Here is a 70,692-nt window from a genome sequence, read left to right as displayed (position 1 = left end):
TAAATCACAAAACCTTTTTAAAAAGTGTTTTGAAGCATTTTGCTAATAAAAAATTGTAGAAAACACGATATCGATCTAGCACCCCAACCAATAGCAAGTCTTTAAAAACGTAGTGAAAATATGTAGAATGTTTACTTAATTAATTCCTGCCGTTTATCTTGAAAACGAGTCGAGAAAATTACAAAAACTTGAAAAACTAGGAATAGATCTAGCACCCCAACCAATAAGCATGTCCTAATAAAACTTGAAAATATCCTGCTCTATTACATTAAATTAAACAAACATTTAGTAAATAAATAATAATTATATCCTTGAATGGTATCATCCAGTCTTTTTGATTCAGTACACAGTGGACTGAGCGATGTAGTAAAGATATTAATAGAAAATGGAGCTGATGTCAACTCCTATTCCAAGCAGACTGGTAAGTTATATTAATATAATCTTGTAAATCTTAAACGTTACATTATGTTTCTATTCCCTATAATAAAGTAACAGGATCTCTATCTGTTTGCCTGTCTGTCTGTACTGAAGGATCTTGATAACAACTGAACCAATATGATTCTCCTGTACAAGGTAGCTTCTCATAGGTCCTGGGAAGGTTTGTTGCTATATTGGGGGAGGGTACCACAACCCTCCAAAGAGAAACACCCAATAAAATATTAACCCCACCTCAAATAAATTCTTTCACTTTTTTCAACTAAAAATTAGAAATAGGGGAGGTCGACTAAATTTATCTAAATTCAATCCTTTAGGGCGTAGTGGCTAGTAAATAGTAAAACATACACATATAGGAGAGACTATTCTTATGAGATCAGCAAAGCATCCTGATGTAATGGAAAAATTATTAGAATATGGAGCTGATGTCAATATGAAGGACTAGAGTTGGCTCGATATAATTATCTCCCTATTGGCTAGTTTTCTATATGCATATCTATTTCTCAATAAATCTATTTTCTCACCCGGCATTACTATCTAAAAGAAAGTAAATATTTAATAATTTAAATGATTTTTAAAAGATTTTTTTAAAATTATATTTTTTTCTTTACATTACCATCACCAAAGGGTTAATGATGATGATTACAATTTTAGTTTAATATTTGAACACACAAAATGTCGCCACAATCGCATTCTTTTAAAACATAGTTTTCTTAAATTTATCATATTATAAATTTAAATTTTCTTTTTTATGATTAGAAATTAAATACATCAATATAAGGTAAATAGCAACATGAAATGAAAAAAATGAATTTATTTTTAATAAAGTAAAATAATGGGTCTTATCGTTCTGGGCAATGAGAGTTTATTATGGATTATTGGAGCACTATGAGTTTTAATCATATATTCCTTGGAAAACTTGAGCTCGTTTATAGACATTTATTTCCTATATAGATCTGACATGGATCTTGAAGCAATTAAGCAGGCTGTTTTGTACATGTTAAAAATTGGAAGATTTCATTAAATAAAAGTAATCGCAAATATACTTAGTAAATGACAAGGGTTAGTTAAAATTTTTCTTTTATCATTGATTTTCTATTTATCTATATTAACATTGTATTACTATGGAATAATAATATCTGTTTAAAATCTTTTTACTGTTTACTATATTAAAGTCAATATTATTTTCCTATTTATTTATACTGTAATATTTGGCTTCTTCTGCCACTTCTAGTTGATGGAGAGTCACCTCCAAATTTGTTTTTAGTATTTAGTAGAGGAAGCATTTTATCCAGGCAGCTACACCAAAAGGAATGACTTTTCCCCCCAACATTTCATTTTTGTTGAGGGTTGGGGGTATTTTTAATTCAATTCTTTGATTTCATGGTATGTTCAGAAGCTACATTCCCTGAAAAGTAGAGCCCAGTGATTTTTTAGGATACTAAGACACAAGAGAGACTAACAAATCTTATTCTTTTTTAATCTGATATGTTTATGTTAAGGACAAACCAGTCTTATGTATGCAGCACAATATGGAGAAACTGAAACAGTAAAGATATTACTAGAACAAGGAGCTGATATTAATACTAAGGATGATACAGGTTAGATACATATCTCATTGGACTACATACCTATTTATGTATCTATTATTAAACTTAAGAAATGTTTTTCAAATAAGTTATTTAATTCATATCTAACTTTATTAAACAGAAGCCCTTATCAAGTAAAGCCTTCTCAAATTCTATGAGCATAAAAAATTTTATATTTTAATATCTTTTAACAGCCACTCCTTGATTTTCTCTGTTTGTCTTTCTGTCTGACTCAAATGTTTTCAGGGAAACTTGATTTACAACATTCCTGTTTAAAATAGATGATTGAATTTTTGAAGATTCCCTACACAAATAAGCATCTAGCTTTTATTTACCTGACCTTACAATCTTTTATTTTTAAAAAAAGTAATATTTCTCAATTTTTCTTTCCAAAGTAAAGAGCCCCCCTCCCCCCCAGTGGTCCAGTGGTTATCAATGTCATTAGTTACAGAATCACAAAGAGACAAAAAGAGCATTTTTGTCACTCTTTTATAAGGGTGTTTGTGCATCTGTATTTGAAAAGTCTACTATAGAGTACACATTATACAATAAATAAATTTGATATCTACAAAACAAAGTAGAATGATGTCTGTCTGTCCCTTAAGATCTTGGTAACCACTGAACCGATTAGATTCTACTCTTCAAAGAATATACCTAGTGGTCCTGTGGTGGTTTTAGGCTATTTTCTTGGGGGGTGGGACACGCCCAATCCCCCCCCAAAAAAAAAATCCCCCCCCCTTTTTTTAATAATTTTTTTCACATATGTTTTGTGAATTTATTTGCGATAATTGGCGACCCTTTCACAATTTTTTCAGATGGGTAGGTAATAGAAGAAGTAATGATTCCCATACTCGCATCATATTTTTTAGGCACGTATATATCTTTTTTTATTACCTCTTGGGGCAAAGTCCCTAGAGATTAGTTGCGAAGCCGCTTGTATTTATATATAGGTGATACCAGTCTTATGAAGGCAGCAAGAGAAGGTTACACTAGTATTGTGAAGATTCTATTAGATCATGGGGCTGATGTCAATACTAAAGATAATAAAGGTTAGTTTCATCTTTAATACAAAGTAGCTTGATGTCTGTCAGTCCATCCATCCGTCCCTTAAGATCTCGATAACCACTGAACAGTTTGATTCTACTCTTCAGGAAATATATCTATTGGTCCTGCGGTGGTTTTAGGCTATTTTCTTGGGGGTGGATCACCCAAAACCCCCCCAAAAACAAACAACATCCCCCTCAATTAAAAAAAAATAATTTGAAATTAGTGGTGGCAGCACCAGAGGTACTTAATTTTTTTTTTTAAATTACCTCTTGGGGCAAAGCTCCTAGAGGCTAAGGGCACAGCCGCTAGTTATTTTATAATGTATTTTAAACTATCTATAATACAAAGTAGAACAATGTCTGTCTGTTTGTTTGTCTGTGTGTCTGTTTGTCTGTTTGTTTGTAGCAAAGGATCTCGCTAACCGCTGAACCAATCAGGTTCTCCTTTACAGGGTAGCTTCTCATAGGTCCCTGGAAGGTTTATACACCCCCAAACCCACAAAAAAATTAAAAATACCCCCCCTCAAAAAAAAAAAAATTTTAAACTAAAATTAAAATAGTGCGGTCGACATCCCCCCCCCCATAAAAAAATTCCCCCCTTTCCCAAAGAAAAATTTTTTTTTTAATATTTATTTTTTAAAATATAAATTACAAAAAATTGGTTTGATCAAACCTCTTGGGGCAAAGCCCCTAGAGGCTAGGGGCGAAGCCGCTAGTAATATAATAAATTGATACTAAATTAAATTAAATAAGAATTTAAATTCTATTTTAAAATTACATAGTTATTTATAGATTTAAATCTAGAATGTGTTATTTTTAAATTTATATTAACTTATCTTCCTATGTTCCTTATTTATCTAACATGAAATGTATTATTTCTATTTATCTATATTTCGAATATCATTCGTAATTGATTGATATCCGCTGAATTATAACTGTTTTCATCTTTACTGAAAAATTATATAAAACATCATATTGCAAACAATTTTACACAAACATTAAAATAAAAAAAAAAACATAAAATTATTTTTTTTGCTTGAGCCATTGGCTCCTTAGGGCAAACAAAACTGGTTTGAATCTTATAATTTTTTATTTTAATATCCATGGAAAATTGTCTGCAATACAATGCAATCAATAACTATTCTATATTTCTATATCCTGATTGAAATATATTTCTTTTTATTGTATATTGTAACCCACTTACTTTTTAACTGTAAATGTTATAATCTAGGATGGAGCAGTCTTATGTTTGCAGTTTATTTTGATTACCCAGAACTTGTGAAGTTATTAATAGAGCATAGAGCTGATATCAATACCAAGAATAAAGATGGTAAGTTACATGATTCTGATGCTCAAATTAGATCTAATAATATAAAATATATAGAAATAGAATATACTTACAATCTATTGGCTATAATATATATTGTAATTTTTCCTATTCAACAAAAGTTTAATATTTTGTGTAAGTTTAAGAATATATTTATCATTCAGTCCATCTTTCTATATATAGGGTAGTAAAAATTAAGTGACATTTTCAAAATGCTTTAGGAAGGAATGAAATTTTATATTGAGATTTGTGAGCTTCCTTTCTGAGTGGCAGTAATAATACTATGTCTTTCACTTACTTTAAGGATTACAATAGTAAACAAATAAAATGGTTGTGAATTTGAATCCTAGAAACCATGGTTTTGACTATTGATCCAGATCTACTGACAAATGACTTAAATATAATATAGTTGTCTAATCTCCAACTCCAAAAGTCAATTGAAGAAGGGCAAACTCAAAATCTTAGATCTCAAGCAAGTTTTTGTGATATTATAGTCAGTCAATTCATGTCATCTGGATTATCTAAATGAAACATTATGAACTGTTTTGTATTAAGTTTTCAAATGAGTCATAAGCTGTTTAAATTGTTTAACATTGAAAGATTTTTAAAGCATTTAGATAACGTCACTCAATTTGATTAACCTTTATTTCTGTATAATTCCATTTCAATCATATTACTTTATGTAATCTTTATGAATATCTTTATGAATATCGATATTCTATTTATCTTTCCATGATTCTACGAAATAGCTTGAAAAAAACTGTATATCTCAATCCCAAGGCTCTACATTCATGTCTAGTATAAACTATATGTGTTTGTGTTAATCTCTGTTTTTAATTAAGTATTTCTCACAAATTCTATAAACCCTGACTTTGTTTCTCTATTTGTGAATGTGATTGTAGTGATTTGTGGGTGTGTATGTAAAATTTGTATTTATGTTGTCATTCTGAATGGTATATTATTTTACATAAAATTGCTATCTATCACCATATTTTTTCATATTATACTTTTAGTTTTGAACTATGAGACCTAGAATTTCTAAAATTTCTAAAAAAAATAAGTATGTTTTTTTTACTAATAATTGATAATCCTAGGAGAAACAGCTCTGGATTTGGCACTAAGATCAACTTCTTATGATAGAAGTCCAGAAAAAGCTAAAATAATAGATATTCTTAGAGAACATGGTAAGCTCATTTAATGTGTTTGATTATTATTATATTTACAAAAGTATCTTTAAATATAAGTTTAGCAATCGTTTAGAAAATATTATAACATAAAAGAGAAAGACAAAAACTTTCAAACCAATAATTCATATCACAGACAACTAGTTACTGTATCATTGGGATGAAAAAAATAGTAAAATAGATGAGTAAGAAAAGTTTTTCAAATTATTTTATCCCTTAATTTTGTGGCTGTTAGTATATGCTTATATTGAAAATGTTTATAATGATCACACTTAATAAGTCACCAGCCTCCAATCTATTAATTATAGAAAATGGAACAGAAAAAGCTGGAGGGGGAAGAAAGGTTTTGTTTTTGATCTACAAGGGTTAATTATACCTTCATTTTTCAACTACAAAATATGCAAATATTTTCAGGGGGTGAGGTAAACAATAATAGAAAAAATAGTAAAAAGCCAAAGTACAGACCTTACAGATCCAGCTTACATCAACTCCGGAATTCACCTAAGCCAGAAAGTATTGAGAGTTATGGCTTACATCAACTCCTGATTTACATTAGTAATTTATTCTTAGGATAAACAAATTTGAATACATCTGATTCCTACCTGCGTTGTTATCATTTACAATCAAAGATGACAACATCCATAAGTAGCAAATCACAAACATAATATAAGATGTTAAAAAAAGAGAAAAATAAAGTAAGATTTAAAGTTTTCTTATCTTTAATCTAAATCATTGTATACCTATAAAATGGGTTTGAATATGCAGAACAAGGATGACAACATCCATAAAAGCGAAAGTCTGAAATGGCAGACGGACATTAACTACTGTATATGCAATATATATATACAAGTGTTCAAAATTGTAAATAAATTTGTTTTAAAACTTCCAAAACTTAAAAATACAGAATACTGTTTAAGGACATACTGACATTTTTAGAACATAATCATAGAGATACTTCACTTATAATATTGTACCTTATTGTAACATAAAAATTTGGTGTTAAAAAAATAAAATCAACATATGTTTAAAATGTACGTCGGACATTCTGGTGACGATTATAGAGTTGCTACGCTTTCTAAATTGTACCTAAATTGTAACTATTATAGGAATCATCATGTAAGGTTTTAAATCAAAGGACACTTCTAACATGCCTAAATTAACGAAAAAAGCTAACCGTTACAGACGGACGTAGGACGGACCGATCCTTATTATAGAAAAGCTTCGCTTTAAATAAAATAAAATATGTGAAGGGTGGGGGAGTGGGGTCCTATACCCTAACCTAACCTGGCCTAAAGTGATAAACAAACAAACAAAAACAAAACTACTCCCTCCCCCCGTACTTATTTTAAATATTTTTAAAAAAAATTTTGTTGGGGTTGTTAAGGCACTCTAAGGTAAATTTGCCAATTTACTATCTAGGATCTTTCTAATTGTACTAAACAAGGATGACAACATCTATAGAAGCGAAGCGCTGAAACTGTAGGACAAACGGACATTAACACTTGTAAAGTGTCAGAACTGAATAATCAGAATATAAATGTATAAGAGTCGATACAAAATTGTAAGTAAATTTGTTGAAAATCTGCTTGATACAGAATAATGTTTATGGACATACTCACATTTTTAGGACTTGATTATAGAGTTGCTTCTTATACTATTGTACTTTGTTGTCCCAGGAAACAGTATACAAAAAATCAGATCAATCGGATAATTAGATCACATAAAATTTGTTGTTAAAAAAGTAAAAAAAATCAAAATGTTTAAAATGGATGTTGCTACGCTTTCTAAATCGTACCTAACTACTAAAGGAATCACCATGCAAAATTTGAAATCAATAGGACAATTCTAGCATGCCTAAATTAACGAAAAAAGCTATCTGTTACGGGCGGACGGATCGACCCTATTGATAGAAAAGCTTCGCTTTCAAAAATTGGGGAAGAAGGATTTTTGTTTGGCTTATCAGAGCTGGATCTTTAAATCGTTTTTAAGGTGCGCTGAATCAGGGCGATTCAGAGGTGAACCGTAGGTGCGCTGGTGGTTTGCCATAGCGCGCCTATAAAACATGGATTTTTAAAAGATTTTCGGCGCGATGTTGTTAAATCGCCTGCGCACTCACTAAAATATTGATCCGCGCCAGTACAACCTTATTACTTAAGCAGTGTCAGTAAGGTATTTTATATGAAATGCCGTGTCCGTATGGTATTTTATATAAAACATTAATATGTAATTTATTTTAAAAATAACTATAAAAATGTTTTCACGATAGTTTTGCAATAAAATATTAAAGTAATTAAAAAAAAATATTTATTTATTAAATAAATTACCCCGATTTGGTTTGGCAATGGCACTCGGTGAGTTGCATTGCCGCGCCGGTACTGCGCAACTGGGCACGCCAAATCGCCCATGCAAATTCGATTTAAAGATTGGTATTTAATAATTTGATGGCGCGCTGAATGAATCGCCCCGGTTTAAATCACCTATAAACGATTTAAAGATCCAGCTCTGTTTTTATATTGAGCCATATCACATATACAGTGTTATTTTTTTTATGAGAACTTTTTTGAAAGCAATTTTACCCCACTTATAGTTATCAGAATTTAATGATTAATGGCTTATTTTCTTCATTTTTTAAGGCAATTAATAGAACAACAAAAAATATATTTCAGTTTTTATTTAAAAAGTACAGTAAAATCTAAAATTCAAAACTTAGGTGTCAACATCTAAAAATGGTTTTAGCGCATTTTTCTTATGCTCAAATAATCAACCTTTTGCAAGAATGGCTGCTAAACACTTCAAAGTTGAGATATAGAGCTAAAAATGTATACAGATACTATTAGGGACATATACTAGAACATATCAAAGTTTGAAGCTCATATCTCATCCAGGGAGGGAGTACTGGCCCCCTAAAGTCGACTACAGAAAATCCATTTTTTTAAGAAATATGCGTTAAAACCATTTTTATAATCTCATAAAAAAACACACTGTATATATATTATATTAAAAGCAACAATTCTACAATAAACTGCCAGAGTATTCCAAGTAAAGCGGACAGAATTTCTGAAAACTATATCAACCTTTTTGATATAGTTTTCAAGGACATCCGTTTAAAACTTTTTTTTTGGGGGGGGGGGGAGAGGGGTAATTTTAATGTATTTTCAAAAAAATTTGGGGAATTTATTTAGGAGGATTAGAATATATTGACATTTCTGCTGATATTATAATTTAAAACTATAGGATTAAAACCAGTTTTAGTATTCCATTGGGTTCGAAGGCCCGGGCTAACAAAACATGTATTAGTTTTATGATTTATTTTTTTTATTCATGAAAAATTGTCTGTAATTAGATTCTATACTTGATTTTATAGTATGGCTGAGAACTGGTTCTAATCCAGTGGATATTAATTGGTTTTAAAGCCATACTGGAAAAATATCCATCTATATTTTACGTTATATTTTTCATTTTATAATAATTTTCTTTATTTACGAGATGAACACATTTCCTATATTTATGGGATTGCTAAACTATTTACTAGTTATGACGTCACAGAATCTATGACCTCATTCTAAATAAATATAATTGTTTCAGCAAATAATTTATTTCTTCCATTGGATATTTGTAAGGTTTTCGGGATGACAGCTATTCTACAAATAGTGTCGGCTCGGAGGTCAGTCTGTTAGTGCGTCCGTTTGACCCAGTTTTAGGCGGCATACTTTAAGGCCTTTATATAATCTTGAATAGCCAAGATCTAATGATACACTTGAAAAGATTCATTAAGTGTGCATTATTGACTAATGACTATTTTAGAATATTTGTAGACCTTTGTTATTAGGAACATTTCACAGTAAAACTGCTCTTGATCCCTATTTCCTACTGCTGCTATGTGAAACGCCTATTATCAATAGATCTTAAAAATAAATCATAATAAAAAAGCTTCCAAGACTTCAAGACAAAGATCTTGCAATTTCAATTAATAGACTAATAAAGAAATTAACATTTGCTGAATTAACAAAATTAAATGATTTAATGATTAACCTTTTATCTATCTAATTATCACAATATTAAATTTTTTCGTCACTTCGCTACTAATTATAATTGTCCTTGTTTTAATAGTTTTGCAGCATATTAAACCACTGCCTTTCAAGGATGTTAAAAAAAGCAAAAAGGCTGATAATGTCAAATTGGTTGGGAAAGGTTATCTAAATGTCATTTCAATAAACCAGGAGTGTATTCTTAGCAAAAAACATTGTTTTTATGAAAAACCCTTCAAAATCATATAAGAAATCTACAAAAATTAAATAAAATCTTATTTTAATAACCCTTATATGATTCTATTTTGGCGAGGCAGCGATGCAGCGACCTTATTTTTTAAAAGAGTCCACAGAAAGAAGATAGACCTTGATAATGTAAAAATGACACCAGTCCAGTAGGACGGACTATCCTATTTAGAGTAGCTGCGCTACTAAAAGTAACAAAAATTTTATTCGCATTTATTGAATAATAAAATTTATAGCAAAGATGAGTTAAAATTATAAAATAAAGTTACAGTAGAAATAATAAAATATATAATAATAATACATAGTAAACTACAACTAATACACATAAACAGTTGACAACAAGGACAATATTATGTCAAAAACTAACGCAGCAACATCAAGCTAATAATAGTATCTATAATACAAAGTAGAATGATGTCTGTCCGTCTGTATGTCTGTCCACCCGTCCCTTATGATCTCGTTAACCACTGAATCAATCAGATTATACTCTTCAGTCTAATATATCTACTGGTCCAGTGGTGATTTTAGGCTATTTTCTTGGGGGCGGGGGGGGGGGGGTTCCACACCCAAAACCCCCCAAAAAATATCCACCAAACCATTTTTTTAGGTAGGCTTTAGCACTAGGCAGTAGCCTGTAGCAGTGCCTATTTTTTAAAACAAGTTCTATATAGGAGGGTTGACTCCCCCTCATAGGGCGAAGCCTCTAGAGGCTACGGCTAGGGTAATTAATATTTCTCTGACTTACACAGGGATCTAAAGGTATAAGACATTTGGCAATGTACAAAATTATCCCTTATTTAGATACAATAAGTAGTTGCAACGTTTGAATACTAAACTTAATTTTCCAGTCAATCAAATTCAAATGAAAGTCCTAAAAGTTGTTAAGCTAACAATTAAGAAATTAGATTTATAGGAAAATATTGGGGACCAGTGAAATAAAAAGCCCAATATCACCTCACTCTCTGGATATACTGCTTTTTTTTGTTAAAACTATATGTAAAAGCTTATTTTAATTAAAAATAATGGTACACCGACAAACGTCCTAATACGACAAACGTCCTAATACGACAAACGTCCTAATGCGACAAACCTCCTAAACGACAAACCTCCTAAACGACAAACGTCCTACTGCGACAAACGTCCTAATGCGGCATCTCTTTAGTAAAACGTCCTAAAAATTTTCAAAAATTATGGAATAAAAAAAATCTTCCAAATTTAAGGACAAAATCCTCTAATGGTAAAAAGATTTAACTATATCAAATTCAAAATGGCGATAGAACACAGGAAAATAATCTTTAACTGAAATTTATTTTTTGAATAACTTTAACCATAGGCTAAATTTTAAAAATCTGTCCGACAGTTTTCCCAAAGTCTGTGTTGGCTATCAAACGAAATGGTTTCGAACCCGATACAACCGTGCAATACAAAAATAGACCTTTAATTTTTTAAATAATATATATTGCCTCTTATCTTAGAACATTTTTAAATCAAATTTAGAAGTTTTAATTAAAAAAAAAATTAGGACGTTTTACTTAATAGATGTCGCATTAGAACGTTTGTCGTTTAGGAGGTTTGTCGTTTAGGACGTTTGTCGCATTAGGATGTTTGTCGCGGTAGGACGTTTGTCGGTGTATCAAAATAATAGATATATTAGCACCACAAGCGTTAGTTGTACGGTCGGACATACCTGTATCAAAAAGTAGTTGTGCTGTTAAAAATCAGTAAAAACACATTAAGTAGTAAAATTTCGTTGTTTTTTTGTTGTTTAAAAATCACATTTTTTCGTTGGGCCATTTTTGTTAAGTTCTCAGATTATTGTGTTAAGTGGAAGATAATTAAAGTCCCTCCACAGATTATGACGTCTTACGATAGAATAACCAATGAGAGGCTAGCATAAATTTTACTATTGGTCAATTACACTGTATAATGGCCTCTCATTGGCTATTCTATCATATGACGTCATAATCTGAGGAGGGACTTTAATCATCTTCTGTTTAGTGTTTATTAATAAAAATAATTTTCGTTTCAAATAAAGAAAAAAATATACAGTATCATGCAGATTTGGAATAGTTTTAAAAGTTTTATTTCTTAAGTTTTTTTCTCACTTTTATAAATTGAAAATTTCAATAAAATTTTAAGATAATTATAACAAGTTATACAATATATTTGATTTTAAAGGTAATTTTCAAAGATTTTGAAAATTTCAAAAAAAATATTTGGTCAAAATTTATAAGCAATGAATAATTTTTAATATTTTTTTGTATTAATTTAAGCTAAAGAATTATTAAAAGGAATTAGTGATTGTCAAGTCCCGATTTTACAAATTCTAATAAAAAGATTCAGGGCAAACTTTGAGCTTACTAAAACATTGCAATAAAACTTTATTTGCAACATTGCAATAAGTTTTTTTTTCAAGTATGGCTTCGAAACCGATTAATTACCGCTGGATTAGAACCGGTACTCAACCAAGCTGAAAAATAATGTATAGCATCGTATTAAAGACAATTTTCTACATATATTAAATTAAAAATCATAAAATTAATACCAGTTTTGTTAACCCAGGACTTCTGCCCTTCAGAGCAGACAAAAATGGTTTTGGTCTAATAAAATTTTATTTCAATATCCACGGAAAGCTGTCTACAACACGATGCGATAAATAACTTTTATATTTATGGATGTAAAACTTTGCAATAAATGTTAGATTATCTGGTATTTAATTTGAAATATTACTTACCCTACCAAAAGTGTTCCGTTTAGTGAGCAAAAAGTTTTTGAATTACTTATGAGACGTGGTATTTAAAAATCCCTCTTAAATAAAGCTCATTATAATGGCGTCATATGACGTCATTAGGAATACTTCGGCCAAAAGTTTTTTAATTTTTCCAATTTTTGATAGGCACAATAACGAGCTTCCTCCATAATATACTTTAATTAATTAGTTTAGAAAAGGGACGACCCGTAGAATTCAGACAATTATACAGCGTAAAAATTAACTGCTGCATCATTTCAATTAAAATCATATTTTTTGGTAATATTCCTTGAAAATACAATAATAATAGTTTTACATTGTATCTTATTCTACAAAATTTACTTTTTTCATCAAGATTAGTGAATTTTTGTTGTTGCAAATATAATCTCAAATATTTCAAGCATTAAATGTGATGCTTTTAATGAATTGTATACAAATGCTAGGTGGGCAAAAGTTTTACAAGGAAAAATGAAGATACTAATTATATAGTAGCTGTGCTACTAATAGAGATACTTTATCTAGAGAAATTGGGCGCGAAAAAGAGATGTACCCAAAAATAAAAGTTGTGTAACGTGTGAATGTAAAGAAAAAAGTGCAAATATTATCTAAACATATGTTCTGTGTGTGTGTGTCCGCTACACGTCTCATATTTGAAAGGACAGTCTGATACATATTTATTTATTCAACATAAAAGGACTGTGTGTTCAGTTGCTTTCTTGTTGGTGCTGACGATTTATCATCTGACAGAATTCCCTGAAAAAAAAATAATGAAGTTATTATAAACATTATATTATAAACAGCATTCCGCGGTTATAAAAATGCACAATTATTACAAGATTGCCGAATGCCGAGATGCCGAATGCATGGGCTAACAAAACTGGTTTTAATATTATGATTGTATATTTTTGTATTCGTAGAAAACTGGATATAATACGATAATATACATTATTTTTCGGTGTGGCTGAGAACCGGTTCTTATCCACCGGATATTAATCGGTCATACTGGAATAGTTATTTCGTTCATCTTATTATAAACAGCTTTCCGCGGATATAGAATGCAAAATTATAAGATTGAAACCGGTTTTTTTAGACACGAGATGCCGAATGCACGGGCTAACAAAACTTGTTTTAATATTATGATTGTATATTTTTGTATTCGTAGAAAACTGAATATAATACGATACTATGCATTATTTTTCAGTGTGGCTGAGAACCGGTTCTTATCCTCCGGATATTAATTGGTCATACTGGAATAGTTATTTCTTTCATCGTATTATAAACAGCATTCCGCGGATATAAAAGTGTACAATTATTACAAGATTAAAACCGTTTTTTTTTAGCCCCGAGATGCCGAAGGCACGGGCTAACAAAACTTGTTTTAATATTATGATTGTATATTTTTGTATTCGTAGAAAACTGGATATAATACGATACGATGCATTATTTTTCAGTGTGGCTGAGAACCGGTTCTTATCCACCGGATATTAATCAGTCATACTGGAATAGTTATTTCTTCCAAAACTTGTTTTAATATTATGAGTGTATACTTTTGTATTCGTAGAAAACTGGATATAATACGATAATATACATGATTTTTCAGTGTGACTGTTTTTCAAACCAATTAATTCTTACGGGAGAGGCAGCTATCCATTACACTTTAATGTCAGGTCCAACAACTAACTAGGAGAAGCCAAATCTCTCCTTTTCTATCCAAAAACCCTGGGTATTAGATTAAGTAATGCCCAACAGACAACCAACTCTTTGATTACATGAAGTTTGTCTGACAGTTCTTTGTCTGTGAATGGTAATGGGTTGTCCCTATTTTGGGCGAAGGAATTACCCCTGTGATGGGTTTTTGAAAGATGAATGCCGCGTTTTTTCAATTCGCGAAATTTAATCAGAGTATACAATTTAATCATTTCGCTTTTGTTGGTACGGCCTTAATAGAAGTAAAACTAATTATCTTCAATCCATTTTTGCTGCATATTTATTAATGCATCTTTTTAGAGCTGTATTAGACATTATACAAATTACTAAAATAATAATTTTAAATTTTAAATTCTTAAGTTAAATACTCTGTTAAAATACTATCGTCTTCGTTCAATCAATCAATGTCTAAAAAATGTCGAAAAAACGTGGCATTCATCTTTAAAAAAAACCATCTCTGTCTATTATTGACGCGCGGGTCTCTAAAAATGATGTCTTAAAACTAAAACAATATTACTTATTTAAAAGAATTATAATAAATCTATCCAATATAAAATACACGAGCATTGTTTTTCTTTTTCTGATATATTTTAGCATGTTAGAAAATTTGTAATTTTTCTTCTTTTTGCTGAATTTACATATATTTATGTTAAAATATGCAACTTAAGTTTTTATACAATATTCATCCATTTGTTATTCCGTCTTTTTGATTGTCCGCCTCTACATTTTACATTATCTTAGGCTCTTGCTGACTGCTAAACTGTTTAGGTTTCAAATTTTTTTTAATTGTAATGTTTTAAGCTATTTTGTTTTGGAAGGGTATGATGATACCAGTTATAAAAATTACCGGATATCCGGCCAAACCCCAAAAACAGTCTAATATTTTGAGTGAAATTAAGCTATTTTAAAAATCACATATTTGCCTTTCACTAAAACAATGTAACAAAGAAGACTATAAGGTTTTCAAAAAAAGAATTAATGTCCCTTTGTAGACATGCTATTTGGAAATGACTTTAATGAGGGTGTATTTTTTATGTTTAATGTGATTTTTTTTGTACAAAGGATCATAATAGGCTAGGTTAACTTAGGTTAGCATAGTTAGGGCATGAAAATCAAATTTAGTTTTGAATCTATTTTAAAAATCGAAGCCATATAGTTTAATAAAATTAAGAATACTAGTAATAATTTTAAATTTTCGCCTTATTGGCTAAATTGAATTTATCTACTAACATATCTCTAATTTCAATATTAGAATTCTAAAAGTTTACAATTTTAAACACGCACACAATACAATGGTTGTGTTGGAGAACAGTCAAATTTTGTACTTTTTGTATTCCCAATTTTTTTTGCTTGTTAACAGTTCTGCTAATCAAATGGACGGTCCGTTGGTCTGTCTAAAATCCTATGAATGCCATAAAATTTCTTCAGAAAATGTACATTTTTCTCAGCAGTTTTTAAAGAAAGGCGGCGAATATTGAATAAAATCTTATTTTGGCCGTAGATTATTATATTCTAGTAAATTGTTTTATAATTATAATGTTTGCCAATTAATATAGGTACTATTTTTCTTTAGGGGGGGGGGGGGGGGTTGTATGAGCCAATCTTTCTGGAAAGGTATGAGGTACTGGTACCCTACTCTCAAATAGATAAAGATATTTTCTGAACCTACAAAAAGCTTTGTTGTTTAGTAGAAACATTCGTTAAAGCCGTTAACGAGACGCACTGTTACTATTATGTAAGGATTTGTTTAGCTTAAGTACAGACAGTACAATTTTAAAATTCATTCCATAGACAATCTGCACACGACCAATTCAGGTGTTGCCCCAAAAAATGCCTAGTCGACCATGGAACCCCCCCCCTCTTATGAAAAAAAATAAATATGGGGAGGAATGTAGTGTAATGGCCTTCTGCATAGATTAGACATAGGAAAAACTACCCCCTTCCCCCCTTCCTATTTCAATCTATTTAGAAAAAAAGAGAAAAAGGGGGGTTGAGTTATTATTACTCGATATGCCCTATGAAGGATACAACCCCACTTCAATGTGCAATATACAGCATACATAAACAAACCATTTTACATACAAAATAAATTAAATTTTATGACATGAAATAAACCAATTTTATAAATTAACTGTAAACATTTTATTTTACATTTAATTGCAGTTTTAAAAATATTAATTTAAAATACGATACATGATTTTTCAGTGTGGTTCTAATTATCAATCATTTTCGAATCCCTTCTAGAAATAGCTTTTTGCGTTAAAAAAGTTATCTAATGTATATTCAGACGCTTATTATTAATCTTTTTTTATTAAAATCAAAATAACTTTTACAACGATTTTTAATCGATATATTATTACTGGGATGTTGTACCAAAGTATTAAGTACTTTATTAAAAACTCGCAGAGGTCTAAAATAACGACCCTCCCCCCCCCCCCCATTAACTTCTTTTACCCCATCCAATCCCTCCTACTTGATGAGCCAACTTTCCATTGGTTTATCAAAATTAATGACACCTTGACATTAGTAAAGTGTTTAGTTGATAAAAAAGAATATATTCCACGAATATTAAAATTAGATTGATAACAGTTTTGTTAACCTGGCGTTGTGAAACCTGTCTATAATACGGTGCGACAAATAACTATTCCTATAACTAATTTTTTTTGTTGAGATACAGACACAATAAAAGACTCTTGTTGTAGAGTTATTCCACAACTTAAACAAAATTGGTAAAAACATATTAAAAATATTTTTCTGATGAAAGTTATAATAAACTTTAAACAGACAAACCAAACTATGTAAGAAATAGGGACAAACGCAGAAGTCCCAAATGTCGGAGTGAAAACTTAACCTACTTTAAACTATCTTATAGGATTTTAAATGCCTAACCCCTGCGAGGGGCTTATTTGTATGTTCATATCCTAACCTAACCTATATACAAAATACTTAATTAAATTAATATCTTAACACTCCTACGTTTGTCCACTCCGACGTTTGGGACTCCTGCGTTTGTCCTGGAACCAGAAATAGTGTAGCAACTGTATAATTTACCTGTAATCTAGACGGTCATCCCCAGTCTTATCAAACTTCTGGAATGCCATCTTCACCTACAAATATGATATTGACAAGGATGACAAAATCCATAAAAACAAAGCTCTGAAACGGTAGGACAAACGGACATTAACACTTGTATAGTGTCAGAACTGAATAATTTAGAATATAAGTGAATAAGAGTCAAAGCAAAATTGTGAGGATAATTTTTATGTACATACTTACATTTTTAGGACTTGATTATAGAGTTGCTTTGCTTATAATATTATACTTTGTTGTCCCAGGAATCAGTTTTTCAACAAATTTACTTACAATTTTGCTTTGACTTTTATACATTTATATTATGATTATTCAGTTCTGACACTATACAAGTGTTAATGTCCGTTTGTTCTACCGTTTCAGTGCTTTGCTTTTATGGATGTTGTCATCCTTGTTTACAAATTGTTCGGTTGCATCTTTTATTAAAGTTCTACAAAAGTGGGGATGGTCTAACGATAGCTTAGAACCGTCTATAATTTATAAAATGAATCTTTTGTAATGAAAACTTGATCAATTTAACTTTATTTCCACAAAAAGTAAATATATTGTGTTAAAACAAGGATAGCTATAATATTTGCATTACGTAGCCTCGTTTAGTCAATCATTTTTTTTCTTCTAGTCTTTGCAGTTTTGAAAGCAAAAATATTGTCTATCTAATTTTTTTAAAAACCATTTTTTTTGTATAATACAATTATCCTATTCATCTGATTTTTGGAACAATAATTTCTATAACAATATAGTACAATGCTTTAAGCTCAGCATCTCTATAATCAAGTGTTACAATGTCCTATGTCCTATATTTAAGCAATTTCGAAACAAATTTATACACAATATTGTTTAGACATATATACATAGCAATGTTCTGCTGATGTATTCAGATCTGATAATCTAAAACTCTGATTTTAGAGCTTCTTTTTTTACGGATGTTGTCATCCTGCTTTAAATAAAAACAATTGTGTTTATATGCCCTTTTTATGTAATTGAAAAACACGAGCATTGCAAAATACGAGACTTATAATGAAGCTTTTCTACTGAAAACGGAAAAAGTTCAACTTAACTATAGACATATAATGCAAACAACGCACACACACCCCACACACAAACAAACTCACACACACACACACACAAACAAGTTTAGAGGGGAAGTCGTTTATAAAGAAAAAGTTATTTGTATGTGCACAAAAAGTTGGAGATATTGTTCAATTCTTTTGTTTTAACTTAACCTGCACTGTTAAAATGCAAAAATACTGCAAAGATTATTTCTCGTATTCATTCGAAACCGATTAATATCCGGTGGATTAGAACCGGTTCTCATCCATACAAAAAGACTATGTTTATTAGGGTGGGTCGATTTTGGAATTTCACATTAGTAGACATTGGCAAGGGTTACTGGGCCAATATAAAACCCTGTGAAACTTGAAAGAGGTTTTTTGATCAAAAACAACTAGCGCGCGGGGGGTATAAAATGTTCCCGCCCCCTTATAACACCAAAAATTGAAATTCCTTCAAACACAGGCATGTTGCATATCAAAATGACCGTATTGAAATGTTGATTACAGATCTGAAAACCGTTTTAAAAAATATTGATTCAGTCTGAAATGATTTTCAAATAACCTACCAAAATGAACAATTTTGACTAAATCAGCTGTTTTTAGGTACTTAATGAGATCTTATTCGAACTAGGAGCAATATTTTTCAAAACGATTTTCAGATACATAATCAGCATTTCAATGTGGTCATTTTGATATGCAACATGCCTGTGTTTGAAGGAATTTCAATTTTTGGTTTTATAAGGGGGTGGGCACTTTTTATACCCCCCGCGCGCCGGCAGGAAAAAAATGATACCTCAGGGAAATAAATGATACCTCAGGTAAATAAATGATACCTCAGGTAAATAAATGATACCTCAGGTAAATAAATGATACCTCAGGGAAATAAATTACTACCTCCGGGAAATAAATGAATATTTACATCCACTATTTAAGGGGTTGTTTATATGGGAATGAGTTATTTAAGCAAACAAAATTTAGCATAAATGGATATTTAAATCCCAAGGTATTAAATGATCGAGCGTTAGCTCATCATTTAATACCGAGGGATTTAAATATCCATTTATGCTAAATTTTGTTTGCTTAAATAACATTCTATTGCAACAAAAAGGTGATGTTAGCAAATAATTTCTTGAATAAAATCATAAAACGTTTTTTCATTTAATTTTCATTTTTTTCACTGTTGTGTTTTTATTTGACATTAAAAATAAAAATCATAAAAAATCTTCCAAATCAAAGAGAAAAAATCTTTGAATTATTGGTCAATTTAAGTTCAAAGATTTTTTTATTGTAAAAAGTTAATTTTTTAAAAATATTTTAGAAAAAAAATCTTCTAACAAAAAAAAATAATCATAATCCAAGATGGCGTCAATACATGAAAATAATATTTTCAAAACAAAAAATTAAAACTTGAATATCTTTTTTCACAGATTGAATTTCAAAAATCGGTCTGACAGTTTTTCCAAAGTCAGTATGATCTATCGAATGAAAAAGGTTTGAAACTGATAGAACATTTCTTTATACTAAAACATATTTTTTCTCACGTTTTTTCCCACACTTCCAAAAAATGAAATTCAATGAAAATTAGATGGTTCCCACACTAAAAAAAAGTTCTCACGGGTCCTAAAAATGAAATTAAATGAAAAACATATGTACCATTTAAATGAAAATTAAATGGTTCCCACGCTCAAAAAATTTTCACACGCTTGACATTCTTGAAAAAACCTAATTAATTGAATATTTAAACAAACTGAATATCGCGTTTTTTGCAATGGAATGAGTTATTTAAGCAAACAAAATTTAGCATAAATGGATATTTAAATCCCAAGGTATTAAATGATCGAGCGTTAGCTCATCATTTAATACCGAGGGATTTAAATATCCATTTATGCTAAATTTTGTTTGCTTAAATAACATTCTATTGCAACAAAAAGGTGATGTTAGCAAATAATTTCTTGAATAAAATCATAAAACGTTTTTTCATTTAATTTTCATTTTTTTCACTGTTGTGTTTTCATTTGACATTAAAAATAAAAATCATAAAAAATCTTCCAAATCAAAGAGAAAAAATCTTTGAATTATTGGTCAATTTAAGTTCAAAGATTTTTTTTATTGTAAAAAGTTAATTTTTTAAAAATATTTTAGAAAAAAAATCTTCTAACAAAAAAAAATTATCATAATCCAAGATGGCGTCAATACATGTAAAATAATATTTTCAAAACAAAAAATTAAAACTTGAATATCTTTTTTTACAGATTGAATTTCAAAAATCGGTCTGACAGTTTTTCCAAAGTCAGTATGATCTATCGAATGAAAAAGGTTTGAAACTGATAGAACATTTCTTTATACTAAAACATATTTTTTCTTTGTTTTTTCCCACACTTCCAAAAAATAAAATTCAATGAAAATTAAATGGTTCCCACGTTAAAAAAAGTTCCCACGGGTCCTAAAAATGAAATTAAATGAAAAACATATGTATCATTTAAATGAAAATTAAATGGTTCCCACGCTCAAAAAATTTTCACACACATGAAATTCTTGAAAAAACTTAATTAATTGAATATTTAAACAAACTGAATATCGCGTTTTTTGCAATGGAATGAAAATTTTGTCAAAAAGTTCAATATCAGCAGGTTTTAATAGACGTACAATGTTTAAAAACAATAGGACAACTCTAAAATGTCTCAATTAACAAGAGTTTAAAAATAGTCGGAATGTTTTTAAAAAATTTGACCTTTCAACTATGAAATAATAAAATCATATGTGTATATTAAGATAAGTTTACCTGTTCTGCGTTCAGGTTCTTACAGATTGAGTTAAACTCCTAAATTAAATAAAAGTTTAGTTTTTTTTATCGTATTCATTCGAATCCGGTAGATAGGGACCGTTTCTCATCCATACGAAAAAACTATGTCTAGCATCGTATTATATCTAGCTTTCTACGAATATAAAAATGTACAATCATAAAATTAAAACCAGTTTTTTAGCCGACTTCGGGGCTAAAAAACTGATTTTAATCATATAATTGTACATTCTATATCCGCGGAAAGCTGTCTATAATACGATGCGAGAAATAACTATTATCGTCTTTTTATCGTTAAGTTGAGTGTTTAAACGTTCAACCACTAAATATAATCTTCAGAGAGTGTAATTTTGTGTATCATAATTTGGGATGTACATCAATTTATCGACCATTGTCTTATCCCTTTAGATCCCTGTTTATTTAATTATCTATTCCTGCATCTCTGACTCTAGCTCTGTTGTCATGAAAGTACTCGATCAATTTTAAAGCAAAGAAAATGATTAATGTTTAAATGTTAATAATTTAGTCACCACGACACTTTTAATAGGTTTTGAAAGCCAAATAGAAACGTTTATGAATAACTATGATCAGCTAAAAAAAATAAGGGGGGGGGGGGTCAAGGGGTGTAAAAGATGATTATCTCCCCCCCCCCCCAAACTAAAAAAGAACAATGCATTACATTTCAATTCTATTCCAGAGAAAAACAGACTATACAAATTTCGGCTTTTAAATATATTCTTTCTAAAAATGAATTACTTGAAAATCGCCATAAATTAAAGGTTAGAATACCTGTATTTCGAAACCTTTAAAAAATTTAATTAGGCCATATAATGTTAATTTTAATTCTAAAGTTTCTGATGTTTTCAGTTAATAGGTTGTGAAATTTGGATCAATTGCAGTTCACGGTAAAATTTTCCTGGTAACGAATATTTCAAAAACCCATAAATTATAAATTTTACAGGCTGCTAGCTGCCAAACGGCAGAACATACAGATCATGCCCGCACACTGTTTTAAGCGGCATAAGAAGGCCTACAAATAATATTGAATAGCTTTAAATCAATAATGTTTAATTATCTCGCAGTGCAGAGAAATGCGCGAAAAAGATTAAAATAACACTTTTACCTCTCTGGTAACAAAACCATCTCCATTTTTATCCATTGATTTGAACAGTTTCTCTATCTTTGACTCTTCTCCCATAAACTCCTAAAATTTTAATAGTTATTTCTCGCATCGTATTATAAACAGTTTTCCGCGGAAATAAAATGTACATTTATTATAGAATAAAACCAGTGTTTTAGACCAAAGATGACTAAGACCAAACTGCATAACTTTTGCACCACTTTCGACGTCATATTCTCCATCTCTTTTTAGGGGTTTTCTTTCCCACTTCTCCTCTCATCTTCCTCATTTTATGACGTCACAGGAATCAAAAGTGACACAAAAGCTAAGAAGTTTGGTCTTCGTCCCTAAAATGTCAAAGGCATCGGCTAAAAAAACTGGTTTTAATCTTATGATTGTACATTCTCACATATGCGACCCCTTAAATAGTGGATGTAAATATTCTTTTTTTCTCCCCGAGGTAGTCATTTTTTCCCTGGTATCATTATTATCCCCGAGGTAGTCATGTACATGTAAAAATGTACATTTTTATATTCATAGAAAGCTGGATGTAATTCGATGCTAGATATAGTTTTTTCGTATGGATAAGAACCCGTTTCTATCCACCGGATTCGAATAAATATGAGAAATAATTATATCACATGGCTTGTAAAACCAGTTTGGAGTTTTGATGTGGTATAAAAATGGATTTTTAATTACTTGGATATAGCACCAGATTTTCGTCTACTCTAATAAAATTGCGCTTCCAACTGGCTATAACCACCATCCATCACCTTTATCCCATCTCCTCCTCTCCTACTAGAGGAACCTGCTAACCAATAAATGAACAGTATATTAGCAACCTAAATTGGAGGCTTTTTATTATGTTCATTAGGATTTACCCCTCTTGGTTCATCGGGGTTTTTAAGGGATAAGACAATTGAAGATAAATTGATATACAACCCAAATTATGATAAACTAAATTAACCATGCTCATCTAATTATTGGTTGAAAGGTTTGAACTAGTGTTGGGCCGGATATCCGGCCGGATACCGGAAATTAAAACTATTCTGAAACCGGATATCTGGCCATTTTCAATTTCCGGCAGGATACCGGATATTGTATTTATCTGTATACCTGATATTGAAACTATCCGGATACCGGATAAACGGCTAATTTCTAATGCTGGATATCCGGTAAGTTGACGAATATCGAACATTGGTCAGATATCTGGCCTGATACCGGAAATCCGGCCAAAAAAGTATTCGGCCAAAAAAATATCCCAATCCTGGTTTGAACACTGCTAGCTTTTCAACCAACCAATCAAAATATTGATAAAACTGTTGGTAGATGTTTAACCCCCCCCCCCCCATTCCTGCAGTTTATAAAATGTAGGATTCTGTTAGAAACTTATAACCCTCCTAAGCCTAAATGTAATGTAACACACCATTTTATTTACCCAAGTAATAAAAACATTATTTTTTACACAATAATTTATCTTTGTAAAAATATATGAAATTCTATTTGTTTATTGCCATGCAATACTGAACTTGGTAGAATCCTTTAAAGCAGTATTAAACACCCAACCCCCCCCCCTCTGCTTTCGGTTATTCTAAGGGGGAAATACTAATTTCTCGGCTTCTATTTGAGATAGATTTCTGATTTCTTTGTGAATATACCCCTTCCAAAAGAGCGCAATTTTATATAATTTTATAAATGATGTATAATTTGTATTTTAAAATCATTTTATTTAATGATTCTTTTTTACTCTATAATTCCACATTAAAGAATTTTAAAATTTCAAAATCAAAGTAATAAAATTAATTTTTCACCAAACGTAACAAATGATAACTATATAATTTCAAAAGTAATATACATTACAAATAGTAATAAACAAACGTAAAATAAAACAATTTATCATCATAATTATAACAATTTAAAACCTAAGCACGAAATGTTGACTTTGTAAATATTAATGTGTGGTTTTATCAGGGAGGGAGGGAACATTGGACTTATTATAATGGTACCTCAATCAATGCTATAAATATTGGAAATTATATTAAATATTTAAAAAAATAGTTTATAAAAGGGTAATTTTGTTCACAAACATTTGTCGGAGATTTAAGCTAATTTATCATCCATTGTCTTATCCCTTTTGTATTTTGTATATTTGAAAAGATCAACTGAAAATTGATTGACTATTTCTTCCCCAATTTCCGAAGTTGTACAGCAGATAACCCAACTATTGCAAAACCTTTTTTTTAGCTACTCCGGTTTAAAAGGAAAAGCGATTTGCAAAATTTGAAACTCAAATTCAGCTGACCTTTGAAAATTTATTTTAAACAAAGAATCATTTGTCTTGACAAAACATCATTTCCTGTGTCAGAGAAGTTAGCCAGGTGATAGTGGTTTGAATTTAAGAAAATGTTCAAAATTTTAGAAACGTTGTTTATCTAAAGAGCAAGATTCTCCCTTTACAGTAAACCATTTTCCAGTATGGCATCGAATAACAGACAATTTTCCACGAATATTAAAATGAAAATAATGAAATAAATATTATCTTTGGGAGCCAGGGCCTTCAGTCACTCGGGACTAACAAACTGGTTTTAATCTTTAAATTTTGTAATGTAATATTCGCGGAAAGCTGTCTATATTAAAATCATACCTCAAAAGAAAGTCTGCCATCATAATCTCTGTCCATTGCTTCAAAAAACTCCTCCACTTCTGTCCTATAATTCAAAATTTAAATCAAGTACATCCATAAGATAAGAATTATTCTGTAATCATTCATTATATAAAAGTAACAGTATACTATTTTTAGAAGGACGGTATACTAGATCTTATATTGGTACATGAACCAAACGTTGGTTAATGATATGCATGATGATATGGTCAAACGCTTTAGACAACTAAACCTTTGATTGCATTTTTATTTATGATGCAGAGATTCGAACCTCGCATTTCTGACAACTGATTTGTCGCTCCTCTAGAAAAAAATTACCCTCCCAAAATAATTTCTCTCTTTTTTAAAACTAAAATTAAAATTTAAAGTCAACTTTCTCCTTTCCTCCATCCTCAAGTGCCCCTAGAGGCCTCTATTGATATAGCAGCTAGGTACTTTCATTAAGCTTTTTATAGTGCCAATAAAACGACGTCATACTGGCCTACCATTGCATTGGTCAAATAAAATGTATTCTTGCCAGCCATTCGCAATTTAGTCGGTGTATTGGCCTATCATTAGTGATTTGTACTATGACGTCATTTTTTATAGGGACTATAAAGAGCTTCTACTTACATAGTAGTGGGTACTCCAGAACTGTTGAGAACTCTGAACCATTCCTCCTTGGTCAGCTTTCCATCTCCATCCTTGTCTGCCCTGTCGAAATATCTCCGCACCTAAAATATTTAAAAATTAAGGATAAGACAAATGCCGTAAATTGATGTGCATCCCCAATTAGGATTAAAAAAATTACCACTTCTGTATATTAACATTAGTGGTTGAAACGTTTGAACACTCAACTTAATGAATGGAATAAATTAGATTAACTAAAGTCCCCAAACTTAAAAATTTGGGGACTAAACAGCCCATTGTCCCCTCTCTCTCTGTGGTGATTTTGGTATAATATCAAAGATTATATTGCCAGATATATTTCAATATCCGGTATCCGCCCGGAAATTTAAAATAAAAATGTTTTATTCTATGGCGTTTACTTTTATATTTGTTATCTTTTTATTTTGTAAAAATGTGATGGCATTGCTCCCAGTTAAAAAATTATAATAATAAATGATAAAATTAAAGTTTTTTTTTAATACGGGCTGAAAAATCGAGTCAAATTTTATGATTTTTATTTAAATAGTTATGGAAAATTCTCCACTACACGATATTACTTAGTTTGAACTGGTTTTTATACAGTGGAAATTAACACACACTAGAATACTTATTCCAACCCGCCGAATAAATAGCAATAGGGCTCGGCAGCTGCGCATATACCTCAAATTTCGCTGAGGCTTACACGCAGCTGACGCGCGGCTGCCGAGCCCTGCCTGCTCTGAACTGTAGCTGTATAATTGTAGATGCATATAATCTTAATAGTTATTTTATTACCAACAACAAAGCAAGTAATCTAATAAAGCACATTAGAATAAAATATATTAACACTGTAAAAAAAATGTTCTTATTTTGCGGTTCTGAAATCTTGGAAAAACATTGAATAGTATATTCCAGTTTAAATTAGTCTGATTTGATGCTATACATGATTTTTTAGTTTGACTGAGAACCGGATCTAATCCAACGGATATTAATCGATTTCGAAGCCATACTGGAAAATAATTGTTGTATTTAGAACAGTGGTCTGCGGTCCATGGGTGTTGGAGGGGAGTGAGGTGGGGGAAGGGGGGGGGGGGTTCAACTCCTGTTTCAATTTGAAAATTGGAATTCCTGCCTTCCCAAGTTTACCTCCTAATGACTTTATACCCGAACGATGAATTGCAGTGCACAGCACTAATTTAAAAGATATGTAAAAATGTATAAAAAGTTTATTAAATATTGAGATGAATTTTTTCTAGTGTAATAAAGCACATTCACAAAGGCTCTAGCTACTTATAAAAGCGGGAAGTTTGTAAATAATTTACTCAACACACTAAATCGTTACAATTTTCATGAGAAATACGCATTTTATAAGGCATAGAAAACGCTCTAATTTTCGTTCTATTTAACGTAATTTTGTAATTTTTTTTGCTGGTTATTTCATTTTACATATACTTTTATCATTTTATCAAAAAAAAATTTATCTTTTTTCATCATTTTTTGGAGAAATTAATGCTTAAACTAAGGGTATCATTAAACGCAAAATTGACGCACTTAGAATTAATAATGCGTATTGAGTACAAAGGGGGGATAATTTCAAGACATGCATGTTCCAAAGATATCTTTTTTTCCATAAAATTTTAATGTTTAGTCCACCGGAAATTACCCTGAAAATCATATATCAATTTAGGAAGATAATTTTTGTATATAGAATAGTTACTGAATTTACAACTTTATGTACACTAAAAGTATAGTTAAGATCAAAGGCGTGCAAAAGGTTGGTGTAGGGGTTGTTTACACCACCCTTGTAAAATTAAGGGGGATGGATACACCTCCCTAGGTGTCCACCCATGTCCACCCTCTTGACAAGAGCCTACACCCTCAGATACACCCCTCTATAAATTCCAAGGGGGTATAAAGGAAATAAATTTACACCCCTTAAAATAAAGTGGGGTTGGGGGTGTTTAAGGAGGGTGTATTTAAGCAAGTCACTGATTCAGATAATTCTATGCTATCTATTTTTAGGTAAATTAATTACCAGACTTTACTAAAAAAATCTTGCAATATTCTGTACAACTGTACTGTACAACTTTTAATTAGTAAATTGAGACATGAGGAAACTCTCATACATATGTAGGGGGGGGGGGGGAGTTAATGCAACCATCCCATAATCAATTAATCCAAATTTTGTTATGAAAATTGACATATGTAATCCTTAGTAGGTCTGTTTTTCAAAATTTAACAAAAAGTTAAGCCTAAGGGGGGGGGGGGGGTTAAGGCAACCATCATGTAATCAATGCACAAATGGCACCTAGAATTCGAATTTCATTACAAAACTTGACGTGAGTAATCCTTGGTAGATCTTTTTTCCCAAAATGGAACAAAAATTTGGAAAAGTAATGGCTAAGGGCTGTTTGCTCAGCTGTTTAGCCATTTTTGGGCTATTTTCAGGGCAAATCCAGCAATAAGGGGGGGGGGTTTTAATGCAACCATCTCGTAATCAGTGAGCAAATGAAACTTAGAATTCGAATTTCGATCTGAACTTTTGCATGAGTAATCCTTGGTAGGTCTATTTTCCCTAAATCGAACAAAAAGTTGGAAAAGTAACGGCTAGCGGCTCAGCCGTTCAGCCGTTTTTTACCTATTTTCAGGGTAAATCCATCATCAATTACGTAGGAATCGACTTTTTAAAACATATTTTTGGTTTAATTCATGAATAGCAATAACCAATTTTAAAACTTCTAGTACCAACAGCTACCGTCTAGAACCGTTTGATAGCGTTTTGGAGTAGAAAAGAGTATTATGTTGAGAGAGGTTTCGTGACTAATTTTCAGTATAAATATCAAGAAAATGGCAAAATAGCTGAGCTGCCAGCCGTTAGCCGTTACTTTTCCAACTTTTTGTTCGATTTAGGGAAAATAGACCTACCAAGGATTACTCATGCAAAATTATAGATGGAAATTCGAATTCTAAGTGCCATTTGCTCACTGATTACGAGATGGTTGCATTAAAAACCCCCCCCTTACGTAGGAATCATCCATTAGGGATAGGTTTTAAGGGGTGTTGAGCTGAAAAATACTACCAAAAATAGTGGCAGCTGGGTAATGGCTTATAAGGATATAAAAAATTAAATATTTCCATGGAATTAAACTTTTCTCAATTAACATTATAACTTTATGTCATGGACAAGGACATATTACTAAAAACACTTTTTTAATTTCTAGATTTCGCTGTCATAACAGCTGAAAACTGCCAAAAATGGCTGAGAACAGCTGTCAACAGCCAAAAGTATATATTGTAGAATAAATCATCCCACCATGAAAAAATTTTGAAAAATTTTTTGCCCCCAGTAAAAATGTGGTTGATTTAAGCAAAAAAATGACCCATGCTAAATATTTTTTTCTGTAATGCAATAATTGTGACCTCACGAGCACTTCAAAGTTTTTAAAATCTGCAAAAAGAATGTTTTTTTTAGTTCTTTTGTGTGATCTCAATTTTAAAGATTTTTACAAAATTTCAATTCTAGTATGTCAATATAAACCTGAAATTTACCAAAAAAATGGAGCAGTCTCAATAATAACATATGAAGGTGTAGCAAGAAATCTGCAAAGTCAAATTCCATTTTTGCAGTTTTTCTTACCTAACTTAAAAAAAAAATTTTAATTTTGTTTTTCTTTTAGATGCAGTAACTACTGGACCAGGTAGTTTAAAAATTTTAGCTCAATATATATCAATATTGCCCACCTTCCAGCACCAAACCCCCCTTTATTGATAAGAAGTTCATTAATTTTATTTTATTAATTTTTAAAATACCACAAAAAAAATAATTTGGCAGCTTGCTAATGGCTGCAGCTCAGCTGGGAGCGGCCAAGAGTAGAATGAGTAGATAGGGCTTGTGACGTGTCTCTATGTAGGTTTTTAACAGTCTGTGTAACAGCCCCAGCTGCCAAATGGATGGACCCCCACTATTTATAGTAGTATTTTTGAGCTCAGTACCAATAAAAACCTACCCCTAGACATGTCACAAGCCGTATATACTCTTCATACTCTTAGCCGCTCCCAGCCATTTTCAGCCAGTTCTAGCAGCTGGTACAAGAAATTTTAAAAATGGATATTTAAAGCAAAAATATGTTTCAAAAAGTTGATTCCTATGCAATTAATGATAGTTTTGCCCTGAATATAGCCCAAAAACGGCTAAATGACTGAGCCGCCAGCTGTTAGCCGTCACTTTTGCAACTTTTTGTTCCATTTTGGGAAAATAGATGTACCAAGGATTACTCATGCCAAGTTTTGTAACAAAATTGGAATTCTAAGTGCAATTTGTGCATTGATTACAAGATGGTTGCATTAAGCCCCCCCCCCCCCTCAAACTTGAGTTAATTCCTTTAATGATCTTGATAGATATATGTTTATAACTTTAAATATATTTTAAAGTTAATGTTGGGAGGGAGATATATCCTAATCCTCTTTTTATAAAAAAAAATTTAAAATGTAATAAATTTCTTATGTAAAGTAGGTTTGGTAAAATCTTAATAAAATTACCCTTGATTTTAGTTAAAGGGGGCTGTTAAAAGTCATAAGTGGGGTGTCAAAAAATTTAGTTGTTAATAAATTAATGGAATATAACCTGATATTATAAATTTGAAACATATTTTTGATGTACAAAGAGAATAAAGGAAATAATAAAGAAAGAAGTCTGTTAGACCAAGGGTAGAAACTCAGTAGATAGACAGACAGACGGACAAGAAGAATTATCAAAGTTTTACTAAAATAGACAATTAATTAGATAAAATCCAATAGACAGACAGATGGTGGTACAGACAGACAAAAGGACAGACAGACAGAGGGACAGACAGACAAATGGGTATTGCCTAAAACAGTTTGGCTGCTATATGAATCATTAAAACCCACCGTAGAAAAGAAATTTACATTAGTTTCTTATTTCGATACTCAACGCCCCCCCCTCCCCCACTCAAAGGGTTTTATTATTTCTTAATATCAATAAGTGACTTTTAAGCTTAATAAAATTGAATGTACTTTTTATTTCATCAATTTATCTTAAATAGAACGAAAGTTATAATCATTTTATTGTCTACAAGATATATGCTTTGAGTAAAAATTAACATAATTGTCAGTAAAAACGTCATATTTATGCATATTTACACGGTAAATAAATTTTAAAATTGTATTTTACTGTAATGAATAACTTAAGGGGGTTGTATGAAATATCAAAAACCTATCAAAAAACTAATTTGGTTAAATTAGTCCAAGTAATGATTGATTTAGTACAGTACGTATGAATAAGTTGTCTATTTCCTACCAGAGTCCTTGTGCATTACACTAAGATATATGTTATACACTTCATATTACTATTAATTATATTGTGCATGTATGTAATACTTAATCACAAAATTTTTACTTTAATACTACATTCTTTAGAGTTTGAGGAAACATTGGACTTTAAATCATACCAGTTCCCAAAGTTTTTATACCAAGCTCTTGCGTTCCATGACTTACAAATTTTAAAGAATTGGTCAGTGGCCAAACTTTTTGTTGAATAAAAGAGGTAATTTTTGATTAATTTTTTAAAATCTACATACCTATTTATAGTCCATTTTTATATACAATTGTTATATTCATTAATATGCTTTCCCTCACATCGCGTAGGGAGACCTAACCCCAACCCATTAAAAAAATATCAAAAGTGTTTTTTTTATATAAAAATACCCCCCCCCCCCTCCTTTTTCAAAACAAGGGTGAGAGTGTTTTTTTGTGTTCTACAAACCGCCACCAATCACTAAAAGATTTTCGTCTAGTACTAATCAATAAACGATATCAAAAATCTAATTACTAGCAAAAAATATGAAGAAAAAAGATTTTGGCTTTTGTTCATTGATTTATATATATTTACTAGCGGCTACACCCCCTAGAGGCCTCTAGGAGCACTTGAGGAGGGGGAAGTCGAATTTGATAACCCAATTTCTTTTTCTAGATTTAAAAAAAAGCTAAAAATAAAATTGAGTGATTAATTATTTTCTAGGGACGATTTCTTTTGGGAGAGTTTTGGTACCCTCCCCCAAAATAGTTATAAAACTTCCCGGGATCTATGAGAAGCTACCCTGTTAAGGAGAACCCGATCGGTTAAGCGGTTAGCAGAAACCTTCGGTACAGACAGACATACAGACAGACAAACAGACAGACACACAGACAGACACAAAGACAAACACACATCCTGTTACTTTATTATAGGATCTTTCCTTAAGAAACTTAAGTTTCTAAATCTTTTTAGATTAAGTTAAATCTAAACTTTTAAATAAAATAAAGATCTTTCAAAGTTTTAGCCATACATATAACAAAACTTCAAAAAATATAAATTGATATCCTTATAATAAAGTAAGAGGATGTCTGTCTGTTTGTTTGTACCAAAGGATCTCGCTAACCGCATAACCAATATGATTCTTCTTTACAGAGTAGCTTCTCATTTGTTCTGGGAAGGTTTAAAACTATTTTGGGGAAGGGTAACACCATTCTCCCAAGGGAAATCGCAACTTGAAAAAAGTAACCTCCCCCCCCACAACAATCGGGGAAGAGGGAAGGGTAGGGTTCGTCGACCCAAAACCAAAAAAAAAATTCCTCCTAAATTTTTTTTATACTTTTTCTTTTTAAATCTAAAAAAGATAAGTTATCGAATTCAATTTTTTAACAACAAATTTTTATGTGATCTAATTATCTGATTTTTGATATACTGATTCCTGGGACAACAAAGCACAATATTATAAGCAAAGCAACTCTATAATCAAGTCCTAAAAATGTAAGAAAGTCTAGAAATATTATCCTGTATCAAGAAGTTTTTCAACAAATTTACTCACAATTTTGCTTTGACTCTTATTTATTTATATTCTGATTATTCAGTTCGGATAATATACAAGAGTTCGTCTGTCATACCGTTTTAGAGCTTCACTTTTTTGATGTTGTCATCCTTGTTTCTTAAAAGATCTTAACTATGTTTATAGTATATTATGAGTTAGATAGAACTTGCCAAAAAATTTCACAAAAATATGCTTCAAAGTTTCACAATTTATACAAATTTAAGTTTAGTTATGCTATGGAAATTCAAAGTTTAGCGCAAAAATTTTCTTTGCTTGTTAAGATGTAGTTTCATGCCGGGAGGAAAGGAACAATGATATGTAAATTGTATAGGTACCCAAAGTTTTATAACCGCGTAGGCTCAAAACTTTGGGTACTATTATTGAATTTTAATTGGTTGTTTTCAAACTAGTGGTGTCTTAACTTGTTAACCAACAATTTTAAATGACAGAAGGAGAAATTTTGTTTATCATCATTGGAATTTACATCAATTCATTATTGTCTTATCACCTAAGATCCATGAGTTTTATACATATGACAAATTCAAGAAATTATATTGCGCAGATTAAGCCAGTTTGGTACTTTTGGATTTTTCATTAATCTATTTTACGAAGGAATATTTAAATATAAGTGTATAGTCCCTTTTGTGGCAACGCCCCTTAAGGTGAGTTTCTTCGTATTTTCACAGTTGCTTTAATCCTATCTAGCCCCTGCGGGCAGCTCTAACCCTGCCGTGCCAATTGCCTAACCATGCGGGGCAATCATCTAACACAATATAACCTAAAATAACCTATTAAAAGCAATTTTGAAAATACGACAAATCGCCCTTTAAGGGGCGTTGTTACGTTAGGGTCTATACACAAATATATTGTAGTTTTTTTTTTTAAATATATATTATAACCAATTTTTATAATTTAAACCAAAGCTACCATTCCCTCTTCCTCTCCCTCTCTCTCTTTCTTTTTCCTTAAACGGTTAGTTCTTTTCGTTAATTCAGACATGTTAGAGTTGTCCTATCGATTTCAAACTTTGCATAATGATTCCTTCAACTGTTAGGTACGACTTAGAAAGCTTAGCAACTCTATAATCGTTGCCATGAAGTCTGTACGTCAATTTAAAACATGTTGATTTTTGATTTTTTTGACAACAATTTTGTGTAAGATATTATTATAATTTTGATCTTGTTTTTGAGGCATTGATTCTTATTACAACAAGGTACAAAGTTATGAGCGAAGCATCAAGATAATCAAGTCCTAAAAATGTAAATGTGTCCTTTAACAGCGTTGTAAATGAAAACCATATCGGTTTAGCTGTTAACGAGATCCTTCGTTACAGACAGCTGATTCTGTTACTATTTATATATAAGGATATCAAATGCTATTCAAAAGTCTAACTAACATAAAGTCCATAAAATTTATGTCTTATATTTCGACATCACTTTCATTTTCTCATTTATTATTACTATTATTACGTGGATAAATGATTATTTTCTAGGAAAAATATCCCTCCCAAATATGGAGTTAGTGTATGTAAGAACCCTCTTAATGTCATACTGTGATAATAGTTTAGGCGGGCAACACATATCAGATTATATTTCTTTATACCAATATTTAGCAGTATTACTTTACCTTTTTTATGACAATACTTTTGCTTCAAAATTAAATTAATTTAGTTGGAATAATAATATTTATTCAGAGTTTGGTTGCTTCATTACTGCTTGGAAAAGCAAAGATTTAAATCTGTATAACAATTCTATCTCTTACCTCTCTCCTTCTCCTAGCCTCTTCATGAGGGTTGCTGATATTTTTCATCAAGAATTTTGCCATTCTAAAGTCTAATTATCTGAAAATATAAGATCTTTATAAGTATATTGATAATTTCAAAATAAATCATGATTATATTTTTTTAAATTGCTTAATTTTATTGCTTTTTAAATTATTCGTTTTTTGGGGACTTACTTGTAATTGTAATTGAAAGTATCATACAAAGCGAAGCAAATTATATAAATTCTATTATATAAATATAATAAAAAAAGTAGTTTTGTCTGAAGCTTTAGATCTCAGTAACGATTTTAGGCCCTTACGTAGGCCATGTAATGGTTTTAGTTTTCAGAATGGTTATCAGCTATTTAATAGCCTTCCCTCTGCAACGTCGAATAGAGTGCTCCTTGATGCTAGTATAATGATAATGAAGTAGCTACTTTTTAAAAAATGTTAATTTTAATTTTATGTATAGTAATGTTTTATACAAATACTAGCGGCTTCGCCCCTAGCCTCTAGGGGCTTTGCACAAAGATAATTTTAAAAAAATTAATTATGTTTAGTGCTGAAATTTATCCGCCTACAAACAATTTTTTTTTGGGGGGGGGAATTTTCATATTTTAGAGGTGTTTGAGGTGTCCCACCCCCCAAGAAAAAAGCCTAAAACCATCCCAGTACTAGTAGGTTTATTCCCTGAAGAGTAGAGCCCAAGCGGTTCAGTGGTTACTGAGATCTTAGGCTTCAGACAGACAGACAGACAGACGGACAGACAGAGAGACAAATAGACAGACAAACAGAAATCGTACTTGTATTATAGATGGTAAATTATACAGATATACAATATATACTCCATGAATATGATGATTAATTATGTGTTAGATTTATTTCCGATAATTTATCTCTATCAATAAATTTGTTAAATCCATTATTTCTCTAGCAGAACCTAGATTAACCTTCCTCAAAATTTTCCACAAAAAATTAATTGGGATGCTCCAAAAAGCCCTACATGGTAATAAAATATGTATGCCGAAAAAAGTTGGGTATTTTAAGGTTTACTAAAATTTTTTTTGTTGCTTAATGAGGTATTTCCTATTTGTGGATGTTGTTTACAGGAAACTAAAGGGATAAGCCATTGGCCGCTAAATTGATGTACGTCCTCAATAATGATACACAAAATCACAATTAGTGGTTTAAACGTTGGGACAATGAAATAATTGAAGCAAAAAATCAAAATTCAATAAAAGTCCCCAAGGTTAATAAGCCAACGAATAAGAATACGTTATTATAAGAATTTGGGGACTAGTGTAATAAACAGCCCAATGTCCCTAATGTTAGATAGTTACAATATAGACATTAATGATGACCAAACCAATTTCTGTGATTAAATTGAAGAAATGCCTTGCTCCCTATTTTGTTTATAAAAGAGATAAATCAATTTGAGTTTGTATGTGCAGAAAAATATCCGATATGGGACTCCGTTTCAGTATATGTCATGGAAAGGTTTAATTTTTATTTGTGTTTATTTGAGCAATTTGCCTCCAGAAAACAACAACCCCTCCCCAATCCAATGTCTCTGGGGGCAGCCAGTTATAGTAAATATATTCATAAATAACATAAACAAAAGTCCCTTACATAGGAACAATAAGTTACATAGTTGTAGTAATGCAGCTAAAAATTTATGCAAATATTTCATAATTGCAATACACTTTTTCATTTTTTTGAATGTATCTTTTTGTATCTTGTTTAATTAAAATATGTAATTGTTATCATGTCTTTTCCTGTTTTTAATTATAGCTAAGCTACTCTATAATTTAAAATGTTAGTATGTCACTCTATACGTATGAAACTTTTATTTAGGTTTTTTTAAAGTATGTCCTAATAAAATATTAGTTAAATTGTAAAGGAAAACTTTTAATATTTAGCGACATCCTTCGCTACAGACAAAAAAGGCTTACTACTTTAAATAACAGGATAGTATTTTTATTTTAGGTAAACAGAAATATTTTAGCTGCCTAACCGTGTATTGTATAAGAATGCTGGGTATTATCATAGTAACAACTTACAATCAAAAATAACAAAAGATACAAATTGATTTTTCTCTGATCTATTATCATTTGCTTTGTGCATAATCATATCATATATTTTTCATTAATTTCAGGGGTCATAGGGGATAAGATAGTTGGTGATAAATTCATGCACACCCCCAATTACAATAAACAAAATTATTAATTATGTAGATTACAATTTATGTTTAAAACGTTGATTTGGTTGTTTGACGAAGCCCAATTTGTACCACTTTTGGTCCCTGTGACGCCATTAAAATATAGGAGATGAGAGGAGAAGTTGGAAAGAAAACCCCTAAAAAAGAGATGGAGAATCCCTCATTTTTATGACGTCACATTGGGGGTTTGTACCACCAACAAATCAAGATTTAATACAAGCAGCATTATAATGTCCTCTTCCTCGTGGATATTTTTTTCTTGCAAAACTCTTTACCATGCAGTATATAATTAGAACTTCAAGACCAAGGCCGGGCAATGAATGGGTAGATTTTCTGGTTCTAGCACAGCCCCTAGAGGCCTCTTGAGGTGACGACTCCAAACCACGTTATAAGAAGTTTAGTTTTACAAAGGGAAAGTTAGATATTTATTTAGGGGGGGATTTCTCTTGAGATTATAGTGGTACCCTCCCCAAAAATAGTTACAAACCTTCCTCCTATTTAAGAAGCTACACCGTAAAGGAGAATCATATCGGTTCAGCGGTTTGCGAATTCTTGAAGTACAGACAAACAGACACAGATCCTGTTACTTATATAAGAAGGATAGATAAAAAAAATATATCTTTAGAAAAGAAATGTAAGAAAAAAGATGGTTACATGTCAGAATGCAATATAATTCACTTTCAACAAAAATAGAAAATAAACTTTTTGCATCATTAAGCAATAAACAAACTATTATACAGCAATAAAGGGGAGGGTTAATAGGGATCTTAAGGGATAAGACAATGGCTGATAAATTGATGTACATCCCCAATGAGGAAACATAAAATTACCCCTCCTGTAAATTGCAATTAGTGGTTGGAACGATTGGACACTCAACTAAATAAACTAACCAATCAAATTTCAAGTCCCCAAGGTTGCTAAGCTAACGAATAAGAAAACGTTATCATTAGACTTTAGGGACTAGTGTAATAAACAGTCCAATGTCTCCTCCCTTTCTAAAAAAAAACAACCATATTTTCTTATCTATTTAAAAGTTTAATTTTCATGTGAAATATTTGGGAAAAATAAATTTATTCTCCATTTACCTATCACTATAGCTCTGCTATTATGTATCTTATCTAAACTATTCTTCTTTTCATATACTAACAATTTAGACGATTTATTAAGTTGTAAAATTTTTATAAAGAATGAAAAAAGATAAAAAAGACAGCTTAATATAACAAGAATGGCAAGCTCCATAAAGGCGAAGCTCTGAAATGGTAGGCCAAATGAAAATTAACAAAATAATCTATATATAAATGTATTAAAGTCGTACGAAACAAAATTGTAAGTAGATCTGGATATTGTTTAAGGACATACTTACATTTTTAAGACTTGATTATACAGATGCTTCGCTTATAATAATGTACGTTGTTGTCCTAGGAATCAGTATTACATAAATCAGACCAATCGGATAATTTTATCACATAAAAAATTGTTGTTAAAAAGTTAACAGGCAACATGTTTAAAGTGGACGTACGGACTTTCTGGTAACGATCTTACAGTTGGTTCGCTTTCTAACTCGTATCTAACTCCTATAGGAATCATCATGCAAAGATTGAAATCGATAGGGCAATTCTAACATGCCTAAATTAACATAAAGAGCTATCCGTTACGGACGGACGTACGGACGTTCGGACGTATGGACGGACCGACCCTAATTATAGAAAAGCTTCGCTTTAAAAAGAATGACAACATCCATGAGAACGAAAATCAAAAAACAAACATTAACCATTAACAAAAATGTTTTAAATAACTATTAAAATATAAATTCATAAATTCTTTACAATGTATTATGTAAACATTTAAAAGAAATTTGCTTGTATTGTAATTCAAATATATCATAGGAAAAAAACAAACAGAGCTTTATATTTATCCAAGTTATATATATTGTCACAGATTGGTCTATGGATTATTGTAAGCGAGGGGTTCAGTCTATAAGTAAATGATATTCTTGACGTTTTTTAGCTATAGCTACTGTATAACTATAGTAGGCCATAAATCCACCAAAGCATTAAACTAAGTTTCCTATGTGTTAATTTAGTTATGGGCTGGAAATTTAAAAATCAGAATTTGAATTGAATATACTTGTTTACTGCTCTGTATTCAATTTTAGCTAATTTAGCTTTATTTATTGCAACCTTACTTGCGGATAAATCTGTCCTAGTTGCATATATTTTTAATGCAGCCGTTACATTTGATTTTATTTGCAAATCAACATTTATTGTAGGTTTTCATAGTTGTATTGTATATAATGATAATGTATATATGACTAGCGGCTTCGCCCCTAGCCTCTAGGGGCTTTGTCCCAAGAGGTGATAGAATTTTTTTTTTTTTGGCGAAATACGTAAAAGGACCAAGGAAATCTTCTACAAAAAAAGGACCAAGGAAATCCCTACAAAAAAAATGGGGGAGGTTTTTTTTTGTTTTTTATGGGGGGGGGGGGGGGGGTTGGGGGTGTCCCAACCCCAAGAAAATAGCCTAAAACCACCACAGGTCCAGTAGGATTATTTCCTGAAGAGTAGAATCCGATCGGTTCAGTGGTTACCGAGATCTTAAGGGACGGACGGACAGACAGACAGACATCATTCTACTTTGTATTATAGATATACAGGGATATATTGACATTGGAAAGTTTGTCGTCAATTTAGCTTATTTAAGGACCTTATTTATTTAGAAGGGGTTGAACAATTTTAGTGGGATGTCTGCAAGCATGAATTTATAAAAGTACATTAAAATCTGGTGCAAGATCCAAGCAACAATTTATCGATCATAATGATCATACTGACAACAAGAGGGGGTCAGGGGGGTGGATACACTAACTCAAAATTAAAAACAGCGTCCTTGACTTGGTAAATTGACCTGCGAAATTCTAGGGGGGTGTATCCACCTCCCCCCTTCTACACGCCTCTGGTTCTACATATACTAGAGTAAAACACTAGAGGGAGAAAGGGTTAAATAAAAGTATCTCCCCATCGCAACCACCTTGTGTAACCTTTCTATTGGGTCATTGAAAACCAACCAATGGTGTCGCATATATTAACACGCCAAGTAGCAGAAAAAAATTTAGAAGCAGACGAAACAGGTCTTTGAAAAAGGAAGGGAGGTAGTTGTCTGTATGTACATTTATACTATAGATCTGTTCTACACATATATCCCTACTTAACCGCCTACCCACAGATAAAAGGATTAACTGAAATAGAGTTGCCTATTTCTTTCCTAATTTCCGAAGTTGTACAGCAGACAACCCATATATTGCAAAACCTATTTTCAGCTACTCCGGTCAAAGGAAAAAGCAATACAGTGTATAAACGATTTATACATTATACACATTCAAAATTTTAATTTTTCAAGTTTTTTTTGGAAATTTGAAGCTTTTTTAGCTAGTAGTAAATATTGAGATAGGATGAGGAAACTATGTACACAATCGGCAACTAAAATTCAGCTGACCGATAAAAGACATTAACATAATCTTTTCAACCAATCTGTGCTCTCTTTAATGGCTGTACATTTATTATGGGATACTTACAGCCACAGGAATCTAAAGGGATAAGACAATGGCCGTTGAATTGATGTACATCCCCTATGATGATACACACAATTACCACTTCTCTAGTTTAAAATAAGTGGTTGACACGATTAAACACTCAACATACTCAACTTGATGAATCATTAACCAATCAAAATACACTAGAATCCCCATGGTTGTTAAACTTTGGGGACCAGTGTATTAAACAGCCCATTACCCCTTCTCTCTCTAGTTACTTACACATATAGGGATTCGAAGCATCATCCAAGTTTGAGGATGAAATTGAGCCCCCCTTGAAAAAAAATAATCCCCCTCCCCCTCTGTATGTTCCTAGAGGATTAACTAACAATTCCCTTCTTACTTTACACCGATAAAGTTGTAATTGGGTTATTAGAGTAAAACAATAGAAGGGGAAAAGGGTTAAATAACTGTATGCCCCCACTCCGTTGACCCTGTGCCGTTTTTCAATTGGCTCTTTGAATATTAGATAATATTATCGTAAATATTTGCACAGCTAAGTCACTTCAAAAGAGCCAAAAGCAATTTGTTAGCAGACTAAAAAGGTCCCCAATACTGGGGCCAAGTAGTTATACATCTATAGTTATACATTTATTGCTGGTTCCACTCAAGATTCTTTAAGGGGGTGTAAAAAGCAACCCACCAATTAATTCCTCTCAATGGGATTTGGTTTAAAATACAAGTTGTTGCAAATAAGAACAGGAAAAAGATTATTTTATTTTCAATTGCAATATCCCTCTTTCCTGAAAATACTTAACTAAAGCTTTTTATGAACCCGGTATTAGTGTCTTAGAAATTATCTTAGTGACGTAAAAAAAATAGGATGTGTCGATACTACTAGGATTTTTAAGAATTGTTAATATAGGCCTGAAATCAAGATTTTTTGTGCTTTTAAAAAATATTAAAAATATTTCTAAAAATTCTACATTATTTTTGCTCACTTTTAAAAAACAAAATCAACTTTTTTAAATTTTTTTTTATAAAATTATCTTTCAAAATTGAAATAAGATCTATCAGCTGATATTGTACTTCTTACATAACTCAAGAGTTGACTCTCAATGTGTAAATATTTTATAGATTATTTAGCAAAATAATAAAAAACCTATATGTAATTTCGTGATTAATAATTGGCTTAATCTTACATTAAACATTGAATGATTTTAAATAATTTTCAAATATTTGCTTTTATAATTATACTTATTGTATAAACCCCTCATAAGTTAGCGCAAAATGCTATATATTTTATCACATATGAGCTATTTTTTAAGCCAGCTTTTTAGTCAAAATTTCAAACCAATAACAATTAAATCAAAAGATATTAGGTTAAAACTATATATAAACCTGAGTAAAGAAATAAGATATTGCTATCAACAACAACAAAAAAGGGTTTTGTCTAGTTTTTGGTATAAATAACGCATATTTATCATTTTAAATTAAAGCTATCTTTTCAAGATTACATCTATAAATTCGTCTGTATTTTATAACTTATACCTGTTACCATGAAAAATCAATTGATTTTCCATAATAATTTTATTTCTATATTAAATTTAGAGACAGCTAATTTTTCTTTAAATATAATGAGATGTTTATCAGAAATTTTTAATTAAGCATAATAATGTATATATAAAAAAGACAATTACGAATAAAAACAAAACAATCAATTATTAGATTATTTATATCAATAAATTTAACGGAATTTGAACGTAATTGTTAAAAAAGCTAGCTTAAACAGTTTTGCCATTAAAAAATAACCTTCTTTATGAATGGTACATTCTAACAAGGGTAATGATATCCAGTGGAGCAACATATTTAACAAATATGTCTTTAAATAATCAGCCTATTTAACAAATATCTTTTTAAAATGCATAAGTTATATTACCTCTCACAAGATTGTTTAGTCCTTTGACACTGTACATAATTATTATTTGATTGATCTATCCTTAATTTTTATTCATATTCAATTTTATTGTTTGTATATAAATATTTAATACCTGTATTATAATACGGTTATTATTTTTTTTGCTATGTTTTTATAAAATAAATATCTAAGCAAATGTTACCAATTCTTATAATTATCTGGAATTGAAAAGAAAAAGAGGAGAAAAAGAAATGTATTGAGTCAGATAGTAGCCTTAACCTGTACAGCTTTACATTTATTTCATAGATAAATTGAAATTGAAATTAGATAAAATTATTAATTGATTTTAGATTATTAAACAAGACATGTTAGAATTATCCTATCAATTTCAAACTCTTCATGATGATTCCTATGACAGTTAGGTATGATTTAGAAAGCAACTCTATCATTGTTAACAGAAAGTCAGTACGTCCATTTAAAACATGCTTTGTGTGTTTTTTGGCTGCTATTGAAGAAAGACAACTGAAATTTTAAGTGAAAAGGTCTTTTAAGAGGTGTTTTAATGTATTTTTTTTACAGTAGCTTTTGATGGATTATTTTAGGTTAGGTTAGGTGATTGCCCTGCAGGGTTAGGAAAATGGCCCCGCATGGATAGAGCCCCCCCCCCCCGCAGTGGCTAGAAATAGGATAAAATCTACTGTGAAAATACCAAGAAACGTCCCTTAAGAGGCGTTGTCATGAAAGGGACTATACCCAAGATATATGTGCCTCTACTTAACGACTTCCAAAATTTGAGGGTGCCCTCAAGTAATCACCCCTTCCCCCCCCCCCTGCATCTACTCTATACATTATTTTGTCTGTCTGACTGTCGGTCATGCTTAAAAAACCTTATTGTTGGAGAAATGTTATTTTCACGACTGCTTTTTTAGATAGCCAGCTGTAAGTTTTAGTCAAGATACCTTATATTTATACAGATCTGCTCCATATATTTATTGTCTGTCTGTCTGACAGATATACTTAAAAGGACAATTTAATTTTAAAAGAAAAAAATTTAAAAAATGTTGGTGGTTATTTTTCTAAGCGCGTGAGGGTGCAGGTATCCTATCCTAAAATAGTTATAAACCTTCCCATGACCTATGACCTATGTCCCTGCAAAGGAGAAGCATATTAGTTAGGAAGATCCTTCCATATAAATAGACACACACACACAAACATTCTTTTACTTTGATATAAGGATTAGCATTTTGTTACTGTATCCTATTCCTAGCGGCTACGCCTTAGAGGCCTCTTGGGGCACTTGAGGAGGAGAGAGTCCAATTTAATAAACCAATTTATTTTTCTAGATTTTAAAAGAAAAAGACAAACAAACAAACAAAGAGACAGACAAACAGACATCCTGTTACTTTATTATTTCCTATTATATAAATTAGTAAGCTAAGCTTTTTTTGACTGTAGCAACGGATCTTGTTAACTGCTGAACCTAAAGGGTTCTTCTTTACAGTGAAGCTTATTATAGGTATAGAGAAGTTTATAACTATTTAGGAAGAGGGCTCTCCACTCTCCAAAAAAAATAACACCTAGAAAAAAAGTACCATCTCCGCAATTTTACTTCTTTGTTTTAAAACTTAAATTGAAAATTGGAAGAATGAACTTTCCCCCTTACCACCCTAAAAGCTTCTAGTGATGTTACTGCTAGTGATAATATATTATAGTTTATATCAACATAATATGCGGATTTTAAGAAAAATTTAATCAAATATGCGGACTTTTTTCAACCTTTTTTTGACAACATTTATTAGACATATTAGAATTATACTATTGATTTCAAATTTTGCACGGAAGTATGTCCTTTTACTGTATGCTATATTTACGCAATTTTGCAACAAATTTATGTGCAATTTCATTTAGACTTCAAAATTAATATTCTGCTTATTAAGTTCTGACACTCTAACTATTGTGCGTTTGTTCTACCTTCTGATTTTTGTGCTTCGTTTTTATGGATGTTGTCATCCTTGTCTAGAAAATACAAATTAATTAATCTATGGTAGAAAGTACAGAGAGTATAAATTATTTCCTACATTTTCTTTATCAATTATCAATTATCAATCACCTCTATTATCCATCTCTTTTTTAGGGGTTACCTTTCCCACCTCCCCTCTAATCCCTCGTTTTTAGTTACGTCACTAAGATAATTTCTAAGACACTAATACCGGGTTCGATACAAAGAATTAGAAAAACTATGTCATTTTTTTTAGCTCTACAGCTACTAACAAACCACTGTTTGTTCGACGTTCGTCCGCCTGTCCCTACTGGCAAGATAATTTCAAAAATATTCCACTTAACAAAGCTTTAATAAAGAATGGACACACAGACAAATTGATTGAGTAGATTTGCTACAAAAAAACCCTGAATAAGCTAGATTATATAAAAACAAGGATGACAACATAAATAAAAGCGAAGCACTGAAACAGTAGGACAAACATTAACACTTGTATAGTATCAGAACTGAATAATTAGAAAAGAAATGTATAGGAGCCGAAGCAAAATTGTAGGTAAATTTGTTGAAACAAGGATGACAACATCCATAAAAGCGAAGCTCTGAAACGGTAGGACAAACGTACATTAACACTTGTATAATGTCAGAACTGAATAATCAGAATGCGAATGTATAAGAGTCAAAGCAAAATTGTAAGTAAATTTGTTGAAAAACTGCTTGATACAGGATAATGATTATGGACATACTTACATTTTTAGGACTTGATTATAGAGTTGCTTCGCTTATAATATTGTACTTTGTTGTCCCAGGAATCAGTATACCAAAAATCAGACCAATCGGATAATTAGGTCACATACAAAATTTGTTGTTAAAAATGTAAAAAAAATCAACATGTTTAAAATGGACGTACGGACATTCTGGTAATGATTATAGAGTTGCTACGCTTTCTAAATCGTACCTAACTATTACAGGAATCACCATGCAAAATTTGAAATCGATAGGACAATTCTAACATGCCTAAATTAACGAAAAAAGCTATTTAAAAAAGTAAAAAAATCAACATGTTTAAAATGGACGTACGGTCATTTTGGTAATGATTATAGAGTTGCTACGCTTTCTAAATCGTACCAATCTACTAAAGGAATCACCATGCAAAATTTCAAATCGATAGGACAATTCTAACATGTCTAAATTAACGAAAAAAGCTATCCGTGACGGACGGACGGACGGACGGACGGACGGACCGACCCTAATTATAGAAAAGCTTCGCTTTTAAAAATGCTAGATACGGATAAATGTTTATGGACATACTTATACAAAATGTCCCAACCCAATGAAGCAATTAAGATATTGATTATTAATTTTTGTCAATGGCAAGTGGGTTATATTAAGCAATACTTTTGTCCTATTAAACAAAAACACCCTGTATATTGTAATTTTGCATAATATACTAAAATATTGAAAATTCAGTATCAATATTTTCAAAAGGTTTAGATAAGATAGATTACCTTATATTTTATAACATTCATTCATTTTAAATCGAATTAAAATATTCTTGTGAAAAGCAAAGTTTTTTTTAAAAAAATGTCTGTCCCAAAGAATGTAGTGGGACAAAGTGACTTAAAAATCAGCCATGTGACGTTATAAAAATGAGGGAGATGAGAGGATAAGTCAAAAAGAAAACCCTTAAAAAAGAAATGGATAATCCCTCATTTTTATGACGTCCCATGGCTGATTTTTGAGTCACTTTGTCCCACTTCGCAAAGACTCAAAGTTTACTACAGCGGTAACATTTACTTGGACTTAATCATCCCATAAATTTGCCATATCCTTTTAATAAAGTAAAGGATGTCTATCTGTACCGAAGGATCTTGCTAACCACTGAACCGATATGGTTCTCCTTGCCAGGGTAGTTCCTCATAGGTCCTGGGAAGCTTTGTAACTATTTTGGGGGAGGGTACCAATTTTTTTTGCAGTACGACGCCAGTATCGTTGAAACAAACATGAATGAATGATCTTAATATAGACATATTAATTATCAATTTAGATAAAATAGAAAAAAAATAAAATGCCACTAGAGGCCTTTACAGGCGTAGTCGATAGTGATATATAATTCACCAAATGTTATATATTTCAAGATTAAAAAATATAGATGAATATATATGATATATATATGATTTGCAAAAAAGTTTAAGGTAATATAAATTTCTTCAGTAAAAATATACCTGTCCCTAAAAATATTTGTTGAATTCATGAATAGATTTGTAAATTTGCTCAACTTTTGAAAACTTTTACAGCTGTAAATATTGAATAGGTAATTACGATATTCATAAAAACTTTCTGCCTTTGACATTTATATTTGAAATTAATAGTTAAAAGGAGGGATTGGAAACATGGGCGTCCAAGCTTTTTTATTTGGGGGGGGGGGGGCAGGTAATCTTTATTTTATACGTGCCTTTTTTCTTGGGGGGGGGGGGGGGTAATCACCCCTTTAACTCCCCCCCCCCTTGGACGTCTATGATTAGAAACCTTTTGTTATTAGTTCGCTACTTCTGAAGATTATTCAAACAAAATTAAGGCAAAGAAACGGCTGTAGACTTGCAGTTACATATCTGCAGCCGCTGAATACTACTAAAGACCGCTCGATTAACTTTCAATACTTTTAAAGTTGTATAACTTGTTTCCCTAATTTTTGTTATGGGCCACTTTAAAGTTTAAACCCTAATATTTGGTTTGATGTAAATTAGTTTAACGATAAAGACCAAAGTGTGTCAAAAATAAGCTGTGTGACGTCATAAAAATGAGGGAGATGAGAGAAGAAGTGGTAAAGAAAATCCCTAAAAAAGAGATGGATAATCCCTCACTTTTATGACGTCACGTGGCTGATTTTTGGGTGACTTTTTCCCTCTACTGCTAGCGTAACTTCACAGTTGTTAAATTTATTTCCCTAATTTTTTGTTAATGGTCACTAATATTAGCCTACATTTAATTCACAAAATAATTGAATTCGGAATAGAATTTATTGAAAAACGAAGATGATACTTTTCTGAAGAGTTTTTGCCTGGCCTAAAATTATGCAAATTATCCGGCTGATTTCTAATGTCGGATATCCGTTTATCCAACCGGATATCCGGTAATTTGCCAGATACCGGGCCATTTTCAATATCCTTCCGGATACCGGATATCCGGCATTATATATCAGCTAAATATCCGGTATCCGGCCAAAAAAGTATCCAGCCCAACCCTAGTAGTACCTACTTTTGGTAACTTTGTTAAGTTAGATGTGCTAAGGCCTGACAATATGTCATGGGATTATGTGTCCCTAGGGGACAGGGAAACACAGACCCAGAGACTCGGGACCAGGATTATGACAAACAATTTTAAGTAAAAATTTTCCCCACAACCCACTGCCTTCTTTCCACCCTTTCTTTCTCGATGTACACACCCCCCCTTGCAAATCCTGTGAACGCGCCTATAAACTTTGTTTAGTTAGATGTGCTAAGGCCTGATAATATGTCATGGGATTATGTGTCCCTAGGGACCAGGGAAAGTGATACACAAACCCAGGGACAAGAGACCAGGATTCTGACAATATGTCATGGGATTATGTGTCCCTTGGGAAAATGGAAAGTGCTACACAAACCCAGGAACAAGGAACTAGGATTATGACAATATGTCATGGGATTATGTGTCCCTAAGGACCAGGGAAAGTGCTACACAAACCCAGGGACTAGAGACCAGGATTCTGACAATATGTCATGGGATTATGTGTCCCTAAGGACCAGGGAAAGTGCTACACAAACCCAGGGACTAGAGACCAGGATTCTGACAATATGTCATGGGATTATGTGTCCCTAAGGACCAGGGAAAGTGATACACAAACCCAGGGACAAGAGACCAGGATTCTGACAATATGTCATGGGATTATGTGTCCCTTGGGAAAATGGAAAGTGCTACACAAACCCAGGAACAAGGAACTAGGATTATGACAATATGTCATGGGATTATGTGTCCCAAGGGAACAGGGAAAGTGCTACACAAACCCAGAGACACGTGACCAGGATTCTGACAAATAATTTTAATAAAAATTTTCCCCTCAACCCACTGCCTTCTTGTCCGCCCTTCGCTCTCGATGTACAGTAATAAAATGCCTTTTCTCGAAGTCGTATGTGGTTGAAAGAGTGATGCAAATTTCAGGTCTCAGTTTTCGCGATTTGAGTTGATTTTATCTTAAAATAGCGAATTAGATAATCTTGCAAGCATCGCTTTTATCTTAGAAAATAAGTAGATCAAAACGCGAAAACTGAGATCTTAATTTTACGCCACCCTTACAACTTTAAGTATGACCGCGTACGTCTTCGAAAATCGGAATTTGAATACAGTCCATCTATTTCTCACTTACCTTTAGTTACAGAACAAAACAAGTGGGAAAGAAAACCCTTAAAAAAGAGATGGATAATACCTAATGTTTATGACGTCACATGGCTGTTTTTTTGAGATTCATCCAAATTTCATATGGAATTAATTTGGTGAATGAAAGCCCCTGCACATGCATTACAAACCAGACAACAATCATTTAGGAAAACCAAAGTTGGGTTTGCTTTATCATTAACGGAAAAAAGATGCATAAATCTATGATACAAAGTAGCTTGATGTCTTTCTGTCCGTCCGTCTTTATGTCCCTTAAGATCTCGGTAACCACTGAACCGATCAGATTCTACTCTTCAGTGAATATACCTACTGGTCCTGAGGTGGTTTTAAGCTATTTTCTTGGGGGTTGGAACACCCCCAACCCCAAAGAAAAAAAAAAAAAAAAATCCCCCTAAATCTAAAAAAAATTAATTTAAAATTAGTGGTGGCAGCTCCAGTGGAACTTTTTTTTTATTACCTCTTGGGGACTGCTCCTAGAGGCCACGGGCGAAGCCGCTAGTATAATATAAGTAAACAATAAAAAGAAGAAGAAATGTACAAGTATTATAGAATTTAATAAATAAAACGACAGAAATGTCACTGCTGGAACATTTTAATTTGAAATAAAAGCACAAAAAATTTATATTTTAAATGTTTGATATAAACATTTTACATCGAGGGCTTTGTTTAAGTCAAACATGCATAAAAGACCCCAAAAAATACTGTTTTTATATTGTAAAAGATGATCTATTCAGTCTATTCTTTATTTGAATAACTCTAGAATGTTGTACAAAAATTATTGAAAGGTTGCTATTTATTAAAGTTTTACTTTTAACTGACAGAATAAATAACCAAGTATCATATTCAGAAGGGGTTGTACTCACCCCCCTAGCAAAATTAATTGGGGTGGTGGATACACCCCCCTAGATTATAGCTATGTCGATAGACTGTTTTATTTACCATTTTTATCTATAATACAAAGTAGCTTGATGTCTGTCCGTCTGACCGTCTGTCTGTCTGTCCTTTAAGATCTCGGTAACCGCTGAACCGATTGGATTCTACTCTTTAGGGAATATACCTACTGGTCCTGTTTATTTATTTTTTATTTTTAATTTTTGTGCATGCGAACAACCTAGGTTTAATTTTTACGAATTGAAATTTTTGTGTATACGGCAAACAACCTGGGTTTAATTTGTACAAATTAAAATTTTTGTGCATAAAGCGCACAACCTGGGTTTAATTTTACCACAGAGTAATTAAACAAAGAATATTTTTTTGAATATTTCTATTAAGGAGGGTTGACTTCCCATTAACTATATAGGGCGAAGCCCCTAGAGGCTAGGGGCGAAGCCGCTAGTCCAATTATATAAAGTAGTAAGCTTTTTTTGTCTGTATAGAAGGATGTCACTAACCACTTAACCGATATGGTTTTCCTTTAGAGTGAGTCTTCTTATAGATCCCGGGAAGGTTTATAACTATTTTTTAGGAGGGTAACCACCACCCTTCCAGGAGAAATCGCCCCTGGAAAAAAATTACCTCCCCCCAAATTTTTTTTTTACTTTTTCTTTTAAAATCTAAAATAATAAATTGAGTTATCAAATTCGACTCTCCCCTCCTTAAGTGCCCCTAGAGGCCTCTAGAGGCGTAGCCGCTAGTCCTAAAATATAAAGTAATAAGCTTTTTTGTTTGTAGCGAAGGATCTCGCGAACCACTGAACCGATATGGTTCTCTTTTAGAGCGAAGCTTTGTATAGGCCCTGAGATGGTTTTAGGCTATTTTATTCTTATAAATAAGTCGGGGTATGGTTTTAAGCTATTTCTCTTCCCTTATTTAGCCCTTCGAATATAAAGCTCCTAGATTCTAGGTACGCAGCCGCTAGTATTATATAAAGTTGTAAGCTTTTTTGTCTGTATAGAAGGATGTCACTAACCACTGAACCGATATGGTTTTCCTTTAGAGTGATTCACCTTTTAGATCCAGGGAAGGTTTTTAACTATTTGGGGGGAGGGTATCTCCGCCCTCCCAAAAAGGATGAACCCCACCAAAAAATATTTGTATAACTTTTTAATTTATGTGTCCCTAGAAGCCTCAAGGGGCGTACCTGCTAGTTGATATATGTATAAACTAAATAAAGTTTCTCAATAAATGTCAATAAAATGACAGTCGTAACGACACAACCCAATCTTTCCAGATTTTGTATAATTTTTTGAGGAACACGACTCTAGTGACGTCATATTTTTCTTTCCCGAAAAAGGGAAGGGGGGAAGAAAATCTCTTCAAAAGAGATGGGGAAAACCCCCTATCTCCTATCTCTTTTTTTCTTCCCCCCTTCCCTTTTTCGGGAAAAAAAATATGATGTCACTAGAGTCGTGTTCCTCAAAAAATTATACAAAATCTGGAAAGATTGGGTTGTGTCAGTCGTAACCACTTTTATTGAAAGCCTAATGGTCGACATAACAATTTTGCATGTAGACAAAATACTATCAGTTTTGTATAGGTAATATCTTTTAAAATAACTAGCGGCTACGCCACTAGGGGCACTTGAGGAGGGGAGAGTCGAATTTGATAACCCAATTTATTCTTTTTAAAAGAAAAAAGTAAAAAAAATTATTAAAAAATTTTTTTACTGGGGGTGATTTCTCTTGGGAGGTTGGTGGTACTCTCCCCCAAAATAGTTATAAACCTTCCTGGGACCTATAAGTAGCTACCCTTTTAAGGAGAAACCGATCGGTTCAGCGGTTAGTGAGGTACAAATAAACAGACAGATAAACAAACAGACAGACAAACACACATCCTGTTACTTTATTATATTTCTTAAAAACATAAAATGGCAATAATTTCTTTTTCTAATTTTTGCATTCCCCGTTGGTACGATGCATATGGTACCAATAAGAATTATGGAAAGATCCTAAAATGTACTAATGGAGTCTCTGTTTTATAACCCACCATCCTTCTGAACATTTATTTCTTTATTCGGGAATAGATAGTCCCTTTCGTGGCAACGCCTCTTAAGGGGAGATTCGTCGTATTTTCACAGTAGCTTTTGAGAGGTCATTTTAAGTTAGGTTAGGTGATTGCCTAAAATCTAAAATAAGAAATTGGGTTATTAAATTCGACTCTCTCCTCCTCAAGTGCCCCCAGTATTCATTAGAGTAAAAGAAGAGAGTGGGCACGGTTTATTTGTAACTCTACCCATGGGACCCTATGCCCAAATATTTATAGTTCTTATATTAAGTCTCCACATATTAACCTCTGTTAGACCTTGGAACACTGTGTTGACATTATATTTATATTGGATTAAAGTCCCTCAACAGATTATGACGTCATACGATAGAATAAAACGATGACTGAGAGGCCAGTACACACTGTAATTGACCAATGGTAAAATTTATGCTGGCCTCTCATTGGTTATTATATCGTATGACGTCATAATCTGTTGAGGGACTTTACTCATCTTCGATATGTCGACATACGGAGGGGACATTTGACTGTTTATTAAACTAGTCCCCAAAGTCTTAAAAACAACGTTTTCTTATTTGTTGGTTTAACAACTTTGGAGACTATTATTTAATTTTTATTGGTTGGTTCATTTAGTTTCGTGTCCAAATGATTCAACCACTAATTGTAATCTATAGAAGGGGTAATGTTGTGTATCAACATTGGGGATGTACATCAATTTATCGAACATTGTCTTAGGCACATTAGATCTCTAGATAAAAGTGGTAATGATTGACATATTACCGATATACTGCTGTAAAAGGGATAATTTGACTAAAAGAATACAGGGACATAAAGGGATAAGACAATTGCCGATAAATTGATGTACATTATAAATGATGATATACTAAATTAACCTTTCTGTAGATTGCAATTAGTAGGTGAAATGTTTCGACACTCAACTACGTGAACCAGCCAATCAAAATTCAATAAAAGTCCCCAAAGTTGTAGTGCCAACGAGTTAGAAAACGTTATCATAGGATTTTTGGGACTAGTGTAATAAACATTCAAATGCCCCCTCCTCCCACCTAGAAAGAATATCTTAAAGAGTGACTGCTTGCAAGCTAATGACATTATATATATACTAGAGTTGGGCAGAATATCCTAGTTGGCCGGATATCCGGCTATTTTCAATATCCGGCCGGATATTTAACTATCCGGATATCGGATTTCCTGCTAATTTTTAATGCCAGATATCCGGTAATTTGCCGGATATCGAACAATGGCAAGATATCCGGCCGGAGCCGGATATTCGGCATTATAAATCAGCTGGATATCCGGTATCCGACCAAAAAGTATCCGGCCTAACCATAATCTATTGTCTCATGTTGATTTAACAGCAACTTTAAGGATTAATTGGACTACCAGCTTTCTTAACAGGGTTGGGCCGAATACTTTTTTGGCCCGATATCTGTCCATCGTTCGATATCCGGCAAATAGCCAAATATCCGGAATTAAAATGATTTCAATATCCGGTTTCCGGCCAGATATCTGGCCGAATATCCAGCCAAACTCATTTCTTAACTATAAAGAATGCATAATAAATGAAGGTAAGGATAGGAATTTGGCATAATTTGTCACAACTGAAACAAAAAAGAACAAAGAAGGAGGTATAATGATTTTTTATTTCATATTAATGGCGGTTTCCTTAAATTGCTGCCCAGTAGAGCATTTTATAATTTGGTAGCAGACGAATATGGTCATTGAATAAGGAAGGGAGGTAGTTATACATCTATACTATAAATCTGTTTGGGTAGGTATACCCTATGGCCATTTGTTAAAAGTTTTAAGAACTCCTCTTCTAGATACTGGATGTAATCGTTTTTGTTCATTGTAATTAATGATTTGGTACTTTTGGATATGGCATTATTATTACTATAACAAAACCAATAATATTTAATGTCAAAGTTATACTGAAATAATAACAATTGTTATTTAGTATTAATGACTCAATTATTGGACTATTGGTTTTCTAATTGAAAGGTATAATAAGGGTGTAGTTAAGGAAAGTAAATACTACTAAATTCTATTCTACTAGTATTTGCTGAACAGGACATTATATAAAATTATAGCCTAATAGTAATCCCAAGTCTGAGATTAGGTAATTTTTAAGCAAAGTTAAAAACAATTAGATCCTTTCATATTTTATAATTTATTCCTTTAAGAACAAACTATACATAATTAATTCCATTGTCTTGAAATATCAATATATACAGTTTAAAAAATAGCACATAAATTGTTAATAACAAGAGATATTATAATATATTGTAAAAAAATTAACTAATTATATTTGGAGACAGTTTGAAAATCAAATACTTTTCATTCCATCTTGATAGACAAGGTTCTTTTAATTTTTAGTGCCTTGTCTTTAGCTGCTAAAATGAGCATCAAAATTTGAGCAAAATCGTCACCTTTAAAGCATTCATAATAGATGTTAAAAAGAAAGAAATTTTCTTTAAGAAAAATGAAAACAAAGGAATGTTATTAAGATGCTTTGGAATTTTTTTAAAAAAGGGGGATTTTAATATTTGAGTCAAGTTTAGACATTGATCTGATTATTAAAATTGAAAAAGGTTAACTAACTTCTCTGAGGCCTGCAGGCGGCTCCCGAACTCTGATTTATTTGCTGTCCCAAAAGGGCAGGCAATAAACTATATAAATTGTCCTGCAATGTTGTAGGGAATGCATTAATATTTATCCATGGCTCTTAGGTGAGATATTTATTTCCCCAATGATTGCAGGCTAAATTTCATAAAAACAAGGATGACAATATCCATAAAAGCGAAGCACTGAAACGGTAGGACAAACGTACTTTAACACTTGTATAGAATCAGAACTGAATAATCATAATATAAATGTATAAGAGTCAAAGCAAAATTGTAAGTAAATTTGTTGAAAAACTGCTTGATTCAGGATAATGTTTATGGACATACTTACATTTTAAGGACTTGATTATATAGTTGCTTCGCTCATTTCATTATACTTTGTTGTCCCAGGAATCAATATACCAAAAATCAGATCAATCGGATGATTAGATCACATAAAAATTTATTGTTAAAAAAGTAAAAAATCAACATGTTTAAAATGGACGTACGGACATTTTGGTAATGATTAAAGATTTGCTATGCTTTCTAAATCGTACCTAACTACTAAAGGAATCACCATGCAAAATTTGAAATCGATAGGACAATTCTAACATGCCTAAATTAACGAAAAAAGCTATCCGTTACGGATGGACGGACCGACCTTAATCATAGAAAAGCTTTTAACAAATGCTAGATTTTATTCCTTAATGTAGGGACATAATTATGGGTGATGGTACAAAAATGTAATAATATGTTATAACCGGAAAGTAAGTAATAGTTATTAATGGTAAAAGTAATTAAATTTCCATTACTAAGTGATCTTGATATATAATTGATTATCAAGGGCAGTGGTTTTATAATTGTATTAATAGGGTTAAGAACTTCGAAACAAGGGCAGTTATATCCCCAAGTATAAACTTGTTGTAAAAGTAAAATAGAAAACCAAACTAAAAAGAATATAATATCTATAACACAAAGTAGCTTTATGTATCTCTGTCCGTCTGTCCCTTAAGATCTTGGTAACCACTGAACCGTTTGGATTCTACTCTTTAGGGAATATACCTACTGGATAGACGGATATCCGGCCAAACCAGATATCCGGACCAACCCTAATTTCCGCATAATTTTAAGTGTTGTAACCTTTGTCTTGCAATGGGAAGTAATACTAATACTGGTCCCCAAAGTTTAGTGGAACAAAGGAGAAGTGTCCAAACTTTCCACCAATAATATTAATCCATAGAAGGGGTAATTTTGTTCATTATAATTGGTTTTTGCAACAATTTATCATCTGTTCTTTGCTTATAGTCCCAGAATAAATTGCATACAATGACATGACAAAATAAGTTTCCATTTTTATAGATAATGTCATCCTTGTTTAGGTAAAGTTTATAATTAGTTGAAAACAAAAAAGACATGTTGAGAGGGGATGTTGTCAAGCTGGAAGGTCAGAAAGTTAGGGGATTTTATTTAGGAAACGCAATAAACTACTGATATTTTTTTTATTAAACAAGGATGACAACATCCATAAAAGCGAAGCTCTGAAACGGTAGGACAAACGGATATTAACACTTGTATCGTGTCAGAACTGAATAACCAGAATTTAAATGTATAGAAGTCGAACGAAACAAAACTGTAACTAAATCTGCTGAAAAACTGATTAAATACAGGATATTGTTTAAGGACATACTTACATTTTTAGGACTTAATTATAGAGATGCTTAGCTTTTAACAATGTACTTTGTTGTCATAGGAATTAGTATTCCAAAAATCAGACCAATCGGATAATTTTATCACATAAAAATTTGATGTTAAAAAAGTTAAAAATCAACATGTTTAAAAAGGACGTACGGACTTTCTGGTAACGATCATATAGTTGCTTCGCTTTCTAACTCGTACCTAACTCCTATAGGAATCATCATGCAAAGTTTGAAATCGATAGGACAATTCTAACATGCCTAAATTAACGAATAGAGCTATCCGTTACGTACAGACGGACCAACCCAAATTATACAAAAGTTTCGTTTTTAAAAAAGTTGTAATATAATATTATGGTATTAGTATAATGCTCTTTGATCATTGCAAAGAAATATAAGAAATAAGAGAATTATCAGGAATAAGGTATAAAAAATAGGAGAAAATTCTGGGAAAAAATACACTACAATTCTAGTTAATGTCCAATAGAATAAACGGGAGGGGAGACTATGAGATATTTCGTAATCGTTAATTCCAGAGCACTTAAAACTCAATAAAAATCATTATTCTATTACTATCAAACCAATTACTATTTTGGGTTAGGTGATTGCCCCACAGGTTTAGGCAATTAGCCCCCCAGGGGCTATAAATAGGAAAAAAATACAAAGAATTGCCCCTTAAGGTGTGTTGCCACAAAAGTTAGTATACCCCAAATGTTTATTATAAACTTCTGGAATGACAGATCAACTAAAGCCCAAGGGCCAAATATAGCTCTAGTTTTCCAGGGAGTCCATGGTATAAAGTTCAACCTGTTTAAAAGCCAATGCATTAGATGGCAATGTTGTGTATTTATGTTTGATGTTATGTTTACCTAATTTTCTTATGTTTAAGGTTAATATAAACCATTTTTTTACATTTATACTGTTCCCAATTTCCCTACAGAAAAAAATGTATAACATAATCCGAGACATTGTCCATTAAATGAATGAGACATGACAACCATTACATACGAAATACAACTATTAATTAATTACACTGGCATGTAATGTACAGTAGAAGCTTTTTGCGGGTTAGAGTCATTATTTTTGGTAGAAAAACTACTCTTTAATCGAAGTCCAAAAGGTAATTAATCAACAAACAAAAAGTTAATTGTAAGCCAGTGTTACTGAAAGTGTTTGTTTTTGAAGATCTATAAAAGTTCAAATAATCAACTTAGAATGCTTCTGTTTATTTTAGATGTGAAATATTGAAAGTTTCCATTCTCCTCTGTCTTATTTCTAAAGTATAATTAAATTTATTACTGTCAACTTGTATTGAAAAGTAGTAGAAATCTAATTTTATGAAAAGTTTCTGAGTAAAGCTAATTCATTTAAAGCAAAAAGCTTCACAAATTGTGAAAGCAATGAAATAAACAAGGATGATTAAGACCCATATATACAATGATGCATAGCCAATATGAGAAAATATAATAAACCACTAGAAAAATTATGTATTTGCATATGGAAAAATTCTAGAACAAACTCACTTCCGTTTTTTTCTTATTCTAAAATAGAAACATGAAACAATTTACCAAAATATGAGAGGTATCAAATAGGAAATTCAAAAGCTGACGTTAAGCAGTGTGTAAGCTACTGATTTGATCTCTCTTTAATGCTTGCGCAATCTTTCTAATAAACTCAATAAATAAATTGTCCTGTTATAAATTGCTGATTTTTATAGCTATAAATATAACTTTCTATCTGGCCTTTTGTTGGCTTATGCACAAATGGTAAACCATGTGGACACTTCTAAAACTATAATTCTGTTTGCATTTGATACTTTTTATGTGTATATTTTCTGCTGAATAAGGTATGTAAAGATTGTATATCTTTTGCAGATAAATGTAGAAATGCATTGGGTTTGCGCCCCTTTCTATCAAGCAGAGGAGAAGATTAAATAAAGTCCAAAATATTAATTTATTTAGGCGTTCTCTTTTATAAAATAAAATATTTTGAAATAAAATTCTTGGTTTGGCTTGGTATTATTTTACCGTTAATACTTATAAATGTAAGTTAACGTTTTAAGAATGTGAATGTTATAGTGAAGAATGTTTATTTCCAAAATAAATAGGTTAAAGTTAGCTTTTTGTTTTGTTGGAGAGCTAGCTGTGATTTGAGCTAATCTTATAAATAGCTTCAATAAAAGTGAAAATGTGTACTTTAAAAAGCTTGTAAATGGCTCACAATTTATATGAAATGTACCAAAGTACTCCCCCCATAACCTTATCAAACGTGATTCGTATATGAAATATAGCAAAGCAGTGTCACATCCAGATATATGAATGTTTAGATATACATCAAACTGTGATAGTACTGCATTCAAAAACAATAGGAACAGCTATGGACCTTTGGGAATGAAAAAGTGAATGTGTTTGGGATGTGACAGTGCAGTGTGACAGGTCAGGGATCTAAAGGGATAAGACAATGACCGATATGTTGATGTACATCTCCAATGATAATAAACAAAATTTACTTTTCTATAGATTACAATTAGTGGTTTAAACGTGTGGCCTCAATCGAAATTCAATAAAAGTCCGTAGAGCTAAGAAACAGTTTAAAAATAAACTTTTGGAACTAGTATAATAAACAGCCAAATGTCCCCTCCCTCCATGGTGCCAGGTTCACTCAATGAATTAGATTCTAAGCTTGAATATGTGACTAATCCTACCATTACAATAAAATGTAATTCTAGCGATGGAGAACATATAATGTAATTCATATGTGATTAAAAATATTACAATACTTATCTTAGTTTTATTTTTAACAAGGATGACAACATCCATAAAAGTAAAGCTATGAAATGGAAGGACAAACAAACATTAACACTTGTGGATTGTCAAAACTAAATAAACTAAATTTTTATGCATAAGGCTATAAAAAATGACAAGTAAATTTGTTGCAAAACTTATTAAATACATGTTACTGTTTAAGGACATACTGACGTTTTTAGGACTTAATTATAGAGATGCTTCAGTATACCTTGTTGTAATAGGAATTAGTATACCAAAAATCAATTGAGGGCCCGAAGGTTCGAGCTAACAAAATTGTATTAATATTATGATTAGTCATACTTGAAAAAACTTATCAGAGGAATAGTTAATTAATACAAAACAAAATGTCACTGGTACACAGCCACAAAATAGCAAAAAATTTTCATATATAAAATGTAAAAAGAGATTATGTTTAGGAAAGTAGATTTCAATTGTCAAATTAAAATTATTAAAAATGAAAAAAAATATTTGTTTGAATTTTTCTTTTTATTGAAAATATTATAATTTTAAAACAGATACTAATATGAAAAAGTGAAAGGTAGAAAGATGGAATGTTATTTTGCAAAATTATTTTCTTGTGCAAATCTGATTATTTGCGAACAAACCCCCCATCAACCAAACTCCTTAATTTAGTTTTCTTTTAGTAAAAATTCTTTGTAATTGCTTCAGGTAGGATAAGATGGCTGTTGGATTAAATAAATAAAAGTTTACATAGCTGACATGTGTCAAATAACCTAATTATACTTTGGCATGTTGTTAATTCTTTAACAATTTCACTTTAACAATTTTTTTTGTCACTGACCCCCCACTCCCTTCCGCTAACTTATTAGTAGTTAGTAGTGTTTCAAGATGTAATATAGGGGTGGTATATGAGTGTTCAACTTGCAAAATATAAGAATTTGCACTCTGTCAAACTTATTTTACAAGATGCACTTATTCTAGGACAAATTACACAAAATATTGACATGTAGGTACAATACATAACAAATATTTCAACATAAAAATAAGTTTCTTTTTGGAAGTAAAACCTCTTTATAAATAGGGCAAGTTCGTAGGTCAGCCTTCTGTTGATTTATTTTTTATCTTATTATAAAAGCGAAGCTTTTCTATAATTAGGGTGGGTCCGTACGTCCGCTCGTCCGAGACGGATATCTTTTCCCGTTAATTTAGGCATGTTAGAATTGTCCTATCGATTTCAAACTCTGCATGGTGATTTCTGTAGTAGTTAGGTACGATTTAGATAGCGTAACAACTCTATAATCATTATCAGTATGTCCGTACGTCCATTTTAAACATGTTGATTTTTCTTCTTTTTTAACAACAAATTTTCATGTTATCTAATTATCTGATTGATCTGATTTTTAGTATATTGATTCCTGAGACAACAAAATATAAAATTATAAGCGAAGCAACTATATAATCAAGACCTACAAATGTAAGTATGTCCATAAAAATCATCCTATATCTAAGCAGTTTTGCTTTGACTCATATTCATTTATATTCTGATTATTCAGTTCTGACATTATACAAGTATTAATGTCCGTTTGTCCTAACGTTTCAGTGCTTCGCTTTTATGGATGTTGTCATCCTTGTTAAATTACAGTTTAAAGATTCCCGTTAGGGTTAAGGGCGAAGCTACAAAGATGTAAAATAAGCAGAAACCAATTAAATTCTAAGATGAAATTCTAAGGCATTTACAAAAATCAACTAAAAATCATATCAGCATATATCTATCTCTAAAAAATTGATAAAATTGTAGAATTTTTCTAAAAGTCACGACTGTGAATGGTGGTATGGTGCACCTTACAATTTATTTTTTGAGAAATATTTTTAAAGTAAAAAACTTTTTGAAAATAAATATCTTTACAGAATAAATTTAAGATGTTATAAAGAAAATTAAAAAAATTAGTTTTCTTAGCTGTAATAAATATACACTCAACCCATAAGTAGAGTCCTTTAGATGTCTTTAACCAATCTCTTTAATCATTACATAGTTCCACACACATGTACTTAATTCAGGGGGAGATAAGGCAATAGCGCTTATCCACTATTCTTAAAATTAGAGTATCATTTTGCTGTCTTTTGATTAAAACATTAAAACTTTTTAGAAAGTAAAAAAGTTTTCCTTTAGATAAGATACCTCTACTTGAAATATAACCATAAAATTTCATGCTTAAACCAATTCTTTCTATTCTTTTTTTTTCTTCAGTTTTAGTAGCAAAGCTGCTCTATGTATAATTCTAATTGTTATTGTTGAGTCCAGTTTATCATATCACCCTTGAAGCAAAACATTTGACTTATAATTCACTTTGTCCGTCCATCTTTTAGAAATTTGTATAAGCTATTTTATATTTATAAAATTCGCTATCTATTGATGATGTTATCCTTGTTCTTTTTCTTTCTTTCTTTAAAATGGATGTTGACATGTTGCTACACAAATTTTAATCTATTTTGTCTGGGATATCTCTCTTCCCCTCACTCTCTTTCTCTCTCCTCCCTCTTTCTCTCTTTTCTTTCTCTTTATCTTTCTCTCTCTCTCTCTCTCTCTAGGGAAAACCAATATCTAAGTAAATATATGGGCGTTCTCAGGAAATTTAGAAAGAACAAAATATGTTTTCTGTTTTTATATTTTAAATAACTTTATAGTTGAGATACACATTTAAGAAACAAAGCTACCTTATAAGACTGGTCATTCGGTTAGTCTATATTCTGAGAGCTATTTTAAAAAAAATATATACGTGGTTGTACCTTTCCATAGAATACTTCGCCCCTAGCCTCTAGGGGCTTCGACCCAAGAGGTGATAAAATTTTTTTTTTTTGGCGAAATTCGTCAAAGGACCAAGAAAATCTTCAGCAAAAAAAGTGGGGGGGATTTTTTGTTTTGGGGGGTTGGGGGTGGTGTCCCACCCCCCAAGAAAATAGCCTAAAACCACCACAGGACCAGTAGATATATTCCCTGAAGAGTAGAATCCGATCAGTTCAGTGGTTACCGAGATCTTAAGGGACGGACAGACAGACGGACGTATAGACATCATTCTACTTTGTATTTTAGACAAGAAAATGTATGGGGGGGGGGGGGTTGAATTCCCCCCTTTTAGCTTGTATCTATTTAAAGGCAAATAATATGATTTCAGAAAATTTGTCAGGATCAAACTAGATGGCACACACATGAAACATGGAATTAATACTTTTAAAAACGAGGCTTTTCTATAATTAGGGTCGGTCCGTCCATCCGTACGTCCGTCTGTCCGTCACACACGGATAGGTTTTTTCGTTAATTTAGGCATGTTAGAATTGTCCTATCGATTTCAAACTTTGCTTGGTGATTCCTTTAGTAGTTAGGTACGATTTAGAAAGTGTAGCAACTCTATAATCATAATAAGGATGTCCGTACGTCCATTTAAACATGTTGATTTTTTTACTTTTTTAACAACAAATTTTTATGTGATCTAATCTTCCGATTGATCTGATTTTTGGTATGTTGATTCCTGGAACAACAAAGTACAATATTATAAGCAAAGCAACTCTATAATCAAGTCCTAAAATGTAAGTATGTCTATAAACATTATCCTGTATCTAGCAGTTTTCAACAAATTTACTAATAATTTTGCTTTGACTCATATTCATTTATATTCTGATTATTTAGTTCTGACACTATATAAGAGTTAATGTCCGTTTGTCCTACCGTTTCAGTGCTTTGCTTTTATGTATGTTGTCATCCTTGTTTTTTTTTATAAAAGGGACTTATTTTATTCTTTTTATTTTCTTTACGCAGGAACTCTCAAATCTACGATGTTTTTTTTTCAGGCTTAGAATTGGTTATGCAAGCAAAAAAACAGTAATAATTCTTAGAAAATATTCACTACATGTAATGTTAAACCTAATTTCAAACATACATAAGGTCCTTGTTTACAATTTAAAAAAATCAGTTTGTTTAAATTGTTAAATTTTTCTTTAAATTTGGTAAAAGAAGCATTTAAGGGGGGGGGGGCGTAATGACATCTCAACTTAAACAGTGAGCAAAAGCCACACCCCCCTCCCCTTTTATCAAATAAAAAATATAAAAAATTAGATTTGCAATTTTCCAATTAGACATATTCTATCTTGTTTCTCGCTTCTAACTTGTTGCATATATGTTTATGGACTCAGGTTAGGGAGAGGACATTGGGATGTTATTTTTTTACATCAGTCCCCATAGTTTTATACAAGATATTCTTATCTGTGGCTGAACAACTTTGGGGACTTTTATTTAATTTCAATTTGTTGGTACATTTAGTTGAGTGTTCAAACGTTACAACCACTAATTGCAATCTTAAGAAAGGTGTAATATTGTGTTTTATCATTGGGGGTGTACATTAAATTTTCGGCCATTGTCTTTCCCTTTAGATCCCTGATATGGACTGGCAATAAAGTCTAATTTTCAGAGGATAAGAAAATAACATAGTGCAGATTTTCTTTCTGCTTAATTGACCAAGGATGACATGATTCTGAAAAGCGATGTTAATATCAAAATAAACGTATTTTTTTCTATGTCTGATTTTACTTAAGAGGGTGGAGATGTATCTTCTCTTAAAATAGTTATAAACCTTCCCAGGACCTATGAGATGCTACATTGTTCAGTGGTAAGCAAGATCCTTCGTTACATACAGAAAACAAACACACAGACATATAGACACATAGACATCCCGTTACTTTTATTTATGCAAAGACAACACCTGACATGAAAATGGTTAAGCACTAACTTTAGAACAAATGTGCTTTGCAAAATACTCAAGAGACTTCAAGGGTTTGGCAACTGCACATTCTTAGCAAGTCACAATCTTAACCGCACATCTATAATTGAAACAATTTATAGAACCGCAGCCAATATTTCGGGAAAATTTGAGCCGAAAGCCAATAATTAAACATCTAAATAAATCGCAGTCTTGCTAATATTGTGGCTGCCGAGCCCGATGTAGTGTAATTTTTTTCTGAGCAAAAAATTGCTCTTCTATAAGATGTGCAGTCTAGATGTCTGAGAATAAATAGAAAAAATAAATTCTATTTAGACAGGAAAAGCAAGGTTGGTGCAAAATTGGTTTCCAAAAGGAAATAGTTTTCTTTTTACATTGATTGATAAAAGTGAGAAAATTAGCCAAGACTATTTTATTCAACAAATAGTATTAGCGGCATCGCCTTTAGAGGTTCTGTTGGATGGGGAAGAAAACTAGCATAAAACCATCCAAAGTTTTAATTTAACAAAAACCATCACAAAGCTATGTCAAACTGCCTCAAAATGTATAACTTAATTGGTTCATAGATTAACAAGATAAAAAACCTATCTATTTTATACAATACAAGTAGCTACGCCCTCCAGAAGCCTCTAGGGGCACTTAGAGTGGGAACAGTAACATTGACCCTCCCTTATTATCAATTTAGTTTTATAAAGAAAAGTAAAAAAACATTTTTTGCGGGGCGTTGGAGGTCATTTTAAATGGGAGTGTAGAGATACCCTCCCCCAAAATAGTTAGAAACCTTTCATTGACCTATAAGAAGCAACACTGAAAAGTTGAATCATATTGGTTCAGCGGTTAGCGAGATCCTTCTCTACAGACAAAAAACCTTACTACGTTATATAATAGGATGGTTCTTATTTTTAAAAAAGGCATGTATATTTTTTTTGCAGGGGGAGGGGGGAGGTTAACCTTCTGAAGTATAAACCTAATTTATTTAATATCTTATTCCTCTTGTCTCAGGGAGGAAGGGAGGGGACAATGGACAATTAATTCAATTTTAGAGTTTTAACTCAATATCTCCAAAACCAGATATATCTGGAAAATTCCAAAAATTTAGATGGAGCAATCTTTATTAGATTTGTATAATAAGAAATTATTAAATACTGAAAGAAAAGTATTTAACATTAGGTTATCCTGTATTATTTTCCTGTGAATAGTCTGTAATTTATCATAAGAGGTATAACCTTAGTACTGGCACCATAATTGGGGTTTGTTTTCATATTTGACAAGGGGTTGATTAGAATGGATAGTTACAGAAGTATCACAGTAGAATTTTTGGTTTATCGCACCCATTCTTAGAAGAAAACTTTTTTGTTTGAAAACCAAAATAAACATGTTTTGAATTTTTTTCCAAATGGTTTGCTGGTATTTGTATTGGTTAGTTCAGTAAGAATTGTCTGCTTTTGGGAATAACTGTTTTAGCGGCATTCTTTACGCTGGTACCCAAAGTCTCAGAAATTTGCCAAAATAATAAAAGTTGCAAGTGGTTTGATACCCAAAGTCCAAGACTGTCAGAAATATGAATTTTAGATTCATTGTCCCCTCCCTTTCTCCCTGTCTTGTCTGAAGATGTAAGAATGTATCCCCAAAGATAATATGATGAAAGCTATATATCAGGATATATAAGTTGGAAGGAATTTTAATGTTAGAGGGAGATTTGAACTCTGCATCAATTTTTAAGGATTTCTTATAAAATTCGTTTTTTCTATAATTCTTTATCCAAAAGCGGAAATACAATTTAAGTTAAATAATTTTGACCAATAGGATAGGTGGATTAGAAACTACCTGCGCTCTAATTGGGTGATCATGTACAACACTTAAGCTTCTCCAATCAGAGCGCAGATAGTTTTCAATCCACCAATCACAGATGTCAAAATTAATTAACTTAAATTGTATTTCCGCTTTTAAATAAAGAAATATATAAAAAAAACGAATTTTATAAAAAAATTCTTAAAATTTGATGCAAAATTTCAAGTCTCCCCCTAACATTAAAATTCCTTCCAACTTATATATCCTAATATATATATATATATACAAAAAAAATATTGTTCTCGGGACTTAACCCATTAGTGCCGAACTTCCCCCCTGTCGTCAGAATCGCTTGAAATTTTAAACACAGCTTCCTTAAGGGATTGTAAGACATTTGTATTTTTAGATTTTTTGATTTGTGGCATACTAAAGAAGTTTTTTTTTTGCGTCGTTTCCGACGCATTCGGACTAATCAATTTTCGCATGCGTCTATTATGTACCATATCGGACTAATCATCCTAGGCTTTTACTGTATAATCTATTAGTTGCTTCGCCCCTAACCTCTAGGGTGGGTGGGGAATGTCAGAAAAATAGCATAAAACCATCCCAAGATATTTATAAAGCTTTTCTGATAAGTAAAACCAATTCAGACCCGAAATTTCTATAATCTTTAGCTTCAGACAAAAACCTTACTACTTTATAGTATGGAACACTATACTAGCAGCGGTTACGCCCCTAGAGGCAATAAGGGGCCCTTGGGTTGGGGGGGAGTCAAACACCCTCTTTTAATTGCAGTTTTTAGAGAAAAATTGATAAAAAATTTTGAGAGGGGTTTATTATTTTCTAGGGGTGATTTCTCCTAGGGCGGTTGTGATACTCTCCCCCAAAATAGTTATAAACCTTACCAGGTCCTATGAGAAGCTACCATGTAAAGGAGAACAATATCGGTTCAGTGGTTAGTGAGATTCCTTTGTACACACAGACACATATATATAGAATGTATATCCTGTTACTTTATTATAAGGATGTACATAACACAGATACTTTACAATCAGTGTCTGTCTGTACGTCCATTCGTCTGTATAAAACAATTCAGAATATAATTATTTGGTACTAGTAGCTACGCCTCTAGAGGCCTTTAGGGGCACTTGAGATGGGGAGAGGTCATTGAATTCAACAACAATATTATTGTTTTAGATTTAAAAAGAATTAATTTAATTAAGTTAATTTTTATTTTTTTTGTGTTGGCGATTTCTCTTTGGGGAGTCTTTCTTAAGGGGCGATTTCTCTTTGGAGGGTGGTGGTACTCTCCCCCAAAATAGTTATAAACCTTACCAGGTTCTATGAGAAGCTACCGTGTAAAGGAGAACCATATCGGTTCAGTGGTTAGTGAGATCCCTTAGTACACACAGACACATGTAGAATGTATATCCTGTTACTTTATTATAAGGATACATCACACAGATACTCTACAATCAGTGTCTGTCTGTACGTCCATTTGTCTGTATAAAACAATTCAGAATATAATTATTTGGTACCAGTGGCTACGCCTCTAGAGGCCTTTAGGGGCACTTGGGATGGGGAGAGGTCATTGAATTCAAAAACAATGTTTTTTTTATTTTAGATTTAAAAAGAATTAATTTCATTTAGTTTATTCTATTTTTTCTTGTGTTAGTTTTTTTTTAAGGGGCGATTTCTCTTTGGAGGGTGGAGGTAACCTCCCAAAAAATAGTTATAAACCTTCCCAGGACCTATGAGAAGCTACAAAGTAAAAAAAGAAGCATATCAGTTAAGCAGATACACAGAGAGATATCCTTTCACTCTATCAGCTTTAGCAAAGAAATATGATTTTGTCGACAATTATATTGAACAACCCAATAAATACATGACAAACCCTCGCCCCCCCCCCCCAGCCCCTGTTAGTCCCCAAAGTTTTATAATAACTTATTCTTATTTGTTGTCTTGCCAACTTTGGGGAATTGTATTTGTATTTTGATTGGTTGGTTTATTTAGTTAAGTGTCCAAATGTTTCAACCACTAAATGTAATCTACAGAAAGATTTTATGGTATAGCCCTGAGTAAGTACATCAATTTATCGGCCATTGACTTATTACTTTAGATCCCTAAAAAATACATTTCTTAGTTGTAGGAATAGTTGTTAATTATTTAGATGCAATTATATATATACAGACGGACGGATATACAGACAGACCATAATTATAGAGTATCTCCGCTATTTTTATGAATCCCTTAACAGCTAGGATGCAATAAAAATTACAGAAGTATAAACATATTTACAGTCTTTAATTGGCTGTAATTTTGGATATTTAGACAGACATACATACATTCTATATATGTAAGGTAGCTATTATTTATTTGGATGCAATTATGGAAATACAGACAGGTGGACGTACAGACAGACTCTAGTTGTAGATTATCTGCGCTACTATTTTTATATCCTTAAAATAAAGTAACAGGTTATTGTATGTATTTGTGTGTGTACCAAAGGACCTTGCTAACCACTCAACCTATATGGTGCTCCGTTACATGGTAGCTTCTACTAGGACCTGGTAAGGTTTATAACTATTTTGAAGGAGGGTACCACCACCATCCCAAGAGAAATCACCCCTAGAAAATAAATTAAAAATAATTTTTAAAAAATTTTCTTTAAAAAATTGTAATTGTAAGAGGGGATTTGACTCCTCCCGCAACCTAAGGTCCCCTAGATGCCTCTAGGGGCGTAGCCGCTGCTTGTATTGTATTCCATACTATAAAGTAGTAAGGTTTTTTGTCCCAAGCCAAAGATTATAGAAATTGCAGGTCTGAATTGGTTTTACTTATCAGGGAAGCTTTATAAATACCTTGGGATAGTTTTATGCTATTTTCCTGACATCCCCCACCCGCCCTAGAGGTTAGGGGCGAAGCAACTAGCAGATTATAGGAGATTATACAGTAAAATCCTAAAATGATTAGTCCTATAAGGTCAAAAAGGACGCAATGGCTAAAATGATTAGTCCGAATGCGTCGAATACGACGCACAACAAATTATCAAAAAAAAGTATGTAAACTAACTAAAATTAAAGAAAACTTAGCAGAAACTAAAAATATATAACAAATGCTATAATTGATTATAAATAAGTATGTTTTAATTCATTAATAGAAAAAAGTTAGACCTGGTGTGGAAATTTTTTCCTATTTTTTCCACCTCTGCCATGAAAATATGATTTCATCTGGTCATCGAATTAAGTGAGAGCCCAAGCAATGTAGAGGACAAAACTTGAAGCTCTGTTCAGTTATTTACAAACATTTAAATAGGACAGCATAAAAAAATTGAGTGATAGTATAGGTTTGAATTTGTGCGTCGTTTAAGACCCTATTGTCATTAATGGGTTAAGATAACAATAGATATGCAATGTCAGGACCAATTATTGAAAAGAAGAATGTTTCAACATGCCATATAAAGGTTATAAAAAGTTAACAATAATGCTTGATATTCAAAATCTAGGATTTAAGTTTATTCAATGATATTATCTCTTTTAGTCTACTTAATTTTAAAAGGGTTTTAATATATAATTGTTATTTATTGCATTATTGGACAACATTTTACGAATAGTAAAAATATTCGTTTAATTCAAATATTGTTGGTCTTCAGTGGCTGAAGGCCCAGGCCAAAAAACTAACGATAGGCATTGTTTATAATACAATAAGAAACATATTTTTTCATTATGGCTCAAAATTAGTTTCAATCCAGAGGTGGATTCTAAAAAAAATTTTGGGTCGCTGCATCGCAAGAATTGTTTTTGTGCAAAATCACATCAAAAATCTACAAAAATTAAATAAACGTAAAGACTCTTATGTTTATAACCCTTCTATGATTTTATTTAATTTTTTGAAGATTTTTATGTGATTTTAGAGGATTTTTCACTTTTCACTTTTGCCTCACCAGCGATGCATCTACCTTAATTTTTTTAAGAATCCGCCTCAGTAGATTTTAAATGGTTTTGAAGCCATACTGGAAAAATATTTTTTTTTTATGATTCTCCTCCCATGATAAAAGAAAGGTAGATGTGGTTAGATGAAACAATATAATCAATCTTGCATTGGCATTTGCTTTTTATTTATATCTGTGTGTAACAACCGAGATAGAATCAGGGAGAGGGCAACAGAAAAAAAACCTTTGTTGCCTCTAACTTTTCTTCCCCCCCCCCCCTAAAAAAATCCGTTTAAGAAAAGGGGCTGTTATATTTTATAGGTTAAAAGTTACATTAGAACTTTTTTTGATGTCTTATTCATGAATTAGATTAAAACAGTATCATACATTTAGGCAGGCCTAGCTATTGTAACAATTAATTCTACAAAAAAATCACGAAACCTTTGGAAGTTAGTTGGGGGTATATCTTGATTTTTTCATATAACTGAAGAATGGTGGGTAAGAAGGGGAGGAAAAGGGGAAGTTGTTATGGGGAAATTTTCCTTTAGAATTGTTTGTCAGAATATCATTTGACCCTTAGGTAAAGAGTTCTATATTTAAACAAAATATGTTAAATTGTAAAATAAAATGTAAAGTATTTAATAAATTAATATTATTACTTTAAAATATGTAAGTTGATTTAATTTATTTAGTTGATTGAAATTATTAAGTATGTAAAAATTTAGAATATTTAAAAAAAATGCTAGTATTATTTTATATTATTTATGAAACTTGTAAATGTGAATGAAAATTGGGCCGAAGGACAGTCAAATTCGACATTAATAGCTCTGTAATACAGTTACCCTAATTTTGTCAATGTATATAAATATTTGGGTATAGACCCTTTCGTGGCAAGGCTCCTTAAGGGGCGTCTCTTCGTAAGTAGCTTTTCTCTCATTTCAAGCCCCTGCGGGGCAATCAGCTAAACCCAATATAACCTAACCTAACCTATAAGCCATTTTGACAATACGACAAATCGACCCTTAAGGGGCGTTGCAACGAAAGGGACTATACCAAAATATTTTATAAATGTAATTAATGTAATATAAATGTACTAAATTATATGTAAAATTAATCTGTTATTTAAATGTATTAAATTATGTGTAAAATTAATCAGTAATTTGCCGCTAATAAATCATATCATATCATATCAAAATTACATTATACTAAACTAATCTATTTATTGGTTATTGTATTAAATGAATATAATCCAGTTTCACTTCAGTTTTACACATATAAGTATATTTACGGTCAACTGAATTTGAGTTTCCGATTGAGGACATAGTTTCCTCGGTGTTTCCTCATCCTATCTCTATATTTACTACCAGCTAAAAAACTTAATCGTTTATACATTCAAAATTTTAATTTTTCAAATTTAGATTTTCTTTGTTGGAAGTTTTTTAGCTAGTATTAAATATTGAGATAGGATGATGAAACACCGAGGAAACTGTGTGTACAATCGACAACTCAAATTCAGCTGACCGTAAATATACATATTGTAAATTACATTACTTAAATGTGTAAAACTGAACTGAAACTGGATTATATTCATTTAATATAATAACCAATAAATAGATTAGTTTAGTTTAGCTGACCATATTTACGTATACATACATCTTTACATATATATGTATGTATGTATGACATATATGAATATACATATTTATCCTTTCCAATACATTGAACTCAGCACTTTGGTTTACTACTTACTGCAATCATAAAGGAAAAAAGATAATATTTATCAAAAATAAATAGTAT

At 31.6% G+C, this 70,692-nt stretch overlaps 2 protein-coding genes across 2 annotated transcripts in view; one reads left to right on the top strand and one right to left on the bottom strand.

Moving 5' to 3' along the window:
* The window catches only part of LOC145325382 (uncharacterized), a 6,876-nt gene extending 707 nt beyond the window's left edge, over positions 1 to 6,169 (top strand). Inside the window, exons 3-8 of the mRNA XM_080168377.1 lie at positions 344 to 421; positions 1,938 to 2,036; positions 2,975 to 3,073; positions 4,302 to 4,400; positions 5,492 to 5,581; positions 5,996 to 6,169. Of these exons, the coding sequence (XP_080024503.1) occupies positions 1,952 to 2,036; positions 2,975 to 3,073; positions 4,302 to 4,400; positions 5,492 to 5,581; positions 5,996 to 6,156 (534 nt within the window). The 5' untranslated portion in view covers positions 344 to 421; positions 1,938 to 1,951 and the 3' untranslated portion in view covers positions 6,157 to 6,169. The remainder of the gene's footprint in view (positions 1 to 343; positions 422 to 1,937; positions 2,037 to 2,974; positions 3,074 to 4,301; positions 4,401 to 5,491; positions 5,582 to 5,995) is intronic.
* Positions 6,170 to 11,960: 5,791 nt separating this feature from the next.
* Positions 11,961 to 34,364, bottom strand: LOC145325884 (uncharacterized). Its single transcript, XM_080168865.1, has 7 exons — positions 34,290 to 34,364; positions 25,648 to 25,748; positions 25,018 to 25,081; positions 22,377 to 22,457; positions 21,236 to 21,274; positions 17,363 to 17,418; positions 11,961 to 13,357 (listed from the first exon to the last, which is right to left on the bottom strand). Exons 1-7 carry the CDS (start codon positions 34,350 to 34,352, stop codon positions 13,309 to 13,311), a joined length of 453 nt encoding a protein of 150 aa, XP_080024991.1. The 5' UTR covers positions 34,353 to 34,364; the 3' UTR covers positions 11,961 to 13,308.
* Between the last annotated feature and the right edge of the window lie 36,328 nt (positions 34,365 to 70,692).

The sequence above is a fragment of the Acartia tonsa genome, chromosome 8, assembly GCF_053477335.1.
Source record: "Acartia tonsa isolate MP-2025a chromosome 8, ASM5347733v1, whole genome shotgun sequence".
Taxonomy (NCBI): domain Eukaryota; kingdom Metazoa; phylum Arthropoda; class Copepoda; order Calanoida; family Acartiidae; genus Acartia; species Acartia tonsa.
This window is presented reverse-complemented; position numbering and strand designations above follow the sequence as displayed.

What these genes read in the sequence shown, in the direction of transcription:
- LOC145325884 (XM_080168865.1), bottom strand. Translation starts at nt 34,352, where the DNA reads ATGGCAAAATTCTTGATGAAAAATATCAGCAACCCTCATGAAGAGGCT. An exon ending in AGGCTAGGAGAAGGAGAGAG is followed by an intron (nt 25,749 to 34,289) that starts GTAAGAGATAGA and finishes TAAATATTTTAG; the next exon opens with GTGCGGAGATATTTCGACAG. An exon ending in GATGACCGTCTAGATTACAG is followed by an intron (nt 13,358 to 17,362) that starts GTAAATTATACA and finishes TTTTTTTTTCAG; the next exon opens with GGAATTCTGTCAGATGATAA.